We start from the raw sequence: 72,089 nt of genomic DNA on the forward strand, positions 1-72,089 counted from the left end.
GTGCGGTCGATGGGCCGGCTGCTGGCGACCACCTCCCGGAGGAGTACGGGGACTCGGTGGGGGACGCGGGTGAAGACCTAGAGACCACCGCCAGCGAGGCGGTGGATCTGCTCGCGGCCGCCGCCGAGACCATCCTCATTCCTGCAAAGGAACTCCGGGACTTTTTGGCCCAGAGCCAGGGTCACTGCAACCAAGCCCGACTGGCCCTGGAAAAATGGTCCGAGCCAGAGCTGATCAAGGGGTCCGTCCGCGCCGCCGTTAAAACCTTGGCTGCGGGCGGGCCCTTGACAAAGGCGCAACACCTTGAGCTGCGCGAGCTCGAGGGACTCCTCGCTGGGCTGCGGAGGGAGCGGAGTTCAACAAAAGACTCCGCTCCCTCCCCCACAATAGGTTAAGGTAGAGGTTGCACTATGCTTTTGCCATGAAGATAACCATAGCCAGCCTCAACATCAACGGCAGCAGAGATCACGCCGTTGATTTGACAATTTTTCGCTCCTGCAGGAGGGGAAATATGCGGTGTGCTTCCTGCAAGAAACCCACACCGTTCCGGGAGACGAAGCCACGTGGCTCCTGGAATGGCAAGGAGAGGTCCGCATGAGCCACCTCACTGCCATTTCTAGTGGGGTGGCCATCATGCTGGGCCCGCATTTTCAGCCGGAGATCTTGGGGGTCGAGGAGCCCGTGCTAGGCCGCTTACTGCATGTAACGGTTCGCCTGGGGGACGTGCCGCTCCATCTCGTGAACGTGTACGCCCCTCAGCCCGGCCCGCAGCAGACGCGCTTCTTTGAAGAGATGTCCGCTCTTCTTGGCTCCGTCGACGTCGGCGACTGCATTGTCCTCGGGGGGGATTTTAACTGCACCCTCGAGGCGAGGGACCGCTCCGGTGCCCCGCAGTGCATGACGGCGATGGAGAAGTTGAGGGACCTGGTTGGGTCCTTCGACTTGGTGGACGTCTGGCGAAATCTCCACCCCGACTCCAGCGCCTTTACTTGGGTGAGGCCTGGAGTTGGATGGTGTAGAGTCGACCGCCTTTACGTGTCTCGGGCGTACGTTTCCTGCGTCCCGGCGGCCTCCATGCGGCCGGTGCCGTGTTCGGACCACCACCTGGTGTGGGCGGAGCTCGCTTCGCTCCGCGCGAGGACGGGGTCCGCGTACTGGCACTTTAACAACCGGCTGCTGGAGGACGTGCGGTTCCAGGACTCGTTCCGTCGATTCTGGTCCGACTGGAGAAGGAAGCAGGGGGGCTTCCCCTCCTTGAGGCTATGGTGGGACGTGGGCAAGGCTCACGTCCGCGTCTTCTGTCAAGAGTACGCGAGGGGGTCGACCAAGAGGCGGGCGGCCAGAGTCGGGCGCCTAGAAAAAGAGGTGCTCGACCTGGAAGCCCGTCTCGGTCAAGTCGTCCAGGACCCGGCCCTGCGGACAGTGTACGAAGCGAAGAAGGCCGCGCTGAAGGACCTGCAGCTCGTCGGGTCCCGAGGCGCGTTCGTGAGGTCGCGGATCCGGTTCCTGCGGGATCTGGACCGCGGCTCCCCCTTCTTCTACTCGCTGGAAAAAAGGCAGAGTGTCCGTAAGCAGCTCTTGACGCTGCTGGCCGACGACGGCTCTCTCGTCTCGGATCCGGAGGGCGTCAACAACAGGGCCCGTGAATATTACGGGGCTCTGTTCTCTCCGGATCCGTCCAGCGAGGAAGCGCGTAGAGTTTTGTGGGAGGACCTGCCGAAGGTCAGCCCGGAGGGCGCCGAAAATCTGGAAGCTCCGCTAAGCCTGGCGGAGCTGACCGGTGCCCTCGACCGGCTCTCGAGGGGAAAATCCTCGGGGCTGGACGGGCTGACCGTGGAGTTCCACAGGGCGTTCTGGGACGTCCTGGGGAGCGACTACGCGCGGGTCCTGGGGGAAAGTCTGGCGACCGGGGAGATGCCCCTCTCTTGGCGCAGGGCAGTCATCGTCCTGCTGCCTAAGAAGGGCGATCTCCGCCTCCTTAAGAACTGGCGCCCGGTCTCCCTCCTCAGCACGGACTACAAAATCTTCGCCAGGGCGATGTCTGCTCGCCTTGGTGCCGTGCTGGAGCACATGATCCACCCCGACCAGTCCTACACGGTCCCGGGCCGGACAATCCACGATAACATCCATCTGGTCCGGGACCTCATCCATTGTTCCCAGGAGGCTGGTCTGTCGGTCGCCTTCCTATCCCTCGACCAAGAGAAGGCGTTCGACAGGGTGGATCACGACTATCTGCTCGGAACTCTGCGCGCTTTCGGGTTCGGGACGCATTTCGTCGCCCGGATCCGACTTTTGTATGCCGCCGCGGAGTGTCTGATTAAGGTTAACGGGTCCTTGACGGCGCCCCTTCGCTTTAGGAGAGGGGTGCGCCAGGGATGCCCCATGTCCGGCCAGTTATACGCCGTTTGCGTGGAGCCTTTCCTGCGCCTCTTGCGGACGAGGTTGACGGGACTGGCTCTGCAAGGGCCGGGCGTGGAGGTCGTCCTCTCGGCTTACGCTGATGACGTGCTCCTCGCGGTAGAGGATCCCGCTGACCTGCGGAGGATGCGTGAGTGCCAGGAGATTTACTCGGCCGCGTCCTCCGCCAGGATCAACTGGGAGAAATGTTCCGGACTCCTGGTGGGTCAGTGGCGGGTGGACTCCCTGCCGGGGGAGCTCAGGCCTTTTGCCTGGAGCACGACCCATCTCCTCTATCTGGGAGTCTACCTTAGCCCCGACGAGGGAGCCTGGCCGGCGAACTGGCAGGAGCTGGAGGCCAAGGTCGCCGCTCGCCTAGGGCGCTGGACAGGACTGCTCCGAGTGCTGTCCTACAGGGGTCGAGCGCTAGTCATAAACCAGCTGGTGGCCGCAATGTTGTGGTACCGGCTGGTCACTTTGACCCCTCCCCCTGCGTTTGTCGCCAAGATACAGAAGAAGCTGGTGGACTTCTTCTGGAACAACAGGAAGCACTGGGTCTCTGCTGCGGTCTTGAGTCTCCCGCTTGAGGAGGGCGGTCAGTCGTTGGTGTGCGTCAGCGCCCAGCTCGCGACTTTCCGTCTTCAGACCCTGCAGAGATACCTTTACGTCGAGCCCCCTCCTAGGTGGTGCGCTCTGGCGAGGTATTTCTTCCGCCAGCAGCGCGACCTCAATTATGACACGCAGCTCCTGTTTGTGAACTTGGGGGGTGCCAGGACCGCCCTCCGGGAGCTGCCTGTCTTTTACAGGGAACTCATCAGGGTCTGGAACAAAGTCTCCACCAAGCGCAGCTCTCCGCCGGCTGGAGTGGCGGCCGTCCTGCAGGAGCCGCTGCTCGGGAATCCGTACCTCCACGACCGAGGTTTTATGTGGTGGTCGGAAGAGAGGGCTGTGGATGGTGAGGTGACCAGGGTCAGGGACCTGCTCGATGGCGGAGGAGCGGGCTGGATGGCTCCAGACACGCTGGCGCGGCGCCTAAATTCTGCCAACGTCCGCCACGCAGCCGATGCCATCGAGTCGCTAAAAACAGCTCTGGGCCCTGACTCCGTTAGGTGCATCGAGGAGGCTCAAGCACGTGGGGAGATCCCGTCCGAACTGACCCCCGTCCGGACGGAATTCCTCATCGGCGCCAAACCCTGGAACCTCCCTCGGGGGCCGGCGCCTCACAACTTGAGCCGCCTCAGGGAAATCCCCTCCATGCCTTTCAGTTCCGCGTGGAGGGGTTTCCTGTACGGGCTGCTCCTGCACACTCTCAACTTTGCCATCCTCGCCGGCCGTCCGGACACGCCATGGCGTACCATCTTGCCGTCCGGAGGAGGCGGGGGTCCCCGATGGAGGGCACTCTACGCAGGGGTCCTCCCACTATTCATCGAGGACTTGGCCTGGAGGGTGGTGCACGGAGCAGTGCCGTGCAATAAATTTTTAAGCCGGTTCACGGACTCCCAGGCCGCCTGCAATTTCTGCGGTCTGGAAGAGTCCGTGTTCCATGTTTTTATGGAATGCACAAGGTTGCAGCCCCTGTTTTATTATTTGAAGGGGCTGCTCCTGAAATTCTGGCTGCACTTCAGTCCCACTCTCCTGATCTTTGGGCACCCTGTACGGAGGGGAGCGGGTAGGTCCGAGGGCCTCCTCGTAGGACTGCTCCTGGGCACGGCCAAGGGTGCCATCAGCCGGTCCAGGCAGCGGGCGGTCGAGGGGGTCGTTCAACCTGACTGCCTGCCTCTCTTCCGCTCTTACATCCGGTCCAGGGTGTCCTTGGAGATGGAGCACGCGGTGTCCACCGGTACGCTCGCGGCCTTCCGCGAGAGGTGGGCACCGGAGGGACTGGAGTGCATCATCACGCCCGGCAACCAAATTTTAATTTGATTTTACGTTTTAAAGTTTAATTTGTTTTAATTGCCGGTGCTTTTAGTGTCCCCTTCCCTTTTATAGGGGGCACTGGAAAAATTTGATTTTAGCGCCCAAAAAAACCCCCCAAAAAATGAAAAACACAAAAAAAAAACCAAAAAAAGGAAAAAAGGGCCTTGTAAATGTCTGATGTGTCACCCAGGTCGGGTGGCACGGTTTAATGTTTTATGTTTTTGCAGGTGAACTCCAAAAAGAGTTTCATGCACAAGGATCCCCAGGTCCCTCTGCACCGCAGCATGTTGTAATTTCTCCCCATTCAAATAATAATCCCTTTTACTGTTTTTTTTCCCAAGGTGGATGACCTCACATTTTCCGCCATTGTATTCCATCTGCCAAACCTTAGCCCATTCGCTTAACCTATCTAAATCTCTTTGCAGCCTGTCTGTGTCCTCTACACAACCCGCTTTCCCACTAATCTTTGTGTCATCTGCAAATTTTGTTACACTACACTCTGTCCCCTCTTCCAGGTCAGCTATGTATATTGTAAACAGTTGTGGTCCCAGCACCGATCCCTGTGGCACACCATTAACCACCGATTTCCAACCCGAAAAGGACCCATTTATCCCGATTCTCTGCTTTCTGTTAGCCAGCCAATTCTCGACCCATGCTAATACATTTCCTCTGACTCCGCATACCTTTATCTTCTGCAGTAACCTTTTGTGTGGCACCTTATCGAATGCTTTTTGGAAATCTAAATACACCACATCCATCGGTACACCTCTATCCACCATGCTCGTTATATCCTCAAAGAATTCCAGTAAATTAGTTAAACATGATTTCCCCTTCATGAATCCGCGTTGCGTCTGCTTGATTGCTTGAATTCAACCATACTGTGATCACTCATTCCGAGAGGATCCTTTACAAGGAGATTGTTTATTATTCCTGTCTCATTACACAGGACCAGATCTAAGATCGCTTGCTCCCTTGTAGGTTCTGTAACATACTGTTCTAAGAAACAATCCCGTATGCATTCTATGAATTCCTCCTCAAGGCTACCCCGTGCGATTTGATTTGACCAGTCGATATGTAGGTTAAAATCCCCCATGATTACTGCCGTTCTTTTTTCATATGCCTCCATTATTCCCTTGATTATTGCCCGTCCCACCATGAAGTTATTATTTGGGGGCCTATAAACTACGCCCACCAGTGACTTTTTCCCCTTACTATCTCTAATCTCCACCCACAATGATTCAACATTTTGTTCATTAGAGCCAATATCGTCTCTCACAACTGCCCTGATATCATCCTTTATTAACAGAGCTACCCCACCTCCTTTCCCTTCTTGTCTATCTTTCCGAATTGTCAGATACCCCTGTATGTTTAATTCCCAGTCTTGGCCACCCTGCAACCACATTTCTGTAATGGCCACCAAATCATACCCATTTGTAATGATTTGTACCGTCAACTCATTTACTTTATTTCGAATGCTGCGTGCGTTTAGGTAGAGTGTTTTAATACTAGTTTTTAAACCATGATTTTTAGTTTTGACCCCTCCTGCAGGCCCTTTATATTCATACATATTGTCCCTTCCTATCACCTTGTGGTTTACACTTACCCCAGTGCTACTCTGCTCTGTTGCCTCCTGCCTTTTGCATTCTTTCTTGGGGTCTGTTCATCTGAGCTCTCACCCACTCTAACTCGCTCAGAGCCCTCTCCTGGGTCCCGAATACTCCTTGCACTGAGGCACCGAGCTTTCATGCTTGCCTTTTTATCACACTTTGACCCTTTAGAATTTTGCTGTACAGTGGCCCTTTTTGTTTTTTGCTTTGGGTTTCTCTGCCCTCCACTTTTACTCATCTCCTTTCTGTCTTTTGCTTTTGTCTCCATTTTGTTTCCCTCTGTCTCCCTGCATTGGTTCCCATCCCCCTGCCATATTAGTTTAACTCCTCCACAACAGCACTAGCAAACACTCCCCCTTGGACATTGATTCTGGTCCTGCCCAGGTGCAGACCGTCCAGTTTGTACTGGTCCCACTGAGACCAAAACTGAACACAATATTCCAGGTGAGGCCTCACCAAGGCCCTGTATAACTGCAGTAAGACCTCCCTGCTCCTATACTCAAATCTCCTGCTATGAAGGCCAACATGCCATTTTCCTTCTTCACCGCCTGCTGTACCTGCATGCCAACTTTCAATGACTGATGTACCATGACACCCAGATCTCGTTGCACCTTCCCTTTTCCTAATCTGCTGTCATTCAGATAATATTCTGCCTTTGTACTTTTGCCCCCAAAGTGGATAACCTCACATTTATCTACTGCAGGAAGACAGTTGTGCCACTCTACTGTCCGCTGACGTTGGCGGGCGCTTCCCGGCAGCTCTCCACTCCCACCCGCTCCAGCCCACGTTGAAAGTGGTTCGACAAGAGGAATGTCGGTGGCAGTGGGTAGTAAGTGGGCGGTATGTTCTTCAATTTCAGGCCCTTGGTGTTGTGTTATGGGGGGCCTGTGGAATGTTTATAGCACGGGAGGGTGGCCTCAGAAGCCAAAAGGTCGAGAACCCCTGTGTAAGACCACACTTGGAGAACTGTGCACAGTTCGAGTCTCCGTATTGTAAAAACGATATAGAGGCATTGGAGAATGATACCAGAACTGAGAGGATATACTTATTGTGGAAGACTGACTAGCCTGGGGCTCTTTTCTCTGGAAAAAAGATGAGTTGATAGAGATTATGAAAGGGTTTGATAGGGTAGATGTGGAGAAGATGTTTCCACTTGCATTGAGACCAGAACTAGGGGCCATAAATATAAGATAGTCACTAATAAATCCACTCGAACTTCAGGAGTAACTTCTTTACAGAGAGAATGGTTAGGGTGTGGAACTCGCTAGTACAAGGAGTAGTTGAGGCGAATAACATTGATGCCTTTAAGGGAAAGCTACATAAGTATATGGGGGGGAATGAAATAGAGGAATATGCTGGTACGGTTAGATGAAGAGAGGTGGGATGAAGGTTGTGTGCACCATAAATACCGACAAAGAGCAGTTGGGCCGAAAGGCCTGTTTCTGTGCTGCAGACTCTGTAATTCTATGTCCAAGTCACACTCCTGGTGCAGAATCCTACCCGTCGGGACACTTGTCAGCAATTGCAGGATGCTTTCCTCATTTCCATTCTTGATGGAATTCCGCCGTGCACCAGGAGTACGCTTTTGGAAAATCAGCCTTCACTCCTCTGAAACAAGGCTTGGCTCGAAAAAAAATGTAATTGTCGGACACTGTCAGGGAAGGTCGGCAAGGTCAGGGTTGAAAGGAGAGTGGAACTTGGTGAGGGATAGCATGTGGGCTGTGGAGTTTTGGATTTTTGAAAGGCAGAACTTGGAAGACTGGCAATAAAATCATTGGAGTAATCGAGTGTTGAGGTGACACAGGCATGAATAAACGATTGATACCTTTATCATGAGCATGAAGCATGGGTGAAGTGGAGGTTATATAAGAACATAAGAAATAGGAGCAGGAATAGGCCATTCGTCCCTTCGAGCCAGCTCCGCCATTCAATACGATCATGGTTAATCTGATCATGGACTCAGCTCCACTTCCCTGCACACTCCCCATAACCCCTTATCCCCTTATCATTTAAAAGAAACTGTCTTTCTGTCTTAAATTTATCCCAGCTTCTACAGCTCTGTGAGGCAGCGATTTACAAACCTCTGAGCGAAGAAATTTCTCCTCAACTCAGTTTTAAATGGGCCGCCCTTATTCTAAGACCCTCTAGTTCTAGACTCAGCTATCAGTGGAAAAATTTTCTCTGCACCCACCTTGTCAAGCTCCCTCATAATCTTATACGTATCGCTAAGATCACCTTTCAATCTTCTGAATTCCAATGAGTCGAGGCCCAACCTACTCAACCTTTCCTCATAAGTCAACCCCCTCATCCCCAGAATCAACCTAGTGAACCTTCTCTGAACTGTCTCCAAAGCAAGTATATCCTTTCGTAAATATGGAAACCAAAACTGCACGCAGTATTCCAGGTGTGGCCTCACCAATACCTTATATAGCTGTAGCAAGACTTCCCTGATTTTATACTCCATCCCCTTTGTAATAAAGGCCACGATACCATTGATCTTCCTGATCAGTTGCTGTACCTGCATACTATCCTTTTGTGTTTCATGCACAAGTACCCCCAGGTCCCGCTGTACTGCAGCACTTTGCAATCTTTCTCCATTTAAATAATAACTTGCTCTTTGATTTATTCTGCCAAAGTGCATGTTTGTGGGTATGATGTTCCAGCAGCGGAACTAGGTGGGTCTAGTGGTGGTAAGCATGTGAGGTTTGAAACTCATGCAAGTCATACAGGAAACCAAGGTTAGGCAGTGGGAGTCAGCCTAAATGAACTGCCAGAGAAAGGGATGGAGTTAGGGACTAGAGTGCAGTTCGGATGTTGGGTAGAAGGAAGTTCTTGCACATTCATGGCATGATGTCAGCTCAAAGGTTGAACAGCACATTGGTTAACTCGGAGTCAAGGAGGGTTGATGGGGAGATAGTGAGAAATTATATTGGCTCAGAAGATCAACATGCTCAATCAGTTTGGATGGAGATAAGGAATAATAAAGGGAAAAAGTCGCCGGTGAGCGTAATCTATAGGCCCCCTAACAGTGGCTACACTGTTGGACGGAGTATAAATCAAGAAATAATGGAGGTTTTTAAAAAAGGAACGGCAATAATCATGAGTGATTTTAAACTTCATATTGATTGGACAAAGTAAATTGGCCAGCGTTGCCTTGAGGAAGAGTTCATAGAGTGCATCTGGGATAGTTTCCTTGAACAGTATGTTGCAGAACCAACCAGAGAGCAGGCTAGCTTAGGTCTGGTATTGTGTAATGAGGCAGGATTAATAAACAATCTTCTAGTAAAAGATCCTCTTGGAATGAATGACCATAACATGGTTGAATTTCAAATTCAGTTGTTGTGAGAGAAATTTGGATCTCAAACAAGTAACCTAAGCTTAAACAAAGGAGATTACAAAGGTATGAAGGCAGAGTTGGCTAAAGTGGACTGCAAAAATAGATTAAAGGGTGGGACGGTTGATAAGCAGTGGCAGACATTTAAGGAGATATTTCATAACTCTCACCAAAAATGTATTTCAATGAGAAGGAAAGACTGTAAGAAAAGGGATATCCATCTGTGGCTAACTAAGGAAATAAGAGATGGTATCAAGTTGAAAAAAGGGCATACAAAGTGGCCAAGACTAGTGGGAGGCCAGAGGATTGGGAAACGTTTAAAAGCCAACAAAGGACGACTAAAAAAAATGATAGAGAGGGAAGATAGATTATGAAAGTTAACTAGCACGAAATATAAAAACAGATAGTAAGAGTTTCTATAGGTACACAAAAAGGAAAAGAGTGGTTAAAGTAAATGTTGGTCCCCTAGAGGATGAGACTGGGGAATTAATAATGGGGAACAGGGAAATGGAGGAGGCTTTGAACAAATATTTTGTATCGGTCTTCACGGCAGAAGACACCAAAAACATCGCAATAGTGGATAATCAAGGGGCTATAGGGAGGGAGGAACTTAATACAATCACTATCACTAATGAAGTAGTACTCGGTAAAATAATGGGACTAAAGGTAAAGAAGTCCCTTGGACCTGATGGCTTGCATCCTAGGTCTTAAAAGAGGTGGCTGCAGAGATAGTGGATGCATTAGTTGTAATCTACCAAAATTCTCTGGATTCTGAGGAGGTCCCAGCTGATTGGAAAACCGCAAATGTAACGCCCCTATTTAAAAAAGAAGGCAGACAGAAAGCAGGAAACTATAGACGGTTAGCCTAACATCTGTCATCAGGAAAATGCTGGAGTCAATTATTAAGGAAGTAATAGCAGGACATTTGAAAAAGGAAAATTCAATCAAGCAGAGTCAGCATGGTTTTATGAAAGGGAAATCATGTTTCACAAATTTGCTGGAGTTCTTTGAGGAGGTAACGAGCAGGGTGGATAAGGGGGAACCAGTGGATGTGGTTTATTTGGATTTCCAGAAGGCATTCGATAAGGTGCCACATAAAAGGTTACTGCACAAGATAAAAGTTCACGAGTTTAAGGGTAATATATTAGCATGGATAGAGGATTGGCTAACTAACAGAAAACAGAGAGTTGGGATAAATGAGTCATTTTTTGGTCGGCAAACAGAAACTAATGGGGTGCTGCAGGGATCGGTGCTGGGTCCTCAACTATTTACAGTCTATATTAATGATTTGGATGAAGGGACCGAGTGTAATGTAGCCAAGTTTGCAGATGATACAAAGATGGGTGGGAAAGCAAATTGTGAGGAGGACACAAGAAATCTACAAAGGGATATAGACAGGCTAAGTGAGTGGGCAAAAATTTGGCAGATGGGAGTATAATGTGGGAAAATGTGAGGTTATTGTTAGATCTCTTAATTTCCAATGAAATACGAACTCCGGTTGGAGTTTTAATGTAACTTTATTTTGGCAGCAGCAACAAGCTTCTGGCTTTAAGCCAGGCCTTTGTCCTTCTGAGACCACATGGTCAAAATGGCTGTACTTATACCTGGTTCAATTTACAGAAAAGAACTCGCCTTCTTTGACCTTATTGGCTCATTTGATAGTCTTTAATTGGCTCGCTACCCAAAGGTCCTAAAATGTCAAGTTGATTGATGACTGAATGCAATGTGCTCAGTCGCATATAGACACGGGAGTCTGTGTTTTCTCAGCCTGTCTAAATGCAGCCTGTTTGAATTCTCTATCAGTTATCCACTTTGGCAGAAATAATAGAAAAGCAAATTATAATTTAAATGGAGTAAAATTGCAAAGTGCTGCAGTACAGAGGGACCTGGGGGTCCTTGTGCATGAAACACAAAAAGTTAGTATGCAGGTACAGCAAGTAATCAGGAAGGCAAATGGAATGTTGGCCTTTATTGCAAGGGGGATAGAGTATAAAAGCAGAAAAGTCCTGCTGCAACTGTATAGAGTATTGGTGAGACCACACCTAGAGTACTGCGTAGTTTTGGTCTCCTTATTTAAGGAAGGATATGCTTGAATTGGAGACTGTTCAGAGAAGGTTCAGTTGGTTGATTCCAGAGATGAGGCGATTGACTTATGAAGATAGGTTGAGTAGGTTGGGCCTATACTTATTGGAGTTCAGAAGAATGAGAGGCGATCTTACCGAAACATATAAGATAATGAGGGGACTCGACAAGGTGGATGCAGAGAGGATATTTCCACTCATAGGGGAAACTAAAACTAGGGGGGGCATAGCCTCAGAATAAGGGTCCACCCATTTAAAACTGAGAGGAGGAGGAATTTTTCTCTCAGAGGGCTGTAAATCTATGGAATTTTCTGCCCCAAAGAGCTGTGCAGGCTGGGCCATTGAATATATTTAAGGCGGAGATAGACAGATTTTTATGCAATTATGGAGCAAAGGGTTATGGGGAGCGGGCAGGGAAGTGGAGCTGAGCCCAGGATCAGATCAGCCATGATCTTACTAAATGGCGGAGCAGGCCCGAGGGGCCAAATGACCTACTCCTGCTCCTATTTCTTATGTTCTTATGTTCTTATGGGAAGGAAAAGCAGACAAGCAAAAGCTGACCTAATGCCTATGGAAAATGTTGCTCAGGGGTATCATGTCGGAGAGGAAAAAATGGAGCCTTTAGGCACACCTAAGATGAAATTCAGAGGGTGCGGCGGGCGAAGAGAGGCAATTCGAGGATCCAAGCTTGCACACTGCACAATGCCATGAAGGTGAGGGTTCGGCCTAAGTGAACTGACATCTGTGCTGGTGGACAGAGTCAGTGAAAGTTGCAGAGGACAGGGTTGATAGGGAAATGCGTCTTAGTGAAGGATAGGACTCCAGCCCTTTATCAAGTAGTCCATTTACTGTCACACTGTAGCACAAATAGAGCAGATACATTCTATACATGGACAGTCATGTTGTGTCAGAGATACAACAGGTAGACAAGGCATAGTTGCTGTTCCCTGGCCTCCATCACTGCTGTTCAGTTAATGTCTGCAGGGAGATGTGCCGGATAATCTCAGGACAACTCCCGAACCTCCTCAGAAAACCTGGTTGAGGTCAGAAAGGCACGAGTTGGTGTCCCTTTTGATTTTGACATGGCCCGCTGGGTGTTGTTCACCCAGCTGAAACTTCCTTGGCCAAACCCAGTAGAGAATGGATTACTGCAGATAAACAGAAAGTACAGCAGCTTGGCTCCTCGTAGGATGCTCCTCGCCAGGTTCAGTGAAGTAGGAATGTATTGGATGTTCTTTTACTGCCAGAAAGTATTCATAAATCACAGTAAAGTATATACACTCCATGCTATAATCTTGACCCTTGGCATTGTGGATAATGAGAGCAGAGTTCAGTCAACATGTATGCATGCACACACACGCATACACACACATACACACAAACACGTACATACACAACGCACACATACATGCAAACATACACACACACATACATACACACACACGCAAACATACTCACATACACACACAAACACACCCACACACACATACACGCCAAAGTATCCACACACACGCAAACATGCCCACACACACATACACGCAAACATACACGCCAAAGTACCCACACACACGCACACGTAAACATACCCACACACACACACACACACACACACACACACACACACACACACACACAAACATCTCTGACGGCCAGCAAGCTGTGGTAATATGTATACTAGCCTAAATCTATTTGGGAGCTTTTTAATACATCTAAGTCAACTTGTGTGAGTGTTAGGATAAACCTAAAGATTTTTATTTCCATGGATTTTTGCTCAGCGCACAAAGTAAATAGGGATTATTTCTCTCAAATTAAAATCAACACTAGTTATTAATTACTCCGTTGTTTTGCATTTGTGTCTGTGCCTCTAACTTCTGGCAAAAACAATTCACTAATCCAAATTTATTTAACTTGGATTCAAGCCAGATTTTTCAAATTTGGCTTAATTCAAAATTGGTTCGCACTGAGTGGCAGTCCATGTATAGAATGTACCTGCTCAATCCGTAACACAGTGTGACAGTCCAGTATGTTTTGGAAGTGCATTGTTGTAATGTAGGAAACACGGCAGCCAATTTGCACTCAGCAAGCTCCCACAAACAGCAACGTCATAATAACCAGGTAATCTGTTTTTGTTATGTTGATTGAGGGCACTGAGGGTAACTCCCCTGCTCCTCTCCAAAATATTGCCATGCAATCTTTTATGGCCGCGCTTATTTGCAATAGAAAAATGCACTAATTGGGTCCCCTTGATCACATGGCTTGATTGTTGATTGGTCCCCTTGGAGGATAAGACACACCCAGCAATTTCTAATGTGTAATTAGAACCGCCCAACCGACGTAATCAGTGACTTTGCAAAGTGTTATTCGAACCATTCTGACTGACGACTCTAGACAGGAGAGAGCTCACTCCCACAGGTTAAGACCTCCTCCCCCTCCACTCAGCCCAAGTTCCTGCCCATTCCCAGCCCGAGTTCCTGCCCCATCCCAGCCCGAGTTCCTGCTCCATCCCAGCCCGAGTTCCTGCCCCATTCCATCCCGAGTTCCTTCTCCATCCCAGCCCGAGTTCCTGCCCCATCCCAGCCCGAGTTCCTGCTCCATCCCAGCCCGAGTTCCTGCCCCATCCCAGCTCGAGTTCCTGTCCCATCCCAGCCCGAGGTCCTGCTCCATCCCAGCCCGAGTTCCTGCCCCATCCCAGCCCGAGTTCCTTCTCCATCCCAGCCCGAGTTCCTGCCCCATCCCAGCTCGAGTTCCTGTCCCATCCCAGCCCGAGGTCCTGCTCCATCCCAGCCCGAGTTCCTGCCCCATCCCAGCCCGAGTTCCTTCTCCATCCCAGCCCGAGTTCCTGCCCCATCCCAGCCAGAGTTCCTGCCCCATCCCAGCCCGAGTTCCTTCTCCATCCCAGCCCGAGTTCCTTCTCCATCCCAGCCCGAGTTCCTGCCCCATCCTAGCCAGAGTTCCTGCTCCATCCCAGCCCGAGTTCCTGCCCCATCCCAGCTCGAGTTCCTGTCCCATCCCAGCCCGAGGTCCTGCTCCATCCCAGCCCGAGTTCCTGCCCCATCCCAGCCCGAGTTCCTTCTCCATCCCAGCCCGAGTTCCTGCCCCATCCCAGCCCGAGTTCCTGCCCCATCCCAGCCCGAGTTCCTGTCGCATCCCAGCCCGAGTTCCTGCTCCATCCCAGCCCGAATTCCTGCCCCATCCCAGCCCGAGTTCCTGCCCCATCCCAGCCCGAGTTCCTGCCCCATCCCAGCCAGAGTTCCTGCCGCATCCCAACCCCAATTCCTGCTGCATCCCAGCCCGAGTTTCTGACGCATCCCAGCCCGAGTTCCTGCCCCATCCCAGCCCGAGTTCTTGCCCCATCCCAGCCCGAGTTCCTGCCCCATCCCAGCCAGAGTTCCTGCTCCATCCCAGACCAAGTCCCTGACCTTAGCCCCGCCCCCCTGCCATAAATGGGGCACTGTGTGTGGGTCGCGGATTGTTAACAGGTTAATTGAGTATGAAATTAATAATGACAGTAACGTGACTTCTGGATTTCGTCCCCTCCAATGATGTCACTTGTCACACACGCACTGAACTTTCCGAGAAATCAACCAGGTGTAGGGGGAGGAGAGGGAGAACATGGTGAGAATATAAAAGGGATGGGGTTGGAAGAACGTGATCTGTCTTCCCTGAGTTCCCTCTCTCTCTCTCACCCAGTCTCTCTCTCACCCAGTCTCTCTCTCTCTCCCCTAGTCTCTCTTTTCTCTCTCTCTCCCCAGTCTTTCTCTCTCTCTCTCTCTCTCTCTCCCAGTCTCTCTCTCTCTTTCTCCTCTGCTCCCCACCAGTCTCTCTCTCTCCCCCCCAGTGTCTCTCTCTCTCCCCTAGTCTCTCTCTCTCTGTTCCAGTCTCCCTCTCTCTCCCTCCCAGTCTCTCACATTCTCCCCAGTCTCTCTCCCTCTCCCCCCAGTCTCTCTCTCTCTCTCCCCCCAGTTTCTCTCTCTCTCTCCCCCCAGTCTCTCCCTCTCTGTCTGCCCCACTACCTCCGATTTCTCTCGCTCTCTCAGAAGGCCGTGAAATTGTTGTAGATAATCACAGTGATATTTTAGGCAAAAGTCCTGGAGATAACCCAAAAACCCACAAGCAGCTCCAGCAGCAATGAGCTCCACATGGTTGGTGGTTCAGCCGCACTTCCGGCTTCCTCGTATATCGCACTGCGCATGCGCGACTGAATCGAGCGGAGGGGGGCCGGAATCCAGGGTGGCCGTGTGTAGAAGGACACACAAAAAGCTGTTGCAAAATAAGGACTCCGATCTTTTGTGTCCACATGATGGAGGAGACTGGGCTTCTATTTAACATCTCATCCAAAAGATGGCACCTCTGGCAGTGCAGCATTCCCTCAGTATTGCACTGGCGTGTCAGCCTAGATTTTTGTGTTCAAGTCTCTGAAGTGGGACTTGAAACTACAACTTTCTGACTCAGATGCGAGAGTGCTGCCCACTGAGCCACGGCTGATACAGCTATGGTACAATCTGAGGTTCACTTCTGAGCTTGGGTTATAAGCACGCTGTTCGAGCAGAATACTTTTACTCCAGCTGGCTAGGATATACCTGACTTGGTGGTGCTTGATGGTGACACTGGGCGCACAAAACTGGATCAATTGTTCCATTCCCCAGGGCAAAGATGCTTCATTTGATCAGCGCAAAAGGATTCACCAGAACACGCGTGACTGAGTAACATAGAAACATAGAAAAAAACATAGAAAATAGTGCAGGAGTAGACTATTCGGCCCTTCGAGCCTGCACCGCCATTCAATAAGATCATGGCTGATCATTCCCTCAGTATCCCTTTCCTGCTTTCTTTCCGTACCCCTTGATCCCTTTAGCCGTAAGGGTCACATCTAACTCCCTCTTGAATATATCCAATGAACTGGCATCAACAACTCTCTGCAGGTTAACAACTCTCTGAGTGAAGAAGTTTCTTCCTCATCTCAGTCCTAAATGGCCTGCCCCTTATCTTAAGACCGTGTCCCCTGATTCTGGACTTCCCCAACATCGGGAACATTCTTCCTGCATCTAACTTGTCCAGTCCCGTCAGAATTTTATATGTTTCTTTGAGATCCCCTCGCATCCTTCCAAACTCCAGTGTATAAAGACCCAGTTGATCCAGTCTCTTCTCATATGTCAGTCCAGTCATCCTGGGAAACAGTCTGGTGAACCTTCGCTGCATTCCTTCAATAGCAAGAACGTCCTTCCTCAGATTAGGAGACCAAAACTGAACACAATATTCCAGGTGAGGCCTCACCAAGGCCCTGTACAACTGCAGTAAGACTTCCCTGCTCATATACTCAAATCCCCTAGCTATGAAGGCCAACGTACCATTTGCCTTCTTCACCGCCTGCTGTACCTGCATGCCAACTTTCAATGACTGATGAACCATGACACCCAGGTCTCGTTGCACCTCCCCTTTTCCTAATCTGCAGCCATTTAGATAATATTCTGCCTTTGTGTTTTTGCCCTCAAAGAGGATAACCTCACATTTATCCACATTCTACTGCATCTACCATGCATTTGCCTACTCACCTAACCTGTCCAAGTCACCCTGCAGCCTCTTAGCATCCTCCTCATAGCTCACACCGCCACCCAGTTTCGTGTCATCTGCAAACTTGGAGATATTACACTCAATTCCTTCATCTAAATCATTGATGTATATTGTAAATAGCTGGGGTCCCAGCACTGAGCCCTGCAGCATTCCACTAGTCACTGTCTGCCATTCTCAAAGGACCCATTTATCCCGACTCTCTGCTTCCTGTCTGCCAACCAGTTCTCTATCCATGTCAGTACATTACCCCCAATACCATGTAATTTGATTTTGCACACCAATCTCTTGTGTGGGACCTTGTCAAAAGCCTTTTGAAAGTCCAAATACACCACATCCACTGGTTCTCCCCTGTCCACTCTACTAGTTACATAGAAACATAGAAACATAGAAAATAGGTGCAGGAGTAGGCCATTCAGCCCTTCTAGCCTGCACCGCCATTCAATGAGTTCATGGCTGAACATTCAACTTCAGTACCCCATTCCTGCTTTCTCGCCATACCCCTTGATCCCCCTAGTAGTAAGGACCTCATCTAACTCCTTTTTGAATATATTTAGTGAATTGGCCTCAACAACTTTCTGAGGTAGAGAATTCCACAGGTTCACCACTCTCTGGGTGAAGAAGTTCCTCCGCATCTCGGTCCTAAATGGCTTACCCCTTATCCTTAGACTGTGACCTCTGGTTCTGGACTTCCCCAACATTGGGAACATTCTTCCTGCATCTAACCTGTCTAACCCCGTCAGAATTTTAAATGTTTCTATGAGGTCCCCTCTCATTCTTCTGAACTCCAGTGAATACAAGCCCAGTTGATCCAGTCTTTCTTGATAGGTCAGTCCCGCCATCCCGGGAATCAGTCTGGTGAACCTTCGCTGCACTCCCTCAATAGCAAGAATGTCCTTCCTCAGGTTAGGAGACCAAAACTGTACACAATACTCCAGGTGTGGCCTCACCAATGCCCTGTACAACTGTAGCAACACCTCCCTGCCCCTGTACTCAAATCCCCTTGCTATGAAGGCCTACATGCCATTTGCTTTCTTAACCGCCTGCTGCACCTGCATGCCAACCTTCAATGACTGATGTACCATGACACCCAGGTCTCTTTGCACCTCCCCTTTTCCTAATCTGTCACCATTCAGATAATAGTCTGTCTCTCTGTTTTTACCACCAAAGTGGATAACCTCACATTTATCCACATTATACTTCATCTGCCATGCATTTGCCCACTCACCTAACCTATCCAAGTCGCTCTGCAGCCTCACAGCATCCTCCTCGCAGCTCACACTGCCACCCAACTTAGTGTCATCCGCAAATTTGGAGATACTACATTTAATACCCTCATCTAAATCATTAATGTACAGTGTAAACAGCTGGGGCCCCAGCACAGAACCTTGCGGTACCCCACTAGTCACTGCCTGCCATTCTGAAAAGTACCCATTTACTCCTACTCTTTGCTTCCTGTCTGACAACCAGTTCTCAATCCATGTCAGCACACTACCCCCAATCCCATGTGCTTTAACTTTGCACATTAATCTCTTGTGTGGGACCTTGTCGAAAGCCTTCTGAAAATCCAAATATACCACATCAACTGGTTTTCCCTTTTCCACTCTACTGGAAACATCCTCAAAAAATTCCAGAAGATTTGTCAAGCATGATTTCCCTTTCACAAATCCATGCTGACTTGGACCTATCATGTCACCTCTTTCCAAATGCGCTGCTATGACATCCTTAATAATTGATTCCATCATTTTACCCACTACTGAGGTCAGGCTGACCGGTCTATAATTCCCTGTTTTCTCTCTCCCTCCTTTTTTAAAAAGTGGGGTTACATTGGCTACCCTCCACTCGATAGGAACTGATCCAGAGTCAATGGAATGTTGGAAAATGACTGTCAATGCATCCGCTATTTCCAAGGCCACCTCCTTAAGTACTCTGGGATGCAGTCCATCAGGCCCTGGGGATTTATCGGCCTTCAATTCCATCAATTTCCCCAACACAATTTCCCACCTAATAAGGATTTCCCTCAGTTCCTCCTCCTCACTAGACCCTCTGACCCTTTTTATATCCGGAAGGTTGTTTGTGTCCTCCTTAGTGCATACCGAACCAAAGTACTTGTTCAATTGGTCTGCCATTTCTTTGTTCCCCTGATTCTGACTGCAGTAGACCTACGTTTGTCTTTACTAACCTTTTTCTCTTTACATATCTATAGAAACTTTTGCAATCCGTCTTAATGTTCCCTGCAAGCTTCTTCTCATACTCCATTTTCCCTGCCCTAATCAAACCCTTTGTCCTCCTCTGCTGAGTTCTAAATTTCTCCCAGTCCCCAGGTTCGCTGCTATTTCTGGCCAATTTGTATGCCACTTCCTTGGCTTTAATACTATCCCTGATTTCCCTTGATAGCCACGGTTGAGCCACCTTCCCTTTTTTATTTTTATGCCAGACAGGAATGTACAATTGTTGTAGTTCATCCATGCGGTCTCTAAATGTCTGCCATTGCCCATCCACAGTCAACCCCTTAAGTATCATTCGCCAATCCATCCCAGCCAATTCACGCCTCATACCTTCAAAGTTAGCCTTCTTTAAGTTCTGGACCATGGTCTCTGAATTAACTGTTTCATTCTCCATTCCAATGCAGAATTCCACCATATTATGGTCACTCTTCCCCAAGGGGCCTCGCACAACGAGATTGCTAATTAATCCTCTCTCATTACATAACACCCAGTCTAAGATGGCCTCCCCCCTAGTTGGTTCCTCGACATATTGGTCTAAAAAACCATCCCGTATGCACTCCAGAAAATCCTCCTCCACCGTATTGCTTCCAGTTTGGTTAGCCCAATCTATGTGCATATTAAAGTCACCCATTATAACTGCTGTACCTTTATTGCACGCACCCCTAATTTCATGTTTGATGCCCTCCCCAACATCACTACTACTGTTTGGAGGTCTGTACACAACTCCCACTAACGTTTTTTGCCCTTTGGTGTTCTGCAGCTCTACCCATATAGATTCCACAACATCCAAGCTAATGTCCTTCCTAACTATTGCCTTAATCTCCTCCTTAACCAGCAATGCTACCCCACCTCTTTTCCTTTTATTCTATCCTTCCTGAATGGATCCTCAAAAAATTCCAGAAGATTTGTCAAGCAAGATTTTCCTTTCATAAATCCATGCTGACTTGAACCGATCCTGTCACTGCTTTCCAAATGCTCTGCTATTTCATCCTTAATAATTGATTCCAACATTTTCCCCACTACTGATGTCAGGCTAACTGGTCTATAATTACCTGTTTTCTCTCTCCCTCCCTTTTTAAAAAGTGGTGTTACATTAACTACCCTCCAGTCCATAGGAACTGATCCAGAGTCGATAGACTGTTGGAAAATGATCACCAATGCATCCACTATTTCTAGGGCCACTTCCTTAAGTACTCTGGGATGCAGGTCCCGGGGATTTATTGGCCTTCAATCCCATCAATTTCCCTAACACAATTTCCCGCCGAATAAGGATATCCTTCAGTTCCTCCTTCTCACTCGACTCTCGGTCCCCGAGTACTTCCGGAAGGTTATTTGTGTCTTCCCTCATGAAGACAGAACCAAAGTATTTGTTCAATTGGTCTGCCATTTCTTTATTCCCCATTATAAATTCACCTGAATCCGACTGCAAGGGACCTACCTTTGTCTTCACTAATCTTTTTCTCATCACATATCTTTATCTATACTGTTAGCTGTGGCTCACGGGGTAGCATGCTTGCCTTCTGAATCAGAAGGTTGTGGGTTCAAGTCCCAATCCAGAAACTGAACACAAACTCTATGCCGATACTTCAATGCAGTATTGAGGGAGTGCTGCACTGTCGGAGGTGCCATCTTTCAGGTGAGACGTTAAACCAAATCTGCCCTCTCAGATGGATGTAAAATATTCCCCAGCACTATTTGAAGAAGAGCAGAGGAGTTCTCCCATGTATTTTGGCTAATATTTATCCCTCAATTGACATAACAAAAGACTGATGATCTGGTCATTATCACATTGCTGTTTGTGGGAGTTTGCTGTTCACAAATTGTTTGCCGTGTTTCCTACATTACTACAGTGACAGCACTTCAAAAAAGTATTTCATTTGCTGTGAGGCACTTTGGGACATTCTGAGGTTGTGAAAGGCGCTATAGAAATGCACGTCGTTCTTTACTGTTAGTGGCAATTGGCACAGCTGATATGGTCACAAACACATGTGGACTCGCTGGCAGTCGACGTGACCTCACAGAATCCATTTCTTCATATGTCAAGACTGGATCGACTGGGCTTATATTCACTGGAATTTAGAAGAATGAGAGGGGATCTCATGGAAACATAAAATTCTGATGGGATTGGACAGATTGGATGCAGGAAGAATGTTCCCGATGTTGGGGAAGTCCAGAACCAGGGGTCACAGTCTAAGGATAAGGGGTAGCCATTTAGGACCGAGATAAGGAGAAACTTCTTCACTCAGAGAGTTGTAAACCTGTGGAATTCTCTACCATAGAAAGTTGTTGAGGCCAGTTTGTTAGATATATTCAAAAAGGAGTTAGATGTGGCCCTTACGGCTAAAGGGATCAAGGGGTATGGAGAGAAAGCAGGAATGGGGTATTGAAGTTGCATGTTCAGCCATGATCATATTGAATGGTGGTGCAAGCTCATAGGGCCGAATAGCCGAATGGCCTACTCCTGCATCTATTTTCTATGTTTCTATCTTCTACTTCGGCGTTTCAAGTCAGGAAGCTCCAGGCAAAAAGAAATGGAGGAAGCAATTAAACCACCCAAGCTGTTCAAACATGAGCAAAATATTGTGAGTCAGATGTAAAGCAGGATTGAACATAATGTTTTTTAAGATAGTCATTACATGGATACCTTCTTAAACTGTTCCAAATATATTAAGTAGATTGACCTTCCTACGGTTTTGTTCTTCAGGCAAATATTTGGATGCCTCATTTGCTATATTGAGTTGTGCAAGCAGATGGAGTGACGGTTGTAAGTAGTGCAGTTTTAATTATAAATCTATACTGACAAAGTGTGCATAAAAGCTTAATGTGGATTCATTGTTTAACATAATTTTTCAATGCTTATGGAGATTGACTTATTTTAAAATGGGTAACTGTAATTTCTAGTAGGCTGAATGAGCGGGTGGGGCAACAGGAGAACAATCTGATTTGAAGAACATATAATTATCAAAGTAATTTTAGATTAAGGGGTTTTAGCCGTGGCTCAGTGGTAACGCTCTTGCTTCTGTGTCAGAGATCGTGGGGTCAAGTCACACTCCAGCACATAAACCAGGCTGACACTCCAGCTATCTACTAAGGGAGCGCTGCACTGTCAGAGGCGCCATCTTTTGGATGAGACATTAGACTGTCTGCCCTCTCAGCTGGACGTAAAAGGTCCCATGGGACATAAGAACATAAGAACATAAGAATTAGGAACAGGAGTAGGCCATCTAGCCCCTCGAGCCTGCTCCGCCATTCAATAAGATCATGGCTGATCTGGTCATGGACTCAGCTCCACTTACCCGCCCGCTCCCCATAACCCTTAATTCCCTTATTGGTTAAAAATCTATCCATCTTTGACTTGAAAACATTCAATGAGCTAGTCTCAACTGCTTCCCTGGGCAGAGAATTCCACAGATTCACAACCCTCTGGGAGAAGAAATTCTTTCTCAACTCGGTTTAAAATTGGCTCCCCCGTATTTTGAGGCTGTGCCCTCTAGGTCTAGTCTCCCCTACCAATGGAAACAACCTCTCTGCCTCTATCTTGTCTATCCCTTTCATTATTTTAAATGTTTCTATAAGATCACCCCTCATCCTTCTGAACTCCAAGGAGTAAAGACCCAGTCTACTCAATATATCATCATAAGGTAACCCCCTCATTTCTGGAATCAGCCTAGTGAATCGTCTCTGTACCCCTTCCAAAGCTAGTATATCCTTCCTTAAGTAAGGTGACCAAAACTGCACGCAGTACTCCAGGTGCGGCCTTACCAATACCCTATACAGTTGCAGCAACACCTCCCTGCTTTTGTACTCTATCCCTCTCGCAATGAAGGCCAACATTCCATTTGCCTTCCTGATTACCTGCTGCACCTGCAAACTAACCTTTTGGGATTCATGCACAAGGACCCCCAGGTCCCTCTGCACCACAGCATGTTGTAATTTCTCCCCATTCAAATAATATTCCCTTTTACTGTTTTTTTTCCCCCCAAGGTGAATGACCTCACACTTTCCGACATTGTATTCCATCTGCCAAACCTTAGCCCATTCGCTTAACCTATCTAAATCTCTTTGCAGCCTCTCTGAGTCCTCTACACAACCCGCTTTCCCACTACTTTTTGTGTCATCTGCAAATTTTGTTGCACTACACTCTGTCCCCTCTTTCAGGTCATCTATGTATATTGTAAACAGTTGTGGTCCCAGCACTGATCCCTGTACACCACTAACCACTGATTTCCAACCGGAAAAGGACCCATTTATCCCGACTCTCTGCTTTCTGTTCGCCAGCCAATTCTCTATCCATGCTAATACATTTCCTTTGACTCCGCGTACCTTTATCTTCTACAGTAACCTTTTGTGTGGCACCTTATCGAATGCCTTTTGGAAATCTAAATACACCACATCCATCGGTACACATCTATCCACCATGCTTGTTATATCCTCAAAGAATTCCAGTAAGTTAGTTAAACATGATTTCCCTTTCATGAATCCATGCTGCGTCTGCTTGATTGCACTATTCCTATCTCGATGTCCCGCTATTTCTTCCTTAATGATAGTTTCAAGCATTTTCCCAACTACAGATGTTAAACTAACCGGCCTATAGTTACCTGCCTTTTTCCTGCCCCCCTTTTTTTTTTAAAAACAGAGGCGTTACATTAGCTGCTTTCCAATCCGCTGGTACCTCCCCAGAGTCCAGAGAATTTTGGTAGATTATAACGAATGCATCTGCTATAACTTTCGCCATCTCTTTTAATACCCTGGGATGCATTTAATCAGGACCAGGGGACTTGTCTACCTTGAGTCCCATTAGCCTGTCCAGCACTACCCCTCTAGTGATAGTGATTGTCTCAAGGTTCTCCCTTCCCACATTCCTGTGCCCTGCAAATTTTGGCATGGTTTTTGTGTCTTCCACTGTGAAGACGGAAGCAAAATAATTGTTTAAGGTCTCAGCCATTTCCACATTTCCCATTATTAAATCCCCCTTTTCATCTTCTAAGGGACCAACATTTACTTTAGTCACTCTTTTCCGTTTTATATATCTGTAAAAGCTTTTACTATCTGTTTTTATGTTTTGCGCAAGTTTACCTTCGTAATCTATCTTCCCTTTCTTTATTGCTTTTTTAGTCATTCTTTGCTGTTGCTTAAAATTTTCCCAATCCTCTAGTTTCCCACTAACCTTGGCCACCTTATACGCATTGGTCTTTGATTTGATACTTTCCTTTATTTCCTTGGTTATCCACGGCTGGTTATCCCTTCTTTTTCACTGGAATATATTTTTGTTGCGCACTATGAAAGAGCTCCTTAAAAGTCCTCCACTGTTCCTCAATTGTGCCACCGTTTAGTCCTTGTTTCCAGTCTACTTTAGCCAACTCTGCCCTCATCCCACTGTAGTCCCCTTTGTTTAAGCATAGTACACTCGTTTCTGACACAACTTCCTCATCCTCAATCTGTATTACAAATTCAACCATATTGTGATCACTCATTCCGAGAGGATCTTTTACGAGGAGATCGTTTATTTTTCCTGTCTCATTACACAGGATTCGAAGAAGAGCAGGTGAGTTCTCCCAGTGGCTAATATTCATCTCTCAACCAACATCACTAAAGTAGATTATCTGGTCATTATCACAATGCGGTTTGTGGAACCTTGCTGTGCACAAATTGTCTGCCGCGTTTCCTACATTACAACAGTGACTACACTTCAAAAGTACCTCAATGGCTGTAAAGCGCTTTGTGATGCCCTGAGGTGATGAAAGGCGCTATATAAATGCAAGACTTTTGATGATTGGTTCCATTGTTATTCATTGACTGTTGTTGTGAACAGTGGCAATGTAAAGCTTTTCTCTGTTAATCTTGATCCTCAGCTTCTAATCTCCATTGATCTGTGCTGGAAATGAGAACGTATTCACAATATGAGACCATGCTGGCAATCCCGAGGAGATTGTTGATTAAACTAATGACCCAAAAGTCAAAGACTAATTTGCTCAGATGCGGTGATGCAGATTAGTTATTATGCGCTCCATTTTCAATCACACTTTTTGGTATTTGCAGCATTTCAAAATCCAAGCCTGAAAAAAAGAAATCACATTGTTGACCCATCTTTTTCACTTCCGATAAAAAGCAAACCTGATTAATAAGTGTATCCACCCTGTTGCTTTCGGGCTGTTTAATCTAATTACCAATAGTTCCCTGAATTCATTATTTTCTTTGCCGTTTATTTTTAAATAGACTCCATTTGTGAGCAATTAACGTTAGACTGATCACAGCTGGCACCAGCCAAACACATCATCAAATTATTCTAATGGAAATCATCAACTTGCTAAGATCAAAGAATTAAAGGAGAACCATACAAATATGACAACTTTTATTGCTGTCATAGGACAAAATGGATCCTATGTGCAAGAACTCTTTGCTCATAGGTTCCCTCCAGATGCCGGGGATACATTTATCCACATTATACTTCATCTGCCATGCATTTGCCCACTCACCTAACCTATCCAAGTTGCTCTGCAGCCTCATAGCATCCTCCTCGCAGCTCACACTGCCACCCAACTTAGTGTCATCCGCAAATTTGGAGATACTACATTTAATCCCCTCATCTAAATCATTAATGTACAATGTAAACAGCTGGGGCCCCAGCACAGAACCTTGCGGTACCCCACTCGTCACTGCCTGCCATTCTGAAAAGTACCCATTTACTCCTACTCTTTGCTTCCTATCTGCCAACCAGTTCTCAATCCATGTCATCACACTACCCCCAATCCCATGTGCTTTAACTTTGCACATTAATCTCTTGTATGGAACCTTGTCGAAAGCCTTCTGCAAGTCCAAATATACCACATCAACTGGTTCTCCCTTGTCCACTCTACTGGAAACAGCCTCAAAAAATTCCAGAAGATTTGTCAAGCATGATTTCCCTTTCACAAATCCATGCTGACTTGGACCTATCATGTCACCTCTTTCCAAATGCGCTGCTATGACATCCTTAATAATTGATTCCATCATTTTACCCACTACTGATGTCATGCTGACCGGTCAAAAATTCCCTGTTTTCTCTCTCCTTTTTTAAAAAGTGGGGTTACATTGGCTACCCTCCACTCCATAGGAACTGATCCAGAGTCTATGGAATGTTGGAAAATGACTGTCAATGCATCTGATATTTCCAAGGCCACCTCCTTAAGTACTTTGGGATGCAGACCATCAGGCCCTGGGGATTTATCGGCCTTCAATCCCATCAATTTCCCCAACACAATTTCCCGACTAATAAGGATTTCCCTTATTCCTCCTTCTTATTAGACCCTCTGACCCCTTTTATATCCGGAAGGTTGTTTGTGTCCTCCTTAGCATCATTTCAGCGTAAAATGGGTGTTAAGTGGGCCTTAAGCATGCAAAAAAAGTGTAGGTTCTAGCCCATAGTCCCCTAGTTTCAGGGAAAAATTGCAAAGTGCTGCAGTACAGAGAGACCCGGGGTCCTTGTGTATCAAACACAAAAAGTTCGCAAGCATGTACAGCAAGTAATCAGGAAGGCAAAAGGGTTGTGGCCTTTATTGCAAGGGGGATAGAGTATAAAAGCAGCAAAGTCCTACTGCAACTGTACAGAGTATTGGTGAGGTCACACCTGTAGTACTGCATACAGTTTTGGTCTCTGTATTTAGGAAGGATATATTTGCATTGGAGGCTGTTCAGAGAAGGTTCACTTGGTTGATTCCAGAGATGTGGGAGTTGACTTATGACGATAGGTTGAGTAGGTTGGGCCGATACTCATTGGAGCTCAGAAGAATGAGAGGTGATCTTATTGAAATATATAAGATAATGAGGGTGCTCAACAGGGTGGATGTCGGGAGGATATTTCCACTCATAGAGGATATGGTGTTCCTAACACAGATGAGGCTGCACACAGGGAGGTTAAAGTAACAGTGACCTCAGTCTTTAATAAGACACTCCAGAGTGAGGAACAGGCCTGAGGGGCCGGCTTAAATACAATGCTCCCAAGGGATGCTGGGATCCCTTGGGACTTCAGGGGATGAGCTCCCTGATGGCGGAACATGGGAGTGCATGCTTTACAGATACACAACATCACTCCCAGCCAAAGTCAAAGTGAAAACTATTTACAAGGTGAGGCGGTCGGGAGCCTTTCTTTCCCTGGTGGACCGCCTCGGTACAAATGTCTGTTCTGGTGTGTTGGCTGTGCCCTCGCTGGGCTGGCGTGTTGTTGGCCCTGCAGGGCTGCTGGGTGAACCTGGCCTTGCTAGGCTGGTGGGCGTGATGGGTTCAATTTCCTGGTCCAGGGTGGTGTCGTAGATCCTTTGGGTGTGTGTTGTGGGCTCAAAAAAGGTGGTGTCTGCTGTGGGTTGTTCAGGGCAGTCTGAACCGCAGCCTCGTTTGATCCAAGTGCTTTCTGCAAATTTGTCCATTGTCTAGTTTGACTACAAACACCCTACTCCCTTCTTTAGCTATCACCATGCCCACGATCCACTTGGGACCATGTCCATAGCTTAGCACATACACAGGGTCATTCAGATCAATTTCCCGTGACACAGTAGCGCGACCATCGTTTAATTTTGTTTCTGCTGCCTGCTTCTACCTGATCATGCAGGTTGGGGTGAATCAGCGAGAGTCTGGTTTTAAGTGTCCTTTTCATGAGTAGCTCAGCCGGGGGCACCCCTGTGAGCGAGTGGGGTCTCGTGCGGTAGCTGAGCAGTACTCGGGACAGGTGGGTTTGGAGTGAGCCTTCTGTGACTCATTTAAGGCTCTGTTTGATGGTTTCTACTGCCCACTCTGCCTGTCCATAGGAGGCTGGTTTAAACGGGGCCGAGGTGACATGTTTGATCCCATTGCGGGTCATGAATTCTTTAAATTCGGCACTGGTGAAACATGGCCCGTTGTCACTGACCAGTATGTCAGGCAGGCCGTGGGTGGCAAACATGGCCCTCAGGCTTTCAATGGTGGCGGTGGCGGTGCTTCCCGACATTATTTCACATTCAATCCATTTTGAAAAAGCATCCACCACCACCAGGAACATTTTACCGAGAAACGGGCCCGCATAGTCGACATGGATCCTCGACTACGGTCTGGAGGGTCAGGACCACAAACTTAGTGGTGCCTCTCTGGGCGCGTTGCTCAACTGAGCACATACGCTGCATTGCCATACACAGGACTCTAAGTCAGAGTCGATACCGGGCCACCCCACGTGGGATCTGGCTTCGCTTTCATCATTACTATACCCGGGAGTGTGCTGTGGAGATCTGAGATGAATGTCTCCCTGCCCTTTTTTGGTAGCACTACACGGTTACCCCACAACAGGCAGTCTGCCTGAATGGTTAGCTCGTCCTTTCGCTGCTTGAACGGCTTGATTAGCTCTGGCATTTCAATGGGGATGCTGGCCCAGCTCCCACGCAGTACACAGTTTTTTACTAGGGACAGCAGAGGGTCTTGGCTGGTCCAAGTCCTAATCTGGCGGGCCTTGACAGGTGATTTATCATTAACAAACGCTTCCATGACCATCAACAAGTCTGCGGGCTGCGCCACCATCAACAAGTTTGCAGGCTGCGCCATTTCCACCCATGTGGTGGGCAATGGTAGCCAACTGAGAGCATCCGCACAGTTCTCGGTGCCTGGCCTGTGGTGGATGGTATAGTTAAATGCTGATAGCGCAAGTGCCCACCTTTGTATGCAGGCTGAGGCATTAGTATTTATCCCCTTGTTTTCAGCAAACAGGGATATGAGGGCTTGTGATCGGTTTCCAGCTCAAATTTGAGGCTAAACAGGCACTGATGCATTCCTTTACCCTGAACACACAAGCTAATGCCTCTTTCTCAATCATGATGTAGGCCCTCTCGGCCTTAGACAAGCTCCTGGAGGCATAGATGACAGGTTGCAACTTCCTCGCAACGTTAGCTTGTTGTAATACACACCTGACTCCGTACGACGCATCAATGCTAGGACAAGTCTTTTACACGGGTTATACAATACAAGCAGCTTGATGGAGCATAAAATGTTTCTGGCTTTCTCAAAGGCAGTTACTTGTTTTTTTTCCCCATACCCAGTTCTCACCTTTATGCAATAACACATATAGGGTGCTTAACCCGGGTAGGAAGTTACCAAAATAGCTCCGTGATGTTCTGTGGCCTGGGCACATTCCCGATAGCCTCTGTCTTGGTGTCTGTGGGCCGAATGCCATCCGCCGCGATCTTTATCCCCAAAAACTCCACTTCTGTTGCCATGAAGATGCATTTCGAACTCTTCAGCCGCAGCTCTATGCGATCCAGTCGCTGGAGGACCTCCTCCAGGTTTTGTAGGTGCTCGACGGTGTCCCGACACGTGAACAATATGTCGTCTGAAAAACCATCGTGCGTGGTACCGACTTGAGTAGGCGCTACATGTTCTCTGGAAGATCGCTGCAGCCGACCAAATTCCAAACGGGCATCTGTTGTAGATGAACAGTCCCTTGTGCGTGTTGATGCAGGTGAGGCCCTTCGAAGACTCCTCCAGCTCCTGCGTCATATAGGCCGAAGTCAGATCGAGCTTGGTGAACGTCTTGCCTTCTGCCAGCATCGCAAATAGGTAGCGGGTATTAGTCCTGTAGCGAGAAATAATTAATAGTTACTTTATAATCACCGCAAATCCTGACTATGCCATCACTTTTGAGTACTGGAACAATCGGGCTGGCCCACTCGCTGAATTCCACTGGGGAGATGATGCCCTCACGTTGCAGCCTGTCCAGCTCGATTTCCACTCTCTCCCTCATCATGTGAGGTACCACTCGCGCCTTGTGGTGAATGGGTCGTGCCTCTGGGACAAGTAGATCCACACCTTCACCCCGGAATAGTTTCCAATGCCTGGCTCAAAAAGGGAAGGAAATTTATTAAGAACCTGGGTACATAAGACCGCATCGACATGTGATAGCACTCGGATGTCATCCCAGTTCCAGCGGATTTTGCCCAGCCAGCTCCTTCCAACAGTGTGGGGCCATCGCCTGGGACAATCCAGAGCGGCAGTTAGTGCACCATGCCCTCATAGGTGACCTTGACCTCATCGGCGCTGCCCAGGACAGTGATGAGCTCTTTGGTGTACGTTCTCAGTTTCGTGTGATGGGGCTCAGGACTGGCCTGAGTGCCTATTTGCACCACAGTCTCTCAAACATCTTTTTACTCATGATGGATCGGCTAGCGCCAGTGTCCAGTTCCATGGCTACGGGTAAGCCATTCAATTTTACATTTAGCATTATAGGTGGACATTTCGTCGAAAATGTGTGCACTCCGTGTACTTCATCATCTGCCTCCTCTCTCTGAGGCTTGAAATTGCTTTGATCCACCATGGACAGATCTTCCTCTGCCACGTGGTGGTTAGCAGGTTTTGCAGAGCTTGCAGCTCGTCTTGTTGGAAGTGCCCCATTGTTCCACTGTTCTTGCAAACATACCCTTTGAAGCGGCATGAATAGGCTGAATAAAAGCCTCCACAACGCCAACAAGGTGTGAATTGCTTTGCATTCTGAGTCATCTGGGTCACCTGAGGCCCGCTGGCAGTTGCAGACTCGTGGATTCTGCCCTGTACATTTCTGCTCGCAAACACAGTTCCAGTTAATTTATGAACATTGCTAGCACTTGTGGGTTGAAATATTTGTTTGGTGTTATCACTGGTGGACATAAACATCTGTGCTATTGCAATGGCCTTACTGAGGGTCGGTGTTTCTACAGTCAAAAGTTTTCGTACGATAGTCTCCTGGCCAATACACAGTACAAAAAAGCCTCTGAGCATCTGCTCCAGGTAGCCATCAAACTCGCATTGTCCTGCAAGTCGCCTTAGCTCGGCGACATAGCTCGCCATTTCCTGACCTTCAGATCGCTGGCACGTGCAGAACCGATACCACGCCATCAGCACGCTCTCCCTCGGGCTAAGATGCTCCCGAACCAGTGTACACAGCTCCTCATATGACTTATCTGTGGGTTTCACCGGAGCCAGAAGATTCTTCATGAGGCTGTAGGTCGGTGCCCCGCAGACCGTGAGGAGGACCGCTCTCCTTTTTGCAGCGCTTCCTTCTCCGTCCAGCTCGTTGGCTACAAAGTACTGGTCTAGCTGTTCGACATAGGCTTCCTAGTCCTCACCCTCCGAGAACTTCTCCAGGATGCCCACAGTTTGCTGCATCTTTGTGTTGGATTCGTATACTCGTCGCCAGTTATTGTGTTCCGAACACAGATGAGACTGCACACAGGGAGGTTAAAGTAACAGTGACCTCAGTCTTTGTCAAGACACTCCAGAGTGAGGAACAGGCCTAAGGGGCCGGCTTATCTTCAGTGCTCCCAAGGGATGCTGGGATCCCTTTGGACTTCAGTGAATGCGCTCCCTGGTGGCGGAATATGGGAGTGCATGCTTTACAGATACACAACAGGGGCAAGTAAAACTCGGGGACATAGTCTCAGAATAAGAGGCCGCTCGTTTAAAACTGAGATGAGGAGGAATTTTTTCTCTCAGAGGGTTGTAAATCTATGGACTTCTCTGCCCCAGAGAGCTGTGGAGGCTGGGTCATTGAATATATTTAAGGCAGAGATAAACAGATTTTTGAGCAATAAGGGAACAAAAGGTTATGGGGAGCGGGCAGGGAAGTGGAGCTGAGTCCATGATCAGGTCAGCCATGATCTTATTAAATGGCGGAGCAGGCTCGAGGGGCCAAATGCCCTACTCCTGCTCCTATTTCTTATGTTCTTATGTTCTTATAACCTGGCAATATCTCTGACAGTGACATGATCATGAAATCTAACCATTTTTCCCACTTTGAAGGTACAGTACATAGAAACATAGAAAATAGGTGCAGGAGTAGGCGATTCGGCCCTTCGAGCCTGCACCGCCATTCAATAAGTTCATGGTTGAACATGCAACTTCAGTACCCCATTCCTGCTTCCTCACCATACCCCTTGATCCCCCGAGTAGTAAGGACTACATCTAACTCCTTTTTGAATATATTTAGTGAATTGGCCTCAACAACTTTCTGTGGTAGAGAATTCCACAGGTTCACCACTCTCTGAAGTTTCTCCTCATCTCAGTCCTAAATGGCTTACCCCTTATCCTTAGACTGTGACCCCTGTTTCTGGACTTCCCCAACATTGGGATCATTCTTCCTGCATCTAACATGTCTAAACCTGTTAAACATTTCTATGAGATCCCCTCTCATTCTTCTAAACTCCAGTGAATACAAGCCCAGTTGATCCAGTCTTTCTTGATATGTCAGTCCCGTCATCTCGGGAATCAGTATGGTGAACCTTCGCTGCATTCCCTCAATAGCAAGAATGTCCTTCCTCAAGTTAAGAGACTAAAACTGTACACAATACTCCAGGTGTGGCCTCACCAAGGCCCTGTACAACTGTAGTAACACCTCCCTGCCACTGTACTCAAATCCCCTCGCTATGAAGGCCAACATGCCATTTGCTTTCTTAACCGCCTGCTGTACCTGCATGCCAACCTTCAATGACTGATGTACCATGACACCCAGGTCTCGTTGCACCTCCCCTTTTCCTAATCTGTCACCATTCAGATAATAGTCTATCTCTCTGTTTTTACCACCAAAGTGGATAACCTCACATTTATCCACATTATATTTCATCTGCCATGCATTTGCCCACTCACCTAACCTATCCAAGTCACTCTGCAGCCTCATAGCATCCTCCTCGCAGCTCACACTGCCACCCAACTTAGTGTCATCCACAAATTTGGAAATACTACATTTAATCCCCTCGTCTAAATCATTAATGTACAATGTAAACAGCTGGGGCCCCAGCAAAGAACTTTGCGGCACCCCACTAATCACTGCCTGCCATTCTCAAAAGTACCCATTTACTCCTACTCTTGGCTTCCTGTCTGACAACCAGTTCTCAATCCACGTCAGCACACTACCCCCCAATCCCATGTGCTTTAACTTTGCACATTAATCTCTTGTGTGGGACGTTGTCCAAAGCCTTCTGAAAGTCCAAATACACCACATCAACTGGTTCTCCTAAGTCCACTCTCCTGGAAACATCCTCAAAAAATTCCAGAAGATTTGTCAAGCATGATTTCCCTTTCAAAAATCCATGCTGACTTGGACCCATCATGTCACCTCTTTCCAAATGCGCTGCTATGACATCCTTAATAATTGATTCCATCATTTTACCCACTACCGATGTCAGGCTGACCAGTCTATAATTCTCTATTTTCTCTCTCCCTCCTTTTTTAAAAAGTGGGGTTACATTGGCTACCCACCACTCCATAGGAACTGATCCAGAGTCAATGGAATGTTGGAAAATGACTGTCAATGCATCCGCTATTTCCAAGGCCACCTCCTTAAGTACTCTGGGATACAGACCATCAGGCCCTGGGGATTTATCGGCCTTCAATCCCATCAATTTCCCCAACACAATTTCCCGACGAAGAAGGATTTCCCTCAGTTCCTCCTTCTTACTAGACCCTCTGACCCCTTTTATATCCGGAAGGTTGTTTGTGTCCTCCTTAGTGAATACCGAACCAAAGTACTTGTTAAATTGCCAGTTCTTTGTTCCCCATTATGACTTCCCATGATTCTGACTGCAGGGGACCTACGTTTGTCTTTACTAACCTTTTTCTCTTTACATATCTAGAGAAGCTTTTGCAGTCCGTTTTAATGTTCCCTGCAAGCTTCCTCTCGTACTCTATTTTTCCTGCCCGAATCAAACCCTTTGTCCTCCTCTGCTGAGTTCTAAATTTCTCCCAGTCCCCGGGTTTGCTGCTATTTCTGGCCAATTTGTATGCCACTTCCTTGGCTTTAATACTCTCCCTGATTTCCCTTGATAGCCACGGTTGAGCCACCTTCCCTTTTTTTTTACGCCAGACAGGAATGTATAATTGTTGTAGTTCATCCATGCGGTTTCTAAATGTCTGCCATTGCCCATCCACAGTCAACCCCTTAAGTATCATTCGCCAATCTATCTTAGCCAATTCACGCCTCATACCTTCAAATTTATCCTTCTTTAAGTTCTGGACCATGGTCTCTGAATTAACTGTTTCATTCTCCATCCTAATGTAGAATTCCACCATATTATGGTCACTCTTCCCCATTGGATTGCAGGCTTCTCCTGCTGATCCATTTGCAGGTATGACACAAGTTATGAACCAACCTTACAACCAGTTAACTCATAACGCATTTCTCAGCCGATTTGGGGTCAGGCGGCTTTATTGTTTATGGTGCTGGATTGCAGCTGCTTCTACAAGGGTGCCTTATGGACAAGTTGTTTAATTGTTCCTCATTCCTTTGATGCAATTCAGTCTTCACTCGGCAGCGAGACGACTTTCCACCACTTTTATTCCAACAATAATTGCTTTTTACTGGACTGTGTGACTAGTGTTGGATTGGACTTGATAATTATGCCACGTCAGTCAAAGTGCTCCTTCAGGTAGTTTGCCGTTAACTGGTGTGTCTGCTCGGTCAGAGCTCAGTTTTATGCTTGCCGAACACATTCCTTTTTGCTCTCCCCTTTCCCTCTTTTAACTGCCTGTTTGATCTCTCACACTGCTCTCTAAAGTTAGAGATTCAAATGACATTTTACAGCCACCCTGCCCTTAGCTCCGAGGGTTGTGCTGTGCGGGGGAGGTCGGGATTAGGCCTCATGAGATGACTCTGTGGATGTGAGCAGCATTAATCGCTGATTAAACTGCCAGAGGTTTATAGTTTGCAATGGTTGGATCTCCCTTGGATGATGTCGTGTCCCAGCTTGCTGGAATGAGAACTGCACGCTACCATTCTTCTTTTCTAATCACTTTCTTTGATAGCAGCATGACTTTATTTTAATTGCTGATGCTTAAGCTTTATGATTTTGAGGATTAGCCTGATGATTTAACCACCCGCCTCCTACTCCCAAAATCAGATTCGAAAATTGCAGTTCAACCCAATAAACCTGTAAATTGACAAGAGTGCAGTTCTGTTGTTTCAAATGCAGCTCCTTTCCCTGTTTGCCACAGGGAGCACTTACCCTTCTTACTATGTCGATGGCCAATCGACTCAACGTGCTCTTTCAGTCATTAAAAGAAGGAATTTGCATTTATATAGCACTGCTCTCCTCCTCAGAATGTCCCAAAGAGCTGTGCAGCCAATTAATTATTCTTGAAGTGTCGAACCCAGAGAGCTCACAGACCCGAAATGCTAACCCTCCCTTGCTCTCTCCACAACTGGTGGGCACTGGAGGGCCTGGGCTGTGTAGCGGACAAACTTTCTGATTTGATTCAACGACTCTCCCTTTGTTTTAATTTGAATTTGACGTTTATTGTTTGTGCCCCTTTAAATGGGGGACTCTGTTATTAATTTGATTTCGACTGATGACAATGTCATCCTAATTGGCATTTTATAAGAGTTAACCCTACCTTCATCTCTCCACCGAGGCTGCCTGACCCGCTGAGCGTTTCCAGCATTTTTTTTTTAATTAATTAATTTTTTTTATTCGTAGCCAATCTTTCCAATTCTTTGTCAAATCACAAACGCCAGAGGTCACCTTGCACACATCAAGGATCACTCTACGCCAATGCTCTTAGCCAAAAGGCCGAGAGCCACTGCACCGTTCCTGGAAGTACTGCAATACCAGGTTCGTGCCATAGAGGTGGATGGGTCAAGCCACCCCACCCACCTCCTATTTCCAAAAAGCATAGGAGAACCACCTTCCTGATCCAGGGAGAACCACTTTGGGGTCATGGTTACTCCCCTGTCAGGTCAGTTACGCATGATCTTAGCCAAAAGGCCTCAGCACCTGCAGCATTTTTGCTTTCTCTGCCAACATTCAAGCTTGGAGGTGACAGCATGAATAAACGTCTTGAATTTAAACATGTTCTGCAAGTAAAACATTTTAGTAACATTAAGTGCTTTTGCAGAAATATTTGACAAAGAAAGAAAATACAAATCTGTTCAAAACCTTTTCATAAATGTTGTCATTGTTGACCTTTACGATAAAAATGTACCCCTGCCGCAATGGAACAGTCTGCTCTCGATGAGGCCAGCTGAGTCCAATCACCCTCTCTCTGACACAAGCCACAATTTATGTTACTTTTGTCCAAAACATTGTATTTTATACTTTTAATGGTGCAGGAAACATTGAAGGAACTTTAAGTCAGAATATTAATGTTTAAAGCTGTGCCTTTATCAAAAGCTGTCAATTGCTCAAAATATTTTTTCAGGACGCCATTTTGTCATCTGTACCTGGGAGGGCCTGCTTGTCGGCCACATCAACCAAGGGAGGCGTCTTTTGTTTAGTGTTTGAGAAAAAAGCTGTGGATGTTCAGTCGTTGATTATATTCAAGACTGAGATCGCTAGGTTTTTGGACACTAAGGGAAGCAAGGGACATGGGGATAGTACGGGAAGGTGGGAGTTGAGATGGAGCAGCCTCGAGGGGCCGAATGACCTACCCCTGCTCCTAATTCTTAATTCTTCTGTTCTTAAATGACGGAAGTGTTGGCTTCTTGATGGACAAAATCCTGTCTGATGCTGATGCTGGGACTTGGGTACATTTATAAAAAATAAATATCTTGTTCAGCTCCCTTTGGGCACACCCCAGCAGACGAAAAAACAAAATATATTGGCGGGGTGCTCAAGGTTAGCAGGTTATTCGTCTTTTATGAGACGAGGCACCAGCTTCTGAATACCTGTTCCAGTGAGGAAAAGGGGGAAAAAAAAGGTAAAGTATGTACAAAACTGATTATATTTACCCAATGGACGAAAATAAATATACAGCCCTTGAAGAGTTAAGAGAGCTAAAATCAGTTGGTTGGTGTGGGCAATTTAGCAACCATCTGCCTTGTGTATGATAATGGTATTTAATTGAATAACACGATGTTCATTACAACTGAATGCAAATTAAAGAAGTTGGTACTGCAAATAATTAACGTCTGTCCTCAAGCACCTTACTCGTAGCATTGGTATATTTCTCAACTCACCATCTACGATCAAAACGGCAACAAAAGCAACAGCACTAACGTTTTCCATATTCATTACAGCTTCACACAAATCTGAACAGGCAGCAAGAAGCAGCTGGTGAAATGGCACCGCAGCCTACTAACATAAGGCCACTGGCAAGGTTCTCACTATTTAATCGCAGCTACCAAGTAAGGTGGAATCCTAATTTTGTTTTGGAAGTTTCTCAATGTTATTATCGGGGTTCAGTTTTATCTTTGGTCAGCTGGATGTTTGACAAAAACACAAACCCCTCGCCTAACGATTAAGAGTCTCAAAATAAAGCTACTGAGATATTTACGCAGGCTGCGTGTCAGCACGGCATATATGGAGTGCGTACCCTGTACCCACCCGTAAGACACACTAAACTTACCCGCACACTCACTACCCGTGCAGTTCTGGTCACTGCATTACAGAAAGGACGTGATTGCATTGGAGAGGGTACAGAGGAGATTTACGAGGATGTTAGTGGTAATGGAGAATCTAAGCTATGAGGACAGATTAGATAGGCTGGGTTTGTTTTCCATGGAACAGAGGAGGCTGAGGGGAGACCTCATAGAAACATAGAAAATAGGTGCAGGAACAGGCCATTCAGCCCTTCCAGCCTGCACCGCCATTCATTAAGGTATATAAAATTATGAGAGGCCTAGATATAGTGGATAAAAAGGGCCTATTTCCCTCAGCAGAGAGGTCAACAACCAGGGGGCATACATTTAAACTAATTGATAGAAGGTTTAGAGGGGATTTGAGGGGAAATTTCTTCACACAGAGGGTTGTGGGGATCTGGAACTCACTGCCTTAAAGGGGTGGTCGAGGCAGGAACCATCACCACATTTAAAAAGTACTTGGATGTGCACCTGAAATGCCGTAACCTGCTGGGTTACAGACCTAGAACTGGAAAGTGGGATTAGGCTGGATAGACTCTTGTTGGCCGGCACGGACGCGATGGGCCAAAATGGCCTCCTTCCGTGCTGCAAACTTCTATGATTCTATGATTCACACACCCCAGGTACCTAATTACAGAGTTTAGGTGCCCCAAATGTGTGCGGGCTACTGATGGAGTTTTACCAGCTGTAACTGTGCATCTTACCACAGAGCCCTTGCCGGTAGGGTTATTTGGAGACAAAGGAGAGCCAGCTAATGGAAGGCGAGGACTACTGGATCCAGGAGGCAAGTGCCTTTACACTTAGCTCCAAATCCAGTGTCCCTGCCTAACCTATCTCCCGTGATTGAAGACCCCTCACGAGGACTCCAATTGCCTTCCCGACCTCCCCACATCCTCCTCTGATGATCTTCAAGCCGCCCTCGATGTTTTCTCCCCCCCACCCCCCCTCCACCCCACCGATCCTCCTATGGCCCCCGAGTCCAGTTCGAGTCCAGCCCCCGGCCTCCACCCGCTCCCTCCCTCCCTCCTCTCTGTGCCCTGGTGTCGCAGGCCTACCCACCCGCAGCCAGCCAGGCTCTCCATCTGGCCAGCTGTGAGTGGGAAACTGAGATTTGAAATGCAAGTTGGCTGGGAGTGTGGGAAACCCGTTCCCCTGACCGCTTCCTAGCCCATCCCCCCCCCCCCCCCACACCCCCTGCTCCCAACACGCCTCCCGATTAAAATTCTGGCCCTGGTGTTCCCTGCGCCAGCTACTATTGTCCTTATAGGTGTTGGAGGTTTGGGAGGTGCTGCTAAAGGATCATTGGCGAGTTACTGCAATGCATCCTGTAGATAGTACACACTGCAGCCGCAGTACAGTTTCTGCCCACTTACCGCCCTTGCAAATCACCAAATCACGATAAAGATGGTGGGTGGGGTTAAAATCAATCCCTGGATTTATCACACTGATCATACATTACAACAGTGACTGTACCTCAAATGTACTTCACTCGCTGTAAAGTGCTTTAGGACCTCCTGAGAATGTGAAAGGCGCTATAGAAATGCAAGTCTGTCTTTCTGTCAATGAAGGCAATACAATCTGAGCAGGTTCCACAGCACCAGTGGCCCAGCGTGTTACAGAACAGCATTGACTAGAAGTGGTTCTGTGAAGTGAACGGGAGCAGATCTCTGAGCTGGAGATATGGAGCAGCACTGCAGCTGCTGGTGCTTTCGGGGCGAGGATTGAATCTTGACATCCCCAAAAATAGGAGGTTTGAACTGAGCCTCTGTATTTCCCACACGCCTCAATACACAAACACAGACATCTAAACTTGGATAAACTAGGAAGCCCTACAGTTAGCCCTCCCAATCCATTAAATCAAACTAACCATACATCAGCAAATGAATGGGCAAAAAAACTTAACATTGTAAAGGACTGTATACAACTCTGGGAAATGTTCCAGAACAAGCGAGCATGATGAACAGTGTAACTCCAGTGAAAGACTGCAAGACCCCAGACACAACAAATCTCAGAAGCAAGAGGCAATCTTTAATTACACGTATACAGAACCAGCAATTACTGCCAAGATAAAAAAAACCTACAGAGACTGTTATGTATTGATGCTTGGGGTCACTAGATACCAGGGGACGCCACTGATGGAGGTCATCGGGCTGTACGCACATGTGCGCGGGCCCTGGTATATAAGAGCGAGTACCATGTCATGTGTGCACTTTGGGCGCGAATAAAGTTGAACCAGGTTTGCACCTGAGTGCGTTTACAGTAACATGTCTTTCAAGTCATTATATACATTAGAGACAGAAACAGAGAGATGGAGGCAGCAAGGACAATTAAACACAGGCCTCAAAAAATAAATGCAGGGAATCTGCATTATTAACAACCCTTCATAAAACCCTAAACAGCGAGGTCGCAGACACATCGGCCCCTCGTCACCAGACAAAGCAATAGATGGAAAAAGTCACATCAGGCCCCAGGAATTCAGCGATGACATGGAAAGATAGAAGCGTTCGTCCCAACTTAAACGTCTGAATATTGTTAAAGTTGATGGTAATCTGAGACAATCAATCAATATGTCATTTTTATATAAACATGTCTTAGCACATTAGAAGAATGTCCTTTCACCTCTGGGTCCTGAACTTGAATCCTGTCCAGACACATGGGATGACTGCCAGCTCTCTTTTTTTCCAGCTGTAAGAAGTCCTAATTGGAATAAACTCAGGCTGTCTCAATCCCGCTATTAGTGGGCAGAAGTCCACAGTCAAAGCTGTCCATGATTGAGCAATCGCACTCAGGGAGCCCAGATGGACGGCTTACATAAGAATTATAAACAACATCAACAAGAACTATAAGCATCTTTTAACGTGTTAAGCGATTACCGGACTGCAGCGGAAGAATTGGGGGAGCTGAGCAAAAGCATAGTCGAGGAGCAAGGTTTTGAGGAGGCTTTTGAGGACGGGAACAGGGATAGCAGATGGGAGAGGACGGGGGTTCAGGGAGAGAATTTTACAGTGAAGGGCTGAAGGCTCCATCACCAATGGGGGTGGGAGCATGGTTGGGGTGCATAGAAGGCCAGTCAGTAAGGCAGAGGGCATCCACTGCCATGTAGGGCGGGAGAAGAATGCAATGATACAGTGAGGCAAGGCAATGGAGGATTGATAAATGAATACGAGGGTTTTAAATTTAATGCGTTGGGGGAAGTAGGAGCCAATGGAGATTGACAAGTGTTGGACTTGGTGCATAATAGAATGCAGGCGGTGGAGTTTTGTACCAGTCAAAGTTTATAAAGGGTGCAGAATGGGAACTCAGTAATGAAAGCTTAGAGAACTGACAGCCTGGGGGTGAAGGAGACAACCGATGAGGGTTTCAGCAATGGAGGTGAGGGAGAGTGGAGACAGCTGATATTGCACAGGTGCTAATAAGTGCCCTTGCTAATGGATCTGACACGGGCTTTGAAGATTATTTCAGGGTAAAACAGAACACCAAGGATGCACATCATTGGGTTCAGGTCCAAGATGCAGCTAGATAAGGAGCGGAGTCAGAGACTGGGAGTGAAGAGCTTTTGTTGGGAGATGAGCAGTTTGGCTTCAGTTATGCTGCTGTTCAGTTAGAGGATGCTCATTCCAGTTCATCCAGGAGTTGATGTGTTACTGATGATCACACAACACAGAGGTGGGCCAGGAGTTGATGTGTTACTGATGATCACGTAACACAGAGGTGGACCAGGAGTTGATGTGTTACTGATGATCACGTAACACAGAGGTGGGCCAGGAATTGATGTGTTACTGATGATCACACAACACAGAGGTGGGCCAGGAGTTGATGTGTTACTGATGATCATGTAACACAGAGGTGGGCCAGGAATTGATGTGTTACTGATGATCACACAACACAGAGGTGGGCCAGGAGTTGATGTGGTATTGATGATCACACAACACAGAGGTGGGCCAGGAGTTGATGTGGTACTGATGATCACACAACACAGAGATGGGCCAGGAGTTGAGAGCAATGCTGCAGAAGCAAAGCTGTCTATTGTTAACTGGGAGAAAGGAATAGAAGGTTATGCAGGTAGAGTTTGTTGATGTAGTGTGGGAGGAGGCTTGTGAGGAGCATAAACACCAGAATAGGCCAGTTTCTGTGCTGTAAAATCAATGTAATTCTGGTTACCGTATATATGGCAGCTGTTCCTAAACCTGTGAATGATATCACCAAGGACAATATGCTAATGAGGAATAGGAGAGGCAAACTTAGGGGATTCCCAAGGTTATTGTGTGGGGGATGGGTGGAAAAGCCATTTTCCTCAGCTACATTGGGATCGTCAGGAATGGAATCAAGTGAGAACGTCACCAAAGAGATGAACCAAAGAGGAAAGACCATGTTGAAAGCAACAGAATAGTCAAGGAAGGACAACTGCAAGCTTTGCTTAGTGGTAATAGTCCCAACCTCTGAGTGGGAAGGTTGTGGGTTCAAGCCACACTTCAGATAATTGAGTACATAATCTAGGTTGATACTTCAGTGCAGTACTCAGGTAATACTACACTGCCTCAGGGGTCATCTTGCAGATGAGATATTAAACTGAGGAGTCTGCCCTTGTGGAATGTAAAAGGTCCCATGACACTATTCAAAGAAGAGCAAGGGAGTTCTCCAAGTGTCCTGGCCAAATTTGTCACGCACCCACACCGAAAAGCAGATTAACTGCTCATTATCTCATTGGTATTTATGTGTCATATGCAAATTGACTGCTGCGTTTGCCCACACACCATCAGCAGGTCGGGGCCTTTAAAAGAGCATACCACTTCAAAGTGCAGAGCGTTGGCTGCGAAGAGGGCGACTGGATTGGACATCACCAAGGTCCAAGTCGGTGATTGGAGCATGGGCAGGTACAGCAGGAGCGGCGAGAGATTGCAGAGCGATGTGATCGGGGCCCAGAAGAGGCAAGGGCCTAGGGGCAGCGTGAGCCAGCCCCACACTGCGATATGTGTGCACACTGGGCCCGTGCAGCAGAGCTGGTCTCCAGTCGTCTTGGTTAATCCTTGCCACTGGACCAAGACCTAGCTCTGTCAAGCCCGTGTGGTGGTTGGTGTGCAATGGCCACCGCACATTAAAAAAATCCACGCACAGGGATCTTCCACCCTTCAACATGTAGTTCTGGATCTGGAATATTAGGTCCTTCATTGAAACACCTGTGAACTCATCCCATTTTGGCATGGAAGCAAGTCATCCTCGATACGAGAGATCGCCTATGATGATGATGATAATGAACAACAGTGACTACATTTCAAAAGCAATTTATTGGCTGTGCAGTGTTTTAAGATGTTCTGAGGATGTAAAAGGATCGATTATAATTGCAAGCTTGTTCATTCTTATCACACCATGGTGGCAGTAACAAAGGATGCCATTGGTGACGATGAACCATGCTATCTTCGTTGTTGGTGCAGGGTGGAAAGCTGTCTGAAGGAAATTGAGCAAGGAGTGATGAGCGATGTGAGTATGGGACTGGTGGCAGTGACATGCTCAAGGACCTGGGAGAGGAAATGAAGGTTAGAGATGAGGTCATAGTTGGAGAAGACTGATGGGGTCAAGGATAAGCTTTTGAGGACAAGTATAAGCTTTTGAGGACAGAGTGAAGAAGGCTGATTTGAAGTACAGGAGAACAGTGTACAAGTAAAAGGAACCACTGAAAAATATCAGCAAGCTTTGGACAAAGGAAAAGTAAGTTTGTTTATATATCGTACACCATTATTATCATCATCATAGGCAGTCCCTCGGAATCGAGGAAGACTTGCTTCCACTCTAAAAATGAGTCCTTAGGTGACTGAACAATCCAATACGAGAACTACAGTCCCTGTCACAGGTGGGACAGACAGTCATTGAGGGTAAGGGAGGGTGGGACTGGTTTGCCGCACGCTCCTTCCGCTGCCTGTGCTTGATTTCTGCATGCTCTCGGTGATGAGACTCGAGGTGCTTTCCCGGATGCATTTCCTCCACTTCGGGCGGTCTTGGGCCAGGGACTCCCAGGTGTCGGTGAGGATGTTGCACTTTATCAGGGAGGCTTTGAGGGTGTCCTTGAAATGTTTCCTCTGCCCACCTTTGGCTCGTTTGCCGTGAAGGAGCTCCGAGTAGAGTGCTCACTTTGGGAGTCTCGTGTCAGGCATGCGAACTATGTGGCCTGCCCAGCGGAGCTGATCGACTGTGGTCAGTGCTTCAATGCTGGGGATGTTGGCCTGGTCGAGGACATTAACGTTGGTGCGTCTGTCCTCCTAGGGGATTTGTAGGATCTTGTGGAGACATCATAAACCTTGTAAAAGGCCCCCCGTGTTCGGGGTTTCCCCATGCACTGCGCATGCGCAAAAACCCGCGATCTGTCAAGGTTCACCTCGATCAATCATCCGCACTGACCCAGAAATCACTTTCACTTGCACAGAGTTGAGCTAAATTAGCCAACTACTGCCCATCAAATGCCGACAAAACCCTTACGCCTGGTAAAAGTAGGCGTAGAGTCTGTTTTCACCAGTGCAAGGGTTAATATAAAAAATCATCAGCAAAGATTTAAAATTAGTGTTTGTAAATTTTGGCCTGGATTAAAATGTTTAAAATTATTATTCAAAAAATTTAATTTTTAATGTAAATGCCTCATTAAAGAGATTTTTAATTACATTTGAAAATGGGAACATTTATTTTTATTCCTGTGGTGTAAATTATTTAATTATTCTGGGATTGGGTTCATGCTTATGGGGATTCTGTTCATAGATGGAATCCCCATAAGCTTATGCGGAATCCTCCTTTCTGCTCGGAGGACCCGGCCCATGTGATCCCAGTGTTGCTTCCGAACCACCTGCATCCCTGGGATCCGTGGGCCTTTAATATAGAAACATAGAAACATAGAAAATAGGTGTAGGAGGAGGCCATTCAGCCCTTCGAGCCTGCACCACCATTCCATAAGATCATGGCTGATCATTCCCCCAGTACCCTTTCCTGCTTTCTCTCCATACCCCTTGATCTCTTTAGCCGTAAGGGCCACATCTAACTCCCTCTTGAATATATCCAATGAACTGGCATCAACAACTCTCTGCGGCAGGGAATTCCACAGGTTAACAACTCTCTGAGTGAAGAAGTTTCTCTTCATCTCAGTCCTAAATTACCTCCCCTTATCCTAAGACTATATCCCCTGGTTCTGGACTTCCCCAACATTGGGAACATTCTTCCCGCATTTAACCTGACCAGTCCCGTCAGAATCTTATACGTTTTTATGAGATCCCCTCTCATCCTTCTAAACTCCAGAGAATAAAGGCCCAGTTGATCCAGTCTCTCCTCATATGTCAGTCCAGCCATCCCTGGAATCAGTCTGGTGAACCTTCGCTGCACTCCCTCAATAGCAAGAACATCCTTCCTCAGATTAGGAGACCAAAACTGAACACAATATTCCAGTTGAGGCCTCACCAAGGCCCTGTACAACTGCAGTAAGACCTCCCTGCTCATATACTCAAATCCCCTAGCTATGAAGGCCAACATACCATTTGCCTTCTTCACCGCCTGTTGTACCTGCATGCCAACTTTCAATGACTGATGAACCATGACACCCAGGTCTCGTTGCACCTCCCCTTTTCCTAATCTGCAGCCATTCAGATAATATTCTGCCTTCATGTTTTTGCCCCCAAAATGGATAACCTCACATTTATCCACATTATACTGCATCTGCCATGCATTTGCCCACTCGCCTAACCTGTCCAAGTTACGCAGGCGTACGCCTGGAGGCCAAGGACCCGAAGTTTCCAAAGCCCGGGAGCCAGCAAGTAGGTGTGGAAATTCCGGCCCTTTATTTTGAGAAGGCCTTTCTGGGGAGTGAGGCGGAGCAGGAGTGGTTAGGCTACTCCATAGTCCTCGCGATCAATGGTCTCCAGAATAGGGCTTGATCTTTCAACCTATTGACTCAGAGTTGAGATTGCGAATGCTGAGCCAAGGCTGACACTTTCAGATTTATATTTTCCTGTCATTTGACAGATTATATCATGGACTATGTTCTGTGAAGGTGCTCCTTGATGGGCTGGTTCTACTGTTGCGGAAGTCCTTCGGAGATGGATATCGCAAGGAGGTAAGTGTTTGATGATGCAGTCCGACAGTTCTGTAAATGGGCAAGCAGGGTGGACAGGGAAGTCAAATCAAAGGCAGAAATGGATGCAAGCAGCAGAGGGATGTATGAATGAAGCAAAGCCTCGGAGAGAAACTGGGAGTAAAGTGAGCTACATGACATCCGCAGGGAGGGAGGGAGGCACGTAGCATACAGCTGGGAAATATTTCCGGCAGTGGAGCCCTGGGCACGGCCATGCAAACAAAATCAGTGGATGGATTCTGTCAGTCGGGCACGAGGGGATCGGCGAAAGCTTTGGGAGTTTGCAAAGAAAAAGTTGTGGGAGGATGAATCTGACAGCTGTAACCAAGGGATTTGTCTGGCAAAATCCAGAGTCAGTGTTTTGGTGTCAATAGTAAAGTATCACTACTTAGAGATTGTCAACTGTATCTCCCTCCCCTCACCCACCCCCTCCCGAGCTATCTCCAGCAGGATGTGAGTAAATATGACAAGATTACAGCAGGACGTTGTCAATTTTGACAGGGAATCTGTCGAAGGTTGGCACTTTAATATTTAAAAAAGCATTCCAGAAGTAGGAATAATGTAGCTGTGTCTAACTATCAATTACTGCCATTAATAAAAATACCACGCTGTGCTAAACTGCAGCAAGTTTGCCTTTGAAAGCCATTAAGAAAATGTACACTAACAATGTGTATGCTTTGATGTGAGTTTCACTGTTAGGGTCGTAGAATCTTACAACACAGTCGGAGGCCATTTGGCCCATCGAGCCTGTGCCGACTCTTTGAAAGAGCTATCCAATTTGTCAATTAGCCAGGTGGGCAGAGGAAATGTTTCAAGGACACCCTCAAAGCCTCCTTGATAAAATGCAACTTCCTCACCGACACCTGGGAGTCCCTGGCCCAAGACCGCCCTAAGTGGAGAAAGAGTATTTGGGAGGGCGCTGAGCTCCTCGAGTCTCGTCGCCGAGAGCATGCAGAAAACAGGCGCAGGCAGCGGAAAGAGCGTGCGGCAAACCAGACTCCCCACCCACCCTTTCCTCCAATGACTGTCTGTCCCACTTGTGACACAGACTGTAATTCCTTTATTGGACTGTTCAGTCACCTGGGAACTCACTTTTAGAGTGGAAGCAAGTCTTCCTCAATTTCGAGGGACTGCCTGTGATGATGATTGAGAGAGTAATTAGCAAAACATATGGGACCTTACATATGGGAATACATAGAGGTATTGAGTTCAAATACAGTGAAGTTATGCTAAACCTTTATAAAGCTCTGTTTAGGCCACAAATAGAGTTCTGGTCACCATACTTTAGGAAGGATATGAAGGTCCTTGAGAGCGTGCAGAGGAGATTTACCAGAATGGTTCCAGGGATGAGGGGCCTTAGCTACAAGGTTAGATTGGAGAAGCTGTGGTTGTTCTCCTTGGAGCAAAACAGGTTGAGGGGAGATTGATAGAGTTATGACGGGTTTGGATAAGGTAGATAGAGAAAGACTGTTCCCATGAGCTAATGGTACAAGGATGAGGCGACACAGATTTAAGGTTCTGGACAAGAGACACAGGGTGGATATGAGGAAGAACGTTTTTACGCAGCGAGAAGTAATGACCGGGAACCCGCTGCCGATGAAAATGGTGGAAGGGAAGACGATCAATAATTTCAAAAGGAAATTGGATAGGCATGTGAGAGAAATAAACTTGCAGGTTACGGGGATAGAGCGGGGGAATGGGACTGATTGGATTGCTCTACAGAGAACCAGCATGGACTCGATGAGCTAAATGGCTGGGAGGGGAAAAAGCACAAAAAAATTGCAAAAGCAAAAAAATCATGAATCACAAAACATTTACAAGACCCTTAACTAAATAATTGCTGCAAAATAATTAAAAAATAAAAACTTTAACTTACCTTTTTTGTAGGCCTTCCTACTTATCGACATTTCTGAGGCTGCAATGCCTGTTTTTCTTGTGCATTTTTTTTCCATCCGAGAATGGGTTCGCCGAATGGCCACATTTAAGTGGTGCGGTTTTATTCGCGTTGTACCAGGGCGAGCCGCTTTTCAGCAATATTTTGAAAATGAAATTCTTAAAGTTTGGGCAATTTTGTGCACTTCATTTTAAGAACAAAAAAGCACTTTTAACTTGAAAAAATCGTGCTAAAACGTGCGTTAAGCTGGGTAAATTCGAGCCCTATCACTCTATGGGGCCGAAATTGCCCGCTTTTTTAAGAGCCGTTACCACCTCAAAGAGGCGAAATGGTGCGGAAAGCAATCACCACTTGGTCGGCGCAGAAGAACCGACATTATCGAAATTGTCCTCCTTTATTTTTGGAGCAGTGTACGGGACTCACCCACCCCCTCCCCCCCGGCCGCCTTCCTGCCCCCGTCGGGCACGCGCCAACCCCTTATCAACTGGCCGGTGACCCCCTTTCTGCCCCGTGTGGGGAAATTGCCCCGTGGGAGTGGATCGGCTGCCGCTCGGTGCCGTGACAGCTTTCCCCGGTGGGAAGCTTCCTGTGACTGGGCGGCGCGTCCGCCCTTAAAGGGGCGGGCGCACTGCCTCGGCCGCCATTTTATTTTAATTGTCGACCGCCTCCAAGGTCGGCCTGACAATGGCAGCCATGGGTTCGGCCAGGCCGCCAACAGGCAGCCCAGCACCCCCTCTTTGGTATGCCACTAAAGTGGCTGCAGAGCTCACAACGGCCCTCCCCTTTAACTGAAGGGCAGGTACGTTGTGACACATCAGTGCGACGCTGATGACTTGGAGCGGCGGCCGATCTGACCCAACGGCACTTCCACCCCGCTCTGCTCTTTGCCCCATGGATTGGGGTGGAGACATTTTTTTTAAACGGTAATTGCGCTCTGCTTGAGACGGTGGGCAATGTCGCCCCCTATGACTCTCGTCCCACTCCCCCCTATTTTTTAGTTCGGAAACTCCAGTGACACAATGCTGGGATTTCCTCGGCATCCCCGGCAATGCATCACTGGAATTGTTCTTCCACAGTAGTCCTTCGCCTGACTCCCCATGCCAGTCCTGGTGCCAAAAGGCAAGGCTGTGCCAGGATATCCCCACACACAGTGACTGGCGCACACGTGGATCTCGCATCTGCTGCATGCACCTCTGCTGTACGGGACCTCACAGGTTCTGGGCATCACACTCTGGAAGGCCTTGGAGGGGGTGGAGTGCAGATTCACCAGAATGATATTTGGGATAAAAGGGTTAAATTATACAATCAGGTTCCATTGAATAGGCTTGTATTCCCTTGAATACAGAAGATTAAGGTGTAATTTAATTGGGGTGTTTAAGATGTTCAAAGGAGGTGATCGGGAAGATACAGGAAAACTATTTCCTCTGCTGGGGGGGAAGTCCAGAACACGGGGGCATAACCTTAAAATTAGATCTACGCCATTCAGGGATGATGTCAGGAGCACTTCTTCACACAAAGGGTAGTGGAAATCAGGAACTCCCTCCCCTGAAAAGATGTTGAGGCTAGGGGTCATTTGAAGATGTTGAAACAGGGGCCGGAATTGTCCCTTCCATTAAGGCCTGTTGCCGCTGAAAATCTGCGGCCATGCGGCGGAGTGGGAATGTGCGCCGATTTTTCGTGGAATGAATGGGCGCCGATTTTTCGAGTAATGGCCGCCATTTTGAAAGATGCCCTCCTGCGGTATCCCGGCGGTGACTCGCTCCGCCCATTAACGCCCCTCTGCTGCTGATCTGTCCTAAGTGCATCATCAGAGCACGCACCACCGATGTGCACCCCCCTTCCCCGACGGCGAAACTCCGCGCTGAAAATCTTGCTGCCTACGCTTAGTGCCACCAACAGCTTTTTCTGTTGGTGTACTGTGTTTACAGTGTTTGTAAAATGGCGGTGTGGCCACCATTAAAGGGTGCATGGCCGCAGCCGCCATCTTACTATGTTTTGTTGGCCGACTGCCAGGTCGGGCTGACAATTATGCCCTCCGGGTTCGGCCGGGCCGTCAACGGGCTGTGTGGCACCCCCTCTTGGGTGGCCCAGCTGAAACCCTCCCTGGTGGCCCAGTGGACCGAACTAAAATAATCACAGAGTTAGCAACGGCCCTCCCCTTTAAGTGAAGGGGAGAGACGTGGTGATGCGCCAGCGTGATGATGTCATCGGCGCTACACTGATGAGTGACAGCAGCGGACATGCCACCCGCCCCCCCTACTTCCACCCCTCTAGTGACCGAACCTCCGTTCTGCACCTCCCTTCCTCCCCCATTATGATCGACTTCCGGTCCACTCGAAAAAAAAAGCCAAAGAGCGGAATTTCGCGCAAGAGGCCACCTCATCCACCGCGGAGGTGAAAATAGTTCAAACTTGGTAGGTGGGCTGGCGGGGGGCAATTTCCGCCCCATAGACTTTTTGTTAGGTAAGTTTATTAAGGGATATGGAGCAACGCCGGCTAAATGGAGTTAAGATACAGATCAGCCATGATCTAATTGAATGGCGGAAAGGCTCAAGGGGCTGAATGGCCTACTCCTGTTACTATGTTCCTCAGCATAAATTTGAAGTCTCTGCCCCAGTTTTAAATAAAATGATTTTTCCAATTTCCCCCCCCCTCCCAGTTTCCTCTCTTTAACCCTCCCCTCCGGAAAGAAGTCATTCAGGGTTAAATCCCATGGTTCCTTGGGCAATATGGCCTTGCCAACTGGCCCATTCGATGGTGCAAATATGATCCATTAAGAGCTATCAGAAAGAAGGATTTTTTAAAGTGTCAGTAAGTTTGAGCAGACATTTCCAACCATTCTTTCAAGAAGCTTGAAGCACAATATTTTTGCTTTGATATTCTGATTTATCACGAATTTGGTAAGCAAGAGAGTACTTGGGGAAATTTAAACTTCCTGCATGCAGAGGTTAAGTGAAAGAACTAAGAGACCAGAAACAGTAGAGCAGGTGACAGATTAGTGTGTAGAAGGGTGAGCTAGAGAGATGGCGAGAAGTGTGAGCTCGAGAGATGGCGAGAAGAATGAGCTCGAGAGATGGCGAGAAGGGTGAGCTAGAGAGATGGCGAGAAGGGTGAGTTAGAGAGATGGCGAGAAGGGTGAGTTAGAGAGATGGCCAGAAGGGTAAACTCGATAGATGGCCAGAAGGGTGAGCTAGAGAGATGGCGAGAAGTGTGAGCTCGAGAGATGGCGAGAAGGATGAGCTCGAGAGATGGCGAGAAGGGTGAGCTAGAGAGATGGCGAGAAGGGTGAGTTAGAGAGATGGCCAGAAGGGTAAACTCGATAGATGGCCAGAAGGGTGAGCTAGAGAGATGGCGAGAAGTGTGAGCTCGAGAGATGGCGAGAAGTGTGAGCTAGAGAGATGGCGAGAAGGGTGAGCTAGAGAGATGCCGAGAAGGGTGAGCTAGAGAGATGGCGAGAAGGGTGAGTTAGAGAGATGGCCAGAAGGGTAAACTCGATAGATGGCCAGAAGGGTGAGCTAGAGAGATGGCGAGAAGTGTGAGCTCGAGAGATGGCGAGAAGTGTGAGCTAGAGAGATGGCGAGAAGGGTGAACTAGAGAGATGCCGAGAAGGGTGAGCTAGAGAGATGGCGAGAAGGGTGAGCTAGAGAGATGGCGAGAAGTGTGAGCTAGAGAGATGCCGAGAAGGGTGAGCTAGAGAGGTGACGAGAAGGGTGAGCTAGAGAGATGGCGAGAAGGGTGAGCTAGAGAGATGGCGAGAAGGGTGAGCTAGAGAGATGCCGAGAAGGGTGAGCTAGAGAGATGGCGAGAAGGGTGAGCTAGAGAGATGGCGAGAAGGGTGAGCTAGAGAGATGGCGAGAAGGGTGAGCTAGAGAGATGGCGAGAAGTGTGAGGAGCAAAACAAAAACTTGCATTTATATAGCGCCTTTAACGCAGTCAGGAACGTTATCAAAATTTGACACCAAGCCACATGAGGAGATTTTCGGACAGATGATTATAAGCTTAGTCAAAGAGGTCGGTTTTAAGGAGCGTCTTAAAGGTGGAGAACATGGTAGAGAGGTGGAGAGGTTCAGGGAGGGAATTCCAGAGCTTAGGGCCCAGGCAGCTGAAGGCACGGCCACCAATGGTGGAGTGATTAAAATCGGGGATACGCAAGAGGCCAGAACTGGAGAGGAATGAGATCTCGGAGGGTCGTAGGGCTGGAGAAGATGACAGAGATAGGGATTCATAAACCAGGATGAGAATTTTAGAATTGAGGCGTTGCTAGACCGGGAGCCAATGTAGGTGAGCAAGCGCAGGGGAGATGGGCAATGTTCCCACTAATTTTTAATTGGGTCCAAGGCCCCTTCAACTGTCCACGCATGCGCGGCTTTTTCAGTTAACAGCTGCTGAGTGGCCTGCGCGTGACCTCCAGACCTTTGCGTGGCCGCACAGCTTAACCAGAACATTGGTGGCGGGTGAATGGAGTTTGGTGCATTAAGGTACAGGCAGCAGAATTTGGATGAGCTCACGTTTATGGAGGGTGGAAGATAGAATACCGGCCAGGAGGACATTGCAATAGTCAAGTCAAATGGATTCAAAGGAAAAAAATGATGGAAATGCAAGGGGCAAGAACATGGAGCTTGGTGGGACTGGTGCTTGCCCTCAACAATGTCTGCCAGGTCTGGGTGAATGAGGGACAGCCGCGTCTTGAGCATGCATTTCATGAGGAGTTCCGCTGGCGGGACTCCCGTGAGCGAGTGCGGCCGGGACCTGTAGGCCAGCAGGAGCCGCGATAGGCGGTACTGAAGGGAGGGCCCTTGGATGCGTAGCATGCCCTGCTTTATGACTTGGCTGCCATTCCGCCTGGCCATTGGAAGCCGGCTTGAACGGCGCTGTCCGGATGTGCTTGATCCCATTGCCCGACATAAACTGCTGGAATTCATGGCTGGTAAAACACGGGCCATTGTCGCTGACCAGGATGTCCAGAAAGCCGTGGGTCGCGAAAACCGTACGTAGACTGTGATGGATGTTGTTCACGAGTTCAATATGATGCACTTGCTCCACTTCGAGTATGCATCGACTACGATCAGGAACATTTTCCCCATGAACGGGCCCGCAGAGTCTACGTGAATACGTGACCATGGCCTGGTGGGACAGGGCCACGGGCTGAGTGGAGCCTCCCTGGGGGCATTGCCCAGCTGGGCACACGTCATGCACCTGCGAACCCAATGTTCCAGGTCTGAGTCAATCCCCGGCCACCATAAATGTGACCGGGCAATGGCCTTCATTAACACGATGCCAGGGTGTTCGCTGTGGAGTTCCCTGATGAATGCTTCCCTTCCTTTCTGGGGCATGACTACCCAGCTGCCCCATAACAGGCAGTCGTCTTGGATGGAGAGTTCATCCATCCATCTCTGAAACGGCCTGACTTCCTCGGGGCATGCTCCGTGTGTGGGCGCCCAATTCCCAGTCAGGACACATTTCTTTATCATAGATAGGACGGGGTCCCTGTTGGTCCAGAGTTTGATCTGGCTGGCTGTGATGGGGGAGCCCACAGTGTCAAAAGCCTCAACGGCCATGACCATCTCGACGCTTTGCTCCGACACCCCCTCGGTGCTGGCCAGTGGGAGCCTGCTGAGTGCAATTTTCGGTGCCTGGCCGGTGCCGTATGGTGTAGTCATGCGCAGCCAGCTGAGGGCCCATCGCTGTATGCAAGCTGACGCGATAGCGATGACAGCCTTGCTGTCGGACAGCAGGGATGTTAACGGCTTGTGGTCCGTCTCTAACTCGAACTGTCAACCGAAAAGGTGCTGGTGCATCTTTTTCACACCGTATACACACGCGAGTGCCTCCTTCTCAACCATGCCGTATCCACGCTCTGCCTGGGAGAGCGACCTGGAGGCGTAAGCCACCGGTTGGAGTCAGCCGTCATCGTTACCCTGCTGCAATACACACCCAACCCCGTAGGATGACGCATCGCATGTTAAAACCAGTTTTTTACAGGGGTCATACAAAGTCAACAGTTTGTTGGAACAGAGCAGGTTCCTTGCCTTATTGAAAGCCCGTTCTTGACAATCCCCCCGAAACCATTCACAACCTTTACGGAAGAGCATGTGTAATGGCTCCAACAATGTGCTTAAGTTCGGCAGAAAGTTCCCAAAATAGTTCAAAAGTCCCAGGAATGATCGCAACTCCGACATGTTGCCGGGCCTGGGCGCCCGGCGAATCGCCTCAGTTGTTGATTCAATGGGCCGGATCCCATCTGCGGCAACCCTCCTGCCCAGGAACTTGACCTCTGGGGCCAAAAACACACACTTGGCCTTTTTCAGCCGCAAGCCTACCCGATCCAATCGGCGTAGCACCTCCTCCAGGTTGTGGAGATGTTCCTCAGTGTCTCGACCCGTTATAAGGATGTTGTCTTGGAATACGACCGTGCCAGGGATGGACTTGAGCAAGCTTTCCATGTTTCGCTGAAAGATAGCTGCTGCCGAACGAATGCCAAACGGGCACCTGTTGTAGACAAATAATCCTTTGTGCGTCGTGATGGTGGTCAGAAGCTTGGAATCTTCCGCCAGTTCCTGAGTCATGTAGGCCGAAGTGAGGTCCAGCTTCATGAACAGCTTGCCACCTGCCAGCGTGGAAAAGAGGTCCTCCGCTCTCAGAAGCGGGTACTGGTCTTGCAGCAACACTCAGTTGATGTGGCCACAAATCCTAACTGAGCCATCTGCTTTGAGGACGGGAACGATGGGACTTGCCCAGTCGCTGAATTCAACTGCCGAAATTATGCCCTCTCTGAGCAGCCTGTCAGTTCACTTTCAATCTTCTCACGCATCATGTACAGCACCGCTCTGGCTTTGTAGTGCACTGGTCTGGCGTTCGGAGTGATGCGTATCACTACTTTAGTGCCCTTGAAGATTTCCGACACCAGGTTGAAAGAGTGACTCGAATTTTTGCAAGACCTGCGAGCATGAACTTTGCTCCACGGATGAAATGGCGTGCACATCCCCCCATTTTCAATTCATCTCACCTAGCCAACTCCTCCCCAAAAGCGCAGGGCCATTTCCCGGAACAATCCAGAGTGGCAGCCGGTTCTGTAATCCATTATGTGTTACCACCAAGTTTGCACTCCCCAGCACTGGGATGATCTCTTTGGTGTACGTCCGTTGCTGCGTCTCAATGTGTTCCAGTTTGGGCCTGCTAGCTCTGTGTGGCCATAGTCTATCAAATTGTTGGGCGCTCATGAGTGACTGGCTAGCTCCCGTATCCAGCTCCATGTGCACCGGGATGCCATTCAGTAAGACTTTCATCATCATGGGTGGCGTTTTAGTGTATGAGCTGTGGACGTCAGCCACATGAACTCTCTGAACTTCCGCATCCATGGTTGTTCTCCAGGCCTCATCCTGCATTGCAGACCCCTTGTCTGGTTCCTCTGTCTCGCAGACTAGCCTCGCTACTGCCTTTTTGCACATCCTGGCCAAGTGTCCACTGACATTACAAATCTTACAGGTATAAAGCTGGAACCTGCAGCTTTTCACAGTGTGTCTACCCCCGCACCTCCAGCATGAGCTGAGATTGCTGTTAACAAAAGGACTATTCCCAGGCATTCCTCTCTGATGGCCCGTTTGGCTGTTTCTAAGCATTCTGAATGGTCCCATCACAGGATGCATTGTTCCTCGTGATGGTATGAATTGCCGATCCCCTTTCCATTGTCCCTATTGTGGGCCCACCCTGGAGCTTGTTGCTGCCTGGGCGGTGTCGAATTGCCCTTGCCTGCCTGCCTGGGCGGTGTCGAATTGCCCTTGCCTGCCTGCCTGGGCGGTGTCGAATTGCCCTTGCCTGCCTGCAGGGTTCTGTATCACTTGTACAACATTAACTCCCTGGTTCATGGCAACGTTAAAACCAGGGCTGCTTGCGTAAATTAGCTTGGTCTCCTCTTCCCCTGCCATAAAGGTCTGAGCTATCAACGCCGCCCCTTCTAAAGTCAGGTCCTTGGTCTTTATCAGCTTCCTGAAAATGCCGGCATGATTAATGCCCTCGATGAAAAAGTCCCTTAACATCTCCCCCCTGCAGGCATCGGAGAACTTACAGAGACTGGCCAAACGCCGTAGTTCCGCCACAAAGTCCGAGACGTTTTAACCCTCCCGATGCCGATGAGAGTAGAACCGGTGCCGGGCCATGTATACGCTACTTGCCAGCTTGAGATGCTCACTGATCAGCTGGCTGAGCTCTTCGAAGGACTTGTCCGTTGGCTTTTGGGGTGCGAGCAGGTCTTTCATCAGCGCATACTTCTGTGGACCACAGCCGGTCAGTAGATATGCCCTCCGCTTGTCAGACGCTGTCTCTTCCAGCAAGTCCTTTGTGACAAAGCTCTGTTGGAGTCTTTCCACAAAGTTGTCCCAGTCCTCGCCCACACAGTAACATTCCACTGTGCCACCGGTGGCCATCCTCGTGGTTCAGTGATTCCCGTTTCTCGTCGCCAGATGTGGTGTCTCTGCACTTTGTTACAAACTCACACAAGGCATGTATATATCAGACACGGTCACTCTGTGACCTTCACTTTATTCCCAGGACCAAGGAGCGCTGACCCTGGGTGGGAGCTCCCATTTTATACCTGGACACCCAGGTGAGGAGTGTCTCCTGCAAGCTCACCCCCTGTGGTCAGGGTGTGCATTTCTAGGGTACAGGTACAGTGTGCATGAGTTACAGTTACATAATTATTGTCATTGCAAGATGATGAAATACATGACAGACCCACCAAAAACATTCCAAATACATAGCTCACGCTACTACAATATAAATCGCAAAAAAAATGTTGAAGAAACAATTCCGCTTACCTGAGGTCGGCATTACTGACCTCACTGCGGCCGACACACCTTGTAATGAATTCATTATAGCTTTCACAGGCATTCCCGCCAGGGCGCACTGCAGAGCACTCCGGGTCGGGCAGCAACCAAAAATTGAGCTGGTGTTGCAAACAGGGGCGCTGCGCACCGGCTCACCTCTCCCGGGCGGCAATGCTCCCCGTCCCGTCGATACCGGCACGGAATGTCCCAGGCACTGGAAACTGGCCGCCGTCATTGCTGCCCCTCCAAGGCACTAAGTGGAGTCGCAGAAGACTGAATTTCCACTCTTGGAGTCTTTTGAAGATTGCATTCATTGTAGCCAGATTTAATGATTGCATCTACACAAGTAGACACTGTGTGCCAATGACTCCTGTGGCGTTAGCTGAATTGGATTGTGGTTGAGACCAGGGCAACATACTCATTTATTAAGAAGCAATTCGATGCGGTAAGGGGAAGATGGGAGTGTTGGCATTCTGGAAGGATGAGACCGATTGGGCTGAAGGGCCTTCTTTATTTGAACATTTCCTGTGGAGCTGAGAGAGGCCCTGCAGCAGATGGTGCCGCAGGGGGCTGTGCCTGAGGGGGTGGTGCTGATGGCACAGCTCACCGTTAGATGTGGTATTCCGGAAACAGACTGGCAGGTAATCTTCCAGGAGTTGAGTATTGAGGAAGGTAACGTGAAGGTCAGGTTGATGCAGTATTGAGGTTCTCACGCTGCTGCTGCCTTTGTCTGGCTTTGTAAATATTTGACAAAACTGTAAAAATAAATAGGCCGAATAAGGGCAATCAATGTGCTGCTTAATTATGTTGACAGACTCTCAAATTCATCATATTTTATTTATTCTGAAAAGGCTCTGTGGGGTAGGAATTTTGGCACACTCATTTTTGGGCGCACGGTGTGCTGCCTGTGCCAGAATGGTGAGGCTTGGATAGGAACATAGGAGCAGGAGTAGGCCATTCAGCCCCTCAAACCTGTTCCACCATTCAATGAGATCATGGCTGATCTGTATCTCAACTCCATTTACCCGACTTTGACCCTTATACCTTCATATTCTTACCCAATGAAAATCTATCAATCTCGGTCTTGAAGGTTTCAATTGACCCAACATCTACAGCTTTTTGGGGGAAGAAAGTTCCAGATTCCCACGACCCTTTGTGTGGAAAAGTGCTTCCTGATTTCACTCCTGAATGGGCTAGCTCTAATTTTAAGATTGAGCTCCCTTGTTCTTGATTTCTGTCTCGAATCCTTTATAATTTTAAACACCTCGATTAAATCACCTCCCAAGCTTTTAAACTCAAGGGAATACATTTATGCAAACCGTCCTCAAAATTTAAGGCCAGGTAGATAAGGTGGTTAAGAAGGCATATGGAATACTTGCTTTTACTAGCCAAGGCATTGAATACAAGAGCAGGGAGGTTATGCTTGAACAGTATAAAACACTAGTTAGGCCACAGCTAGAGTACTGCGTGCAGTTCTAGTCACCGCATTACAGAAAAGATGTGATTACACTAGAGAGGGTACAAGGGAGATTTACGAGGATGTTGCCTGGACTGGAGAATTTTAGCTATGAGGAAAGATTAGATAGGCTGGGTTTGTTTTCTTTGGAACAGAGGAGGCTGAGAGGAGACTTAATTGAGGTATATAAAATTATGAGGGGTTTAGAGAGAATGGACCTATTTTCCTTGCTGGGGTCAACAACCAGGAGGCATAGGTTTAAAGTAATTGGGGGGAAGGTTTATTAAGTGGGGATTTGAGGGGAGTTTCTTTCACCCAGTGGGTCTGGAACTCACTGCCTAAAAGGGTGGTAGAGGCAGAAACCCTCACCACATTTAAAAAGTACTTGGATGTGCACCTGAAGTGCTGTAACCTACAAGGCTATGAACCTAGAGCTGGAAAGTGGGATTAGGCTGGATAGCTTTTTGTCGGCTGGCGCGAACACGATGGGCCGAAATGGCTTCCTTCCGTGCTGTAAATGACTATGGTTCCATGATTTAACACTTTCATCCCTGGTCTTCTCTTCTCCTTCTTAGGGAGTCCCTTGGAGTCGAGAATGCTTGCTCCCACACTAATATGGGAGTTCTCAGGTGACTGATAAGTCCAATGCTGGACCTACAGTCTCTGTCACAAGTGGGGCAAACAGTGATTGAATAGACGGGTGGGTGGAGTGCTTGGGTTGTCATACTTGTTATATATGTGGACTTGTATTTACTCTGTACAGCCACCAGAGGGCTCATTCCCCGGAGTCCCAAGGGATCGCATAATCCCTTGGGAGCACAAATATTTAAGAAGGCTTCACAGGTTGGAGAAACACTCTGGAGACCTGCAATAAAAGACTACAGTCACACTTTACTTTGAGCTCACAGTGTTCAGTCTGACTCTTTCTCCAAAGACAACAACTGGCGACGAGATACAGATAGCGAACCGAAAGATGCGGAGAACAGTGGGCATCCTGGAAAAATTTTCGGAGGGAGATGATTGGGAAACTTTTGTGGAGCAACTCGACCAATACTTCATGGCCAACGAGTTAGATGGGGAAGAGAGCGCTGCCAAACGTAGAGCGAACCTCCTCACCTTCTGTGGGGCACCAACGTATGGCCGCATGAAGATTCTGCTCACTACAGCGAAACCCACGGAGAAATTGTACGCCAATTTGTGCACACTGGTCCGAGAGCATTTGAACCCAAAGAAAAGCGTTCTGATGGCGAGGTACCGGTTCTACACCTACAAAAGGTCTGAAGGCCAGGAAGTGGCGAGTTATGTCGCTGAGCTAAGACGCCTTGCAGGACATTACAAATTTGAAGGACATTTGGAGCACATGCTCAGAGACTTTTTCGTACTTGGCATTGGCCATGAAACCATACTTCACAAACTTTTGACTGTAGAGACCCCAACCTTGAGTAAGGCCATAGCGATAGCCCAGGAGTTCATTGTCACCAGTGACAATACAAAGCAAATCTCTCAGCACACAAATGCTGCGACAAGTACTGTGAACAAAGTGATGTTGTTTTCGAATCGTAACGTACAGAGCAGGACACACATACCTGCAGCTACACGTCTGCAGATGTCTCAGAGTCCACCATCAAGGGTGATGAATGCAAGGTCATTAACACCTTGTTGGCACTGCTGGGGGGAAATCATCGTCTCCATTCATGCCGATTCAAAGGATACGTTTGCAAGGGCTGTGGAAAAATGGGACACCTCCAATGAGTGTGCAGGCGAGCTGCTAAGCCTGTTAAACCTGCAAACCATCACATTGCAGAGGAGGACAGATCCACAGAGGATCACTATGAACCAGAGCCTCAGATAGAGGAGGCAGATGTACATGGGGTCCACGAATTGTCCCCCAATAATGCTGAATTTTGAACTAAATGGACTCCTGGTGTCAATGGAGCTGGTCATGGGCGCGAGCCAGTCCATCATGGGCAAAAAGACTTTCGAAAGGTTGTGGTGCAACAAAGCCTCAAAGCCAGTCTTAACTCCAGTTCGCACGAGACTAAGAACTTACACAAAAGAACTGATTCCTGTAATCGGCAGTGCTACCGTAAAGGTCTCCTACAACAGAGCGATGCACAAGCTACCACTCTGGGTAGTACCGGGCGATGGTCCCACGCTGCTCGGCAGGAGCTGGCTGGAACTGGGACAATGTCCGAGCGCTATCACCCACTGACGACACTTCGTGTGCCCAGATCTTAAACAAATTTCCTTTGCTTCTCGAACCAGGCATTGGGAAATTCCAAAGAGCAAAAGTGCAAATCCACCTAATTCCGGGGGTGAGACCCATCCATCACAAGGCAAGAGTAGTACCGTACATGATGAGAGAAAGGGTACAGATCGAGCTAGACCGGTTGTAACGAGAGGGCATCATTTCACCGATTGAGTTCAGCGAGTGGGCCAGTCCTATTATCCCAGTCCTCAAGGGAGACGGCACAGTCAGAATTTGTGGCGATTACAAAGTAACTATCAATCGTTTCTCCCTGCAGGACTGATACCCACTACCAAAAGCCGACGATCTCTTTGCAACGCTGGCGGAAGGAAAGACATTCACGAAGCTGGATCTGACTTCAGCCTACATGACGCAGGAACTGGAGGAATCATCGAAGGCCCTCACCTGCATCAACATGCACAAAGGTCTCTTTGTTTATAACAGATGCCCATTTGGAATCTGAACAGCAGCGGTGATATTCCAGAGAAACCTGGAAAGTTTACTGATGTCAGTCCCGCACACCATGGTCTTCCAGGATGACATCTTGGTCACAGGTCGGAACACAGTCGAGCACCTAATGTGTAGAATGTGGAGGAGGTTCTTAGTCGACTCAACAACGTGGGGCTCAGGTTAAAATGCTCGAAATGCGTTTTCCTGGTACCTGAAGTGGAGTTCCTGGGAAGAAGGATTGCGGCGGACGGCATCAGGCCCACCAACACGAAGACGGAGGCAATCAAGAACGCACTGAGGCCACAGAACGTAACGGAGCTGCGATCATTTCTGGGACTCTTGAACTACTTTGGTAACTTCTTACCGGGTCTCAGCACACTGTTAGAACCACTGCATGTCTTACTACGAAAAGGGGGCGAATGGGTTTGGAGCAAAAGCCAAGAAAATGCCTTTGTAAAAGTGAGAAAACTGTTCTGCTCAAACAAATTGCTTGTGTTGTATGATCCATGTAAGCGTTTGTTACTAGCATGTGATGCGTTGTCATATGGCATCGGATGTGTATTGCAACAAGCTAATGATTTTGGGAAATTGCAACCGGTTGCTTATGCATCCAGGAGTCTGTCTAAGGCTGAGAGAGCCTACAGCATGATTGAAAAAGAAGTGTTAGCATGTGTCTATGGGGTAAAGAAAATGCATCAGTACCTGTTTGGGCTAAAATTTGAATTGGAAACTGACCATAAGCCACTTATATCCCTGTTTACTGAGAGTAAAGGGATAAATACCAACGTATCGGCCCACATCCAGAGATGGGCGCTCACATTGTCCGCATACATCTATGCCATCCGCCACAGGCCAGGCACAGAAAACTGCGCCGATGCTCTCAGTAGGCTGCCATTGCCCACCATGGTGGTGGAAATGGCGCAGTCCGCAGATCTAGCCATGGTTATGGAAGCATTTGAGAGTGAGCAATCACTCGTCACTGCCCGGCAGATTAAAACCTGGACAAGCCAGGACCCTTTTTTATCTCGAGTCAAAAGTTGTGTGCTTCACGTGAGCTGGTCCAGTGTCCCAGTAGAAATGCAGGAAGAGATAAAGCCGTTCCAGCGGCGCAAAGATGAAATGTCTATCCAGGCAGACTGCCTTCTGTGGGACAATCAAGTAGTGGTCCCCAAGAAGGGCAGAGACACCTTCATCAATGACCTCCACAGTACCCACCCAGGCATCGTAATGATGAAAGCTATAACCAGATCCCACTTGTGGTGGCCTGGTATCGATGCAGACTTCGAGTCCTGCGTTCACAGATGTAATATATGCTCGCAGTTAAGCAATGTACCCAGGGAGACGCCGCTAAGTTTATGGTCGTGGCCCTCCAAACCGTGGTCTAGGGTACACGTCGACTATGCAGGCCAGTCCTTGGGAAAATATTCCTTGTGGTTGTAGACGCATACTCCAAGTGGATTTAATGTGAGATAATGTCGGCTAGCACGTCTGCTGCCACCACTGAAAGCCTGCGGGCCATGTTTGTCACACACGGCTTACCCGATGTCCTGATGAGCGACAGCGGGCCATGTTTTACCAGTGCTGAGTTCAAAGAATCCCGTAACGGGATCAAACATGTCACATCTGCCCCGTTTAAACCAGCATCCAATGGTCAGGCAGAGAGAGCAGTGCAAACCATCAAGCAAGGCTTGAAGAGGGTAACTGAAGGCTCACTGCAGACTCGACTATCCTGACTCTCGCTTAGCTACTTCACGAGACCCCACTCACTCACTGGGATCTCACCTGCTGAACTGCTCATGAAAAGAGCACTTAAGCCAAGGCTCTCGTTAGTTCACCCTGATCTACATGAACATGTAGAGAGCAAGCAGCTTCAACAAAGTGCATACCATGATAGCGCAAATGTGTCACGCGAGATTGAAGTCAATGATCCTGTATTTGTATTAAATTATGGACAAGGTCCCAAGTGGCTTCCCGGCACTGTCGTGGCCAAAGAGGGGAGCAGGGTGTTTTGGGTCAAACTTTCAAATGGACTCATTCACCGGAAACACTTGGACCAAATCAAACTCAGATTCACCGATTATCCTGAGCAATCCACCTTGGACCCTACCTTTTTTGATCCCCCAACACACACACCAGTGGTAACCGGCACCATGGTTGACCACGAAGCAGAACCCATCATCCACAGCAGCCCAGCAGGGCCCAACACATCAGGCAGCCCAGCAAGGCCAGCTGCACAGCAGCCCAGCGAGGGCCCAACAAATGACTCAGCAACACCAGCTTTCACACCGAGACGATCAACCAGGGCAAGAAGGGCCCCAGATCGACTCACATTATAAATAGTTACACTATTGACTTTGGCGGGGGAATGTTGTTATATATGTGGACTTGTATTTACTCTGTACAGCTAACAGAAGGCTCATTCCCCGGAGTCCCAAGGGATCCCATAATCCCTTAGGAGCACAGGTATTTAAGAAGGCTTCACAGGTTGGAGAGGCACTCTGGAGACTAAGGTCACACTTTACTTTGAGCTCACAGTGTTCAGTCTGACTCTTTCTCCATACAGAACCATGCTCTCCTTCCGCTGTTCGCACTTGACTTTTGATTGCTCTCGGCGAAGAGACTATGTGTTCGCCGCCTTTCCGTATATTTCTCCTCTACTTTGGCCGGTCTTGGCCCAGAGATTCCCAGATGCCAATGGGCATGTTGCACTTTTTCAAGGATGCTTTGAGGGTGTCCTTGACACTTATCCTGTGCCCACCTGGGGCTCGCTTGCCATGTCGGAGCTCCGAGTAGATCGCCCAACTGTTCAGGAGAGCATCGGACAGGTTCCAGGCCACCCCCAAAGGAGCCCTGAGTCAGATTGAAAAAGAAGCAAGAGCAAAATACATTAAAATTTCCCCTGACCATCAGGACATTAATTCAATGGTAATCGATCCCTTGGGGGTCGACTTCACAGTTACTTGGTTCAGTCTCGGAGCCTTCCCTAGGCCTGGAACGAGACCTGGCATAAGTCCTGCTTGGCCTATTGCGGTTGAGCGGTGTGGAGATTCCGAGGTAGGCTGGGAATGACCTTCCCATGCCCCTTAAAGCTGGCTTTCAATGTAATTAACACGGGCAACGTCCAGCATCGAGAGTGGAGACCCACAGGATTCAAGTTCTGCCTCAAATTGAAACCATCCCCTCCTACCCCTTCCACGCCCCGCCCCCAGCAAAGGGATTATGCCATAATTTCACCCCCTCCCTCTCCCCTTTGACTGGATTTTCCCCCTCCCCTTAAAATTGAAACATTAGAACCTTAGCGGAATTATTGAAAGACTGAGCAGACATTTTGTGCTTCTGAGGCTGTTGGCCTGTGTTAACATACAAAGATTTTACTATTTAAAAAAAAAGAAATTTAACTTGGAGGATAAACCGAAATATCCTCCTGTTGCCACGGAATCCTTTGGTACTCGCTACATTTTGTGCTAAATTCAGCTGAAAAACATCCAGCTCCACCCCCCACTGAGTTGCCGTGTGCGTAGTTAAGGGAACTGACCCTTCCACTTGTACGGTATAAATAACAAATCAGCAGTTCCTACAGACTAAACAAGAATCAAGTTTTGAAGTGACGACAAAACATCCTCTCAGCACCTGGAGGGATGCTGGGCCGTGCAAAAACTGAGAGTTGGAGTTGGTGCTGGAGTGATGCCAGTACCTGTGGGCCTTAGTCCAGCTTCAGTCAGTGCCTTCAGCTGAGGGCCGGCAAACTGGAACCCCGCAAAAATTCCAATTATAAGAATGAGGCAAAAAACAGAGAGAAAGCCTTGCCCTTGTATAGCGCCTTCCATGACCTCAGGATGTCCCAAAAACACTTTACTATCAATGAAGTATTTTTTGAATAAAAGCAGAAAATGTTGGAAATCCCAGCAGCATCTGTGGAGAGGAATCAGAGTGAACGTTTTGGATCGCTGACCCTTTGTCAGAACTGGAGAGTGTTCGGAAAGAACGGATTCTTAACAAGCACTGAAAGGGGGAGGGGGAAGAAAGAACAAAAGGGAAGGTCTGTGATAGAAACATAGAAACATAGAAAATAGGTGCAGGAGCAGGCCATTCAGCCCTTCTAGCCTGCACCGCCATTCAATGAGTTCATGGCTGAACATGAAACTTCAGTACCCCCTTCCTGCTTTCACGCCATACCCCTTGATCCCCCGAGTAGTAAGGACTTCATCTAACTCCATTTTGAATATATTTAGTGAATTGGCCTCAACTACTTTCTGTGGTAGAGAATCCACAGGTTCACCACTCTCTGGGTGAAGAAGTTTCTCCTCCTCTCGGTCCTAAATTGCTTACCCCTTATCCTTAGACTGTGACCTCTGGTTCTGGACTTCCGCAACATTGGGAACATTCTTCCTGCATCCAACCTGTCCAAACCCGTCAGAATTTTAAACGTTCCGATGAGGTCCCCTCTCACTCTTCTGAACTCCAGTGAATACAAGCCCAGTTGATCCAGTCTTTCTTGATAGGTCAGTCCCACCATCCCGGGAATCAGTCTGGTGAATCTTCGCTGCACTCCCTCAATAGCAAGAATGTCCTTCCTCAAGTTAGGAGACCAAAACTGTACACAATACTCCAGGTGTGGCCTCACCAAGGCCCTGTACAACTGTAGCAACACCTCCCTGCCCCTGTACTCAAATCCCCTCGCTATGAAGGCCAACATGCCATTTGCTTTCTTAACCACCTGCTGTACCTGCATGCCAACCTTCAATGACTGATGTACCATGACACCCAGGTCTCGTTGCACCTTCCCTTTTCCTAATCTGTCACCATTCAGATAATAGTCTGTCTCTCTGTTTTTACCACCAAAGTGGATAACCTCACATTTATCCACATTATACTTCATCTGCCACGCATTTGCCCACTCACCTAACCTATCCAAGTCACTCTGCAGCCTCATAGCATCCTCCTCGCAGCTCACGCTGCCACCCAACTTAGTGTCATCCGCAAATTTGGAGATACTACATTTAATCCCCTCGTCTAAATCATTAATGTACAATGTAAACAGCTGGGGCCCCGGCACAGAACCTTGCGGTACCCCACTAGTCACTGCCTGCCATTCTGAAAAGTACTCATTTACTCCTACACTTTGCTTCCTGTCTGACAACCAGTTCTCAATCCACGTCAGCACACTACCCCCAATCCCATGTGCTTTAACTTTGCACGTTAATCTCCTCTTTGGGACCTTGTCGAAAGCCTTCTGAAAGTCCAAATATACCACATCAACTGGTTCTCCTTTGTCTACTTTACTGGAAACATCCTCAAAAAATTCCAGAAGATTTGTCAAGCATGATCTCCCTTTCACAAATCCATGCTCACTTGGACCTATCATGTCACCATTTTCCAAATGCGCTGCTATGACATCCTTAATAATTGATTCCATCATTTTACCCACTACTGAGGTCAGGCTGACCGGTCTATAATTCCCTGCTTTCTCTCTCCCTCCTTTTTTAAAAAGTGGGGTTACATTGGCTACCCTCCACTCGATAGGAACTGATCCAGAGTCAATGGAATGTTGGAAAATGACTGTCAATGCATCCGCTATTTCCAAGGCCACCTCTTTAAGTACTCTGGGATGCAGTCCATCAGGCCCTGGGGATTTATCGGCCTTCAATCCCATCAATTTCCCCAACACAATTTCCCGACTAATAAAGATTTCCCTCAGTTCCTCCTCCTTACTAGACCCTCTGACCCCTTTTATATCCGGAAGGTTGTTTGTGTCCTCCTCAGTGAATACTGAACCAAAGTACTTGTTCAATTGGTCTGCCATTTCTTTGTTCCCCATTATGACTTCCCCTGATTCTGAATGCAGGGGACCTACGTTTGTCTTTACTAACCTTTTTCTCTTTACATACCTATAGAAACTTTTGCAATCCGCCTTAATGTTCCCTGCAAGCTTCTTCTCGTACTCCATTTTCCCTGCCCTAATCAAACCCTTTGTCCTCCTTTGCTGAGTTCTAAATTTCTCCCAGTCCCCAGGTTCGCTGCTATTTCTGGCCAATTTGTATGCCACTTCCTTGGCTTTAATACTATCCCTGATTTCCCTTGATAGCCACGGTTGAGCCACCTTCCCTTTTTTATTTTTACGCCAGACAGGAATGTACAATTGTTGTAATTCATCCATGCGGTCTCTAAATGTCTGCCATTGCCCATCCACAGTCAACCCCTTAAGTATCATTCGCCAATCTATCTTAGCCAATTCACGCCTCATACCTTCAAAGTTACCCTTCTTTAAGTTCTGGACCATGGTCTCTGAATTAACTGTTTCATTCTCCATCCTAATGCAGAATTCCACCATATTATGGTCACTCTTCCCCAAGGGGCCTCGCACAACGAGATTGCTAATTAATCCTCTCTCATTACACAACACCCAGTCTAAGATGGCCTCCCCCCTAATTGGTTCCTCGACATATTGGTCTAAAAAACCATCCCTTATGCACTCCAGGAAATCCTCCTCCACTGTATTGCTTGCAGTTTGGCTAGCCCAATCTATGTGCATATTAAAGTCAACCATTATAACTGCTGCACCTTCATTGCATGCACCCCTAATTTCCTGTTTGATGCCCTCCCCAACATCACGACTACTATTTGGAGGTCTGTACACAACTTCCACTAACGTTTTTTGCCCTTTAGTGTTCTGCAGCTCTACCCATATAGATTCCACATCATCCAAGCTAATGTCTTTCCTAACTATTGCATTAATCTCCTCTTTAACCAGCAATGCTACCCCACCTCCTTTTCCTTTTATTCTATCCTTCCTGAATGTTGAATACCCCTGGATGTTGAGTTCCCAGCCCTGATCATCCTGGAGCCACGTCTCCGTAATCCCAATCACATCATATTTGTTAACATCTATTTGCACAGTTAATTCATCCACCTTATTGCGGATACTCCTTGCATTAAGACACAAAGCCTTCAGGCTTGCTTTTTTAACACCCTTTGTCCTTTTAGAATTTTGCTGTACAGTGGCCCTTTTTGTTCTTTGCCTTGGGTTTCTCTGCCCTCAACTTTTCCTCATCTCCTTTCTGTCTTTTGCTTTTGCCTCATTTTTGTCTCCCTCTGTGTCCCTGCATAGGTTCCCATCCCCCTGCAATATTAGTTTAACTCCTCCCCAACAGCACTAGCAAACACTCCCCCTAGGACATTGGTTCCGGTCCTGCCCAGGTGCAGACCGTCCGGATTGTACTGGTCCCACCTCCCCCAGAACCGGTTCCAATGCCCCAGGAATTTGAATCCCTCCCTGCTGCACCACTGCTCAAGCCACGTATTCATCTGCGCTATCCTGCGATTCCTACTCTGACTAGCACGTGGCACTGGTAGCAATCCCGAGATTACTACTTTTGAGGTCCTACTTTTTAATTTAGCTCCTAGCTCCTTAAATTCTTTTCATAGGACCTCATCCCTTTTTTTACCTATGTCGTTGGTACCAATGTGCACCACGACAACTGGCTGTTCACCCTCCCATTTCAGAATGTCCTGCACCCCCTCCGAGACATCCTTGACCCTTGCACCAGGGAGGCAACATACCATCCTGGAGTCTCGGTTGTGGCCGCAGAAACGCCTATCTATTCCCCTCACCATCGAATCCCCTATCACTATCGCGCTCCCAATCTTTTTCCTGCCCTCCTGTGCAACAGAGCCAGCCACGGTGCCATGAACTTGGCTGCTGCTGCCCTCCCCTGATGAGTCATCACCCCCAACAGTACTCAAAGCAGTGTATCTGTTTTGCAGGGGGATGACCACAGGGGACCCCTGCACTATCTTTCTTGCACTGCTCTTCCATTCCCTATCTGGCTGTGGACCCTTCTCCTGCGGTAAGACCAACTCACTACACGTGATACTCACGTCATTCTCAGCATCGTGGATGCTCCAGAGTGAATCCACCCTCAGCTCCAATTCCGCAACGCGGACCATCAAGAGCTCGAGGCGGATACACTTCCCACACACGTAGCGCCCAGGGACACCGGAAGTGTCCCCGAGTTCCCACATGGTACAGGAGGAGCATATCACATGGCCGAGCTCTCCTGCCATGTCTTAACCTTAGATACCCTTAAATTGGTAGTAACAATGCTAAAGTTCACTTACTGATATAAAAAAGAAAAAGAAAAGCTACTCACCAATCACCAGCCAATCACTTACCCCATTGGCTGTGACATCACTTTTTGATTCCTTTCTACTTCTATTTTGCTTTCTCTCCCGCTGTAGCTGCACCGGTACGCTGGCTCTCGATCTCCCACTGGGCCTTTGATAGGTCGCTCCCCTCTCACCAACTGCCGCTGGCTCTCGATCTCCCACTGGGCTTTTGATAGGTCGGTCCCCTCTCACCAACTGCCGCTGGCTCTCGATCTCCCACTGGGCTTTTGATAGGTCGCTCCCCTCTCACCAACTGCCGCTGGCTCTCGATCTCCCGCTGGGCTTTTGATAGGTCGCTCCCCTCTCACCAACTGCCGCTGGCTCTCGATCTCCCGCTGGGCTTTTGATAGGTCGCTTCCCTCACCAACTGCCGCTGGCTCTCGATCTCCCACTGGGCTTTTGATAGGTCGCTCCCCTCTCACCAACTGCCGCTGGCTCTCGATCTCCCGCTGGGCCTTTGATAGGTCGCTCCCCTCTCACCAACTGCCGCTGGCTCTCGATCTCCCGCTGGGCCTTTGATAGGTCGCTCCCCTCTCACCAACTGCCGCTGGCTCTCGATCTCCCGCTGGGCTTTTGATAGGTCGCTCCCCTCTCACCAACTGCCGCTGGCTCTCGATCTCCCGCTGGGCTTTTGATAGGTCGCTCCGCTCTCACCAACTGCCGCTGGCTCTCGATCTCCCGCTGTAGCTGCACCGGTACGCCTTTGATAAGTCGCTCCCCTCTCACCAACTGCCGCTGGCTCTCGATCTCCCGCTGGGCCTTTGATAGGTCGCTCCGCTCTCACCAACTGCCGCTGGCTCTCGATCTCCCGCTGGGCCTTTGATAGGTCGCTCCCGCCTCTCACCAACTGCCGCTGGTTCTGGATCTCCCGCTGGGCCTTTTATAGGCCGCACCCTCTCACCAACTGCCGCTGGCTCTCGATCTCCCGCTGGGCCTTTGATAGGTCACTCCCGCCTCTCACCAACTGCTGCTGGCTCTCAATCTCCCGCTGGGCCTTTTATAGGCCGCTCCCCTCTCACCAACTGCTGCTGGCTCTCGATCTCCCGCTGGGCCTTTGATAGGTCGCTCCGCTCTCACCAACTGCCGCTGGCTCTCGATCTCCCGCTGGGCCTTTGATAGGTCGCTCCCGCCTCTCACCAACTGCCGCTGGCTCTCGATCTCCCGCTGGGCCTTTGATAGGTCGCTCCCCTCTCACCAACTGCCACTGGCTCTCGATCTCCCGCTGGACTTTTGATAGGTCGCTCCCCTCTCACCAACTGCCGCTGGCTCTCGATCTCCCGCTGGGCCTTTGATAGGTCGCTCCCCTCTCACCAACTGCCGCTGGCACTCGATCTCCCGCTGGGCCTTTGATAGGTCGCTCCCCTCTCACCAACTGCCGCTGGCTCTCGATCTCCCGCTGGGCTTTTGATAGGTCGCTCTCCTCTCACCAATAGGGTGGAAGACATGAGAGATTAGAGAGACAGAAAGGATGATGGCCCAAATTCAAATGGTAATGCCAGGAGTTAGAAAACATTAGTCAAGATAGGTTGTGTATGGCGGGATAATGACGAACTGCCATTAAAGACAAGGAGAAAAAAGCTTCAGGCTCTGGGGGTTGGGGGAGGGAGCCAAAGATTGCCAGAGGTTATGGTTTGAAATTGTTGAACTCGATGTTGAGTCCAGAAGGCTGTAAAGTGCCTAAACGAAAGAGGAGGTGCTATTCCGCGAGCTTGCGTTGAGCTTCGTTGGAGCAGAGTAGGAGACCGAGGACGGAGAGATCAGAGTGAGAATGGAGTGACAGGCGACCGGAAGCTCAGGGTCACACTTGCGGATTGAATCGAGGTGCTATGCAAAGTGGTCACCCAATCTACGCTTGGTCTCCCCAATATCGAGGAGACCACATCGTGAGCAGCGAATACAGTATGCTAAATTGAAAGAAGTACAAGTAAATCGCTGTTTCACCTGGAAGGAATATTTGGGGCCCTGGACAGTGGGAAGGGAGGAGGTAAAAAGGTAGGTGTTGCATCTCCTGCGCTTGCACGGGAAGGTGCCGTGGGAAGGGGAGGGGGTGCTGGGGGTGACTGCGGAATGGACCAGGGTGTCACGGAGGGAGCGATCCCTTTGGAATGCTGAGAGGGGAGGGGAAGATGTGATTGATGGTGGGATCACGCTGGAGGTGGTGGAAATGGCGAAGGATGATCCATTGAACGTGGAGGCTGGTGGGGCGAAAGGTGAGACAAGGGGAACCCTGTCATGGTTCTGAGAGGGAGGGGAAGAGGTGAGAGCAGAGGTGCGGGAAATAGAACGGATACAGTCGAGGACCATGTTAACCATGGCGGAGGGGAATCCTCTGTTGAGGAAAAAGGAAGACATGTCAGAGGCACTAGTGTGAAAGGTGGTTTCGTCAGAGCAGATGCAACGGAGACGGAGAAACTGGGAGAATGGAGTGGAGTCCTTACATGATGCGGGGTGGGAGGATGTGTGGTCCAGGTAGCTGTGGGAGTCAGTGGGATTATAGTGGCCTATACCCAGAGATGGAGATGGAGAAGTCGAAGAAGGGAAGGGAAAAGTCGGAGATGGACCATGTTTTTCTAACTTCTGGCATTACCATTTGAATTTGGCCCATCATTCCTTTTGTCTCTAACCTCTCCTGTCTTCCACCCTATCACAGACCTTCCCTTTTGTTCTTTCTTCCCCTCCCCCTTTCAGTGCTTGTTAAGAATCCGTTCTTTCCGAACACTCTCCAGTTCTGATGAAGGATCAGCGACCCAAAATGTTAACCCTGCTTCCTCTCCACAGATGCTGCCTGACCCGCTGAGATTTCCAGCGTCTTCTGTTTTTATTCCAGATTCCAGCATCTGCAGTATTTTGCTTTTGTATAAGTACTTTTTGAAGTGTAGACAAGTGGGATTTGGTGTGCAACAGGATGTATATAGTAGAGTTTTGCAATAAGTTGGAGTTTATAAAGGTTAGGTTAGATAAAGAACAAGGAAAGATCTTGTATGTTTATAGTGGCTTAAGGTGTTTTACAGCCAATGAAGTACTTTTGAAGTAAAGTTACTCTTGCAATGTAGGGAAACATGACAGCCAATTTGCACACAGCAAGGACCGACAAACAACAAATCTGATACGTCCTTACTATACAGTATAAATGCACACGAGGCCCATGCTTGAGAGAAGGTCAGTCTGTGACCTGTCCTTTATTCCTTAGCACTCAAGTGATGGAAGTGGGTGGAGCTTCCCCTTTTATATCTGAAGGTCGAGGTTAGGAGTGTCTCCCACAAATTCACCACCTAGTGGTCAGTGTTCTCACAGTGTACAACTTAGGTCAGATTATACATGGGTTACAATGCTGGTTGAATACATGACATCACCTCCCCCCCCAAAGTCTTATTGGGATCGCAGGTTGAGTCTCTCTGGTGGTTTATGCTCCCTTGTAGAGCGCCTGAGTTGGGGCTCCGGTTGTTGGGCGCTGGCCTGAGTGTCTGCTGTTTGTGGTGCCTCAGGCCTGTCCAGACTGCCCAC

Source organism: Pristiophorus japonicus, chromosome 7, assembly GCF_044704955.1.
Source record: "Pristiophorus japonicus isolate sPriJap1 chromosome 7, sPriJap1.hap1, whole genome shotgun sequence".
Classification (NCBI taxonomy): Eukaryota; Metazoa; Chordata; class Chondrichthyes; family Pristiophoridae; genus Pristiophorus; species Pristiophorus japonicus.